Source organism: Diadema setosum, chromosome 19, assembly GCF_964275005.1.
Source record: "Diadema setosum chromosome 19, eeDiaSeto1, whole genome shotgun sequence".
NCBI classification, from domain to species: domain Eukaryota; kingdom Metazoa; phylum Echinodermata; class Echinoidea; order Diadematoida; family Diadematidae; genus Diadema; species Diadema setosum.
Genome location: NC_092703.1, coordinates 265,425 through 337,513, shown reverse-complemented (window position 1 = coordinate 337,513; position 72,089 = coordinate 265,425). Strand labels below are relative to the sequence as shown.

The window sequence follows — 72,089 nt, the reverse complement described above, 5'->3', positions numbered from 1 at the left end:
AATTTAGATGGTCAATTCGAATTGGAAAAAAAAATATAAAACGACGACAATGGAACAGTTTACCATCCGAATTCATTTATCTAAACTTTTTTTTCATTAATCCAGACATTTTTATCCTCTACATCCTGTCCTGCAATGCGATGAGTGAGATGATTCTAAGAGCTAGCATTGTTGACATTTAGATTATTCATATATGAGGCTAAGAATACTGCTTGTGTGGGAGTATTCGCTCCAGTGGTCAAGTTACAAATGCAAATTATACAGCTATTTATTCATCGACTTAGACGGAGTTTAGAGCTACACGATGAGGTGTCTTTTGGTGCTGTTCGTCATGCTTCTCAGATGAAGTCTGTATCTCGGACGCACGCCTCAATTTGATCAGTTTACAGATGCGGCAACCTCATGGAAGCACCCTGTCAGATGATTGTCAGTAGGGTCATGATTGTATGAAAACAAGAGACCTGAATCTTCACTTACAATAACTGCAGTGAATGTATAATGTCTGCATATATTCATAAACCATCATATTGAATATAAGAGAGCATGAATGCACCACTCAATGTAATCACACGTTGCCCCCCCCCCCCCCCCCGTCTTGTTGATATATTCTCGCTCGAAAAGTCGCAGCAAAAGAAGCATAAAAACCTGGAGCGCATAGAATCATTGAAAATGAATATGTTTAGAGAAGGCCAATTGATTCACCCTAGAAGCAAGAATTCCTTACCGCTGTTTGAAAACTAGACTCTTTCCAGTCACATGATCGATGTATTGCACAGGGGGCTAGGAGGCCTACAAGGGATGGTTATGGTAATTAAGCGTGCAGACGACAGCTGAGTAACGGACACATAAACGACTGACGGACGAGAAAACAACACAAAGGGGACCTATGAATATGAATGATATGGACGCAGGAGAATGAGACTGGCCTTTATTTCTTCTGTTTGTGAGAGAAACCCCTTTTTTAAGGGATTTTCCTACTTTCTGGCTGCATGGAGTGCATCAGTTTTTCTTGAATTGCCCATAATTATATTTAGTCTTAATTTTGTATCCGCAGCAATTTCCACTGAAATTTGTTGTCATAATCCTTACACTCTAGTGTGCACCTTTAATGTCACATTATCGATTACTTGCATTTATGTCGGTGTGTTAGACGCCACCATACCAAAAGCCTCTGGCGTCGACCCCCATGGGAAGGGCATGAACCAGTTCCTCAGTAAGTTAGAAGGTCATCAGGAGAGGTGGCCAAACAATGGGTCAAGCGTAACGCAGCACTGATCGATGGTGAGTCCCATAGTACCACCAGTCTTTCTTATTGTCACCAACTGCAGGACATGACCGGATTAGGGCATTCTCCCTTTATTCTTCAATTTCTTCAAAGCCATAATCTAGAAGACGATTTGACGAGTTTTGCTTCTTCATCGATGGCTGTAAAGGAATAAGCAAATCTCAATTTTAAGGGGGGAGGTGGTAGACAAGTTGTACCTTTCTGAGGCATAAATTTGTGCACAGTTTGCCTCACACAACGCGCAATATTGGATGGTAATGCTTTATGTCAGTACTGCCACTAGCATTCAGTTTAAGAATCCTTTCTTCTTTTTTTTTGTTTCTCGACCTTGAAGATCTTGAAACATGTACGAGAAAAACGTGAAAGGCAGAGAGATTTGGATTTGAGGAAAACAGAACAACCATAAAAACAACCACATTTAGACTTCATGAGTTGGCAGTAGAGGAGAGAGAGAGAGAGAGAGATGAAAGACAGAAGTGAGAGAGAAATGGGAGAGAAGGAGAGACAATCCACTCTGGGTTATCAGAGCAGTAAAGTAGGTCTAATCCTGGGAAAGGGTTTTTGCCGGAGGAAAATCACGAAGGATGCTAACATTAATGTCAAGAAAGATGGGAAATGATTTGCTTGGGATATCTGCTGGTAGTGCATTAAGTCATTACTGTGATTGTTCCGCTTACATCTTGCAATATCTAGCAGCACTCAGCTTGGAGTCAAAGAGAAGGGGAGAAAAAGGGCGAGATTGCTATATGTATGTTGTGTCAGTGATTATCGACTTTGGGTATAATAATAAAACCACACAGCCATTTGCAGATCAAAAAAAAAAAACTGAATCGAAATATCGGCGTGTTTTATTTTCTCTATTTTTAATGTTGATGGGGATAGATCCATGTCTGATATGTAATAAGTAAGAACAGATCATAAGAAGAGCTAATTATACTCAACCTTTTGTGAATGATTTGCACAAAACAAGGATGCAGTTTTCTATTTCAAATAAGTGACTTTTACCGATTTTCATTTACCTATTAATTTAGTGAATACCAAAACCTGAATGTCTTCTCTTTAGAAAAGTACGCTATAGCAGAATCGTCTTGGTAGATTTATTGGCGACGAAAATATTAGGTTTTCTCATACGTTGACGTCCAGAATGAAAAGTGTTTAAAAGACGAAAAGAATGGGATGCCATAGAGATGATCTGAGATAGGACTGCGATAAATGGCGACAATCGAATTACTGACGAAGCCAATCCGTTTTGGATGTTATTCATATCGAAAATGATTCGTCATCTAACGTAGATTTCCGACATTGTTGCTGTCTGTCACTGTGTATTTGTGATATTATGTGCCTGTGCACAAGTGTATGATAGTGTGTGTGTAAGTTTGTGTGTATGCGTGTGTGTGTGGTGTGTGTGTGTGTGTTCGTGTATGCGTGTATATGTGTGTGGTGTGTGTGTGCGCGTGTATGTGTGTGTCTGATTATCTCATTTACTGTGTAGATATTATCCTCTAGTGTATTCTGCTTTCCGCCCTGTAGACAGATAGAATTCCATATATTATGTTTTATTGGGACTTTCTGACAGTTATGACTTCTTCTACATCACTTGTCCTGTTCAATTCTCTCCTTATTGGTGTTATTGTCAAATGATAGAGACCAGCATTACATGACACTTCATTATACTAATGAGACATGACGCCACTTCTATCTCCACCACTTGGCATCACGGTACACGTTGACGTAAAGGACGAGTAGGAGTATGTATTCTTACCCTAGTGAAGACAATGTTTGTTTACGTCTTCCCTTGCTGCCTGAAAACATGTTGTTTTTTCTTCGATCACACCGACCGTCACTTTACCCGCTATCCAAGTCACGCATGACGTCATCACATTGATTTCTTTTTCATTATTTTGCACCTCGAGAATTCTTAGCAAATTTATGGTGTTTGTTAGCCAAAAAAATAAATAACTGCCGATTTGAATAAATTGTTACGCTGTTTTGCTGACCTTCATTGTTTTCATAAAGATTACAATGAGGTCCATAAACTAGAATCAACAGCTTTCTTTGCCTCAGTTTCTCTTGTCTCTTTTTTTACTTTACTTGTCTCAATTGTTTCTTTGACTGATACTTTCCCTCGCTAGTGTTTGTCTTTATCATTGTGTATTTTTTTCTCTTTCTGGCTTTACGTCTAGAAAGATCAGTTACAGCAAAATGTCAATGTACATTCGTCAAAGTGCTTCACCATCTATGATTTTCAATAACGAGTGTAATATGAACATGAAAGAGATAGCAGTTTTGAAATTTGCTCCCAGTGCAGAATGCCATACCTTCGATAAACCTTATTTTGCTCTCATGTAAAATAATCTCTATACATTTCAATTCGAAAGATCTTATCAAGCCAAAATAGATTAAAGCAAAGTCATTGGTCTATTAGGTCAATGTTGTTCCCTTCTCCTTCCATTCTGTGCAGCTTACCGCACATAACATCGTAAAACCGCAAAATATGATTGCAGTTCATTTAAATATTTCTTAGAATATTGAAATGAAAATGTAGAAATCTAGTAAATTTAACGGTTGGTAGAACTAATTGACAAGCTGAAAGCAAGGAAACACACACACACACACACACACACACACACACACACACACCGTTAAGTCCTTCTGTTATTCAGCGTCTTCCTATGTGGTACAATGGCAAGTGATTTTCATAATCTATGAGGAAATGTGAATATAAAATACAAATTGTTGAAGTTTGAATATTGAATGCCCCAAAATCCTTCTTAGTGTTATATATATGAGATTTTATATATGCATGTTGGATGAATATGAAGAAGGCAGAATACCGTTTAAAGTCATGTGAGCAAAACAGAAAATTATCCTAATATAAACTAGTTTCCACTAAAGATTTACCGGACGCCAAAAACAGCCTTGCTGGACGTCTGCATTGAAAAGTTCTTGGTATGAAATTATGTACAACGTACAAAATATGTACAACGTATGAAACGTAGATGCGAATGCCGGTTGGTCGACGTGAATGCGAGCTAAATGTTACTGACCTTGGGTCTTATCCTCGAAAAGTTCAACGCTTTGGCTTGGCTTGACGGATACCCTTATATTAGTCGTTGTGGAGTCCTAACCTCCGAATCCATTAGCAGCTCAGCGACATCATTCCATCAGTGTTTGCAGAATCCACCGAGCGGCCACGTACCTCTCAAGACTCTAGCCCAGATTACCAACCATTCGTCTTTACAGACATCACGCTCTGAATGTGATTAATCTTTAGAGTCACTTACTTACAAAATGAACGAGTGCACAAATTGCAGCGACCTTTCAGGCGGGAAAAAATCGTGGCCAAACTATCCGTTTTACATCTACAATCACACGATCTTACCTACTCAGATAAGCGTGTGAGCAGAATGCACTCTCTAAACGTGGGAACTTCTCTTCTAGTGGACCTTGCCAAATGGTTCAAAGAAATGCAAATTGTTTACTTTGTCTGAGCGCAAGACATTAGTAAAAAGATGCAAATAAATGAATAAATTGAATACCATTTTCGAGAACATTCAACGGAATTTTGAATGTACAAACCTTGGTAAAGAATATGTATGTGACTGTGCTTGAGAGTGAGTGTGAATTATTGCGAAAGAGAATTTACGAAAGATATGCAGATAAAACGAAAAATTTTGTCGTATAAACAAATATAGTGAAATATATTTTTGTTCATGAATAACAAACTTCTGCATTTTTTTTTCACTCTCACCTGATGAAAAATCGAATACTGCATATAATCGAGCGTTGCTACAAAATCTATTTTTTCCTTATAGATATTGTTTTTAAGCAAAATTTTGTCATGCTTGTCCTTTCAGCGTTGGCGATTTGGGAATACTTATCGAATTGTACATGGAAATTAACAAGTTTCCCAGTAACTTCAAGACGGAATTTTTACTTGTTCTAGATAATTTTTGATTTTGTCGGATACTCATCCTCCCCACTAAGTCATGCCACTAGGCTTTCGACAACTATGTGCATCTGACTCACTTTTATCTATCGTCATTCGACGGGGACGGAAAGAAATCGGCCATCGTGATTAAAGTATTGTAGGGGAATGTGTGTTGCAGCTCACGAACACTCACTTTAGAGAAGCTTTCCCTCTTGGACAGGTGAATAAATGGGACAACCAGCGTTGTTTCTTCATCCCTTTTTATCTCCATGGCGTAGTCCTAAGGAGATTTCTTGTCAGAATGATCAGATTCCCAATTTGGGTAAGTCATGTTGAAGGATTGAAATGAGTTGGGAGGGTGGGGCAGTCCGGTGGCCAGGGGGTGGCGTCTCAATATCAAGAAATAGGAACAGGGAGCAGGGAAGGGGCATGAACACGAGAAATGAATAACTCTAACGTCTTTATACCAAACTACGATATAGATTTATGGACGGAAGTTGATTTGGACGATTGTTGATAAGACACTAGGTGTCGTTATGCAACGTGTATGTATAAAGAGGTAGATTGACGGTAGAAGAACAAAAAGTGAAATTCTATTGAATAATGCAACGGAAAGAGAATATCTTTCAAGCCCTATTCCCTTTCAATGCATATCATGCAATGATAGGGATAGAACATCCCCACCGTGCTCAGTTTTAGCATGTGTTCATTTCTGCATTTTTTTTTCGATTGACTAGTTCTCTTGTCAGTTACTTATAAGATATCAACAAGTAAATGAGAAAATAAGATAATGCACAAACTTTCTCTCTCTCTCTCCATTCGAACAATGCAATAATTTATTATAATTGAGCAGATTAATTTAGATGGTATATTTGGCAAGAGACTGTCCCCTTTGATCTATTAATGAAAAGGCGTATTTTGCTGGATTTTTTTTTTTTTTTTGTAATCATGAAATAACGGAACACAGAGACCTATTATGTCAATACATGTACACTATCTCATTTTATATACGTACTTTATATTCACACATACACACACGCACACACACATTATATATCTTATACATACATTGTATTGATAGATTTTTAGATGGACAGAAAGATAGATAGATAGATAAACAGATAGATAGGTAGATAGATAGATAGATAGATAGAAAGATAGATAAATAGATAGATAGAAAGATAGATAGATAGAAAGATAGATAGATAGGTAGATAGATAAATAGAAAGATAGATAGATATAAAGATAGATAGATATATAGAAAGATATATAGATAGATAGATAGAAAGATAGATAGATAGATAGATAGATAGATAGACAGATAGATAGATAGATAGACAGATAGATAGAAAGATAGATAGACAGATAGATAGAAAGATAGATAGATAGATAGATAGAAAGATAGATAGATAGATAGATAGATAGATAGACAGATTGATAGATAGATAGATAGATAGATGACACAATGATCTATGAAGATAGGAACACAACTCTTATGATGTTTGTTATGTTTGTTCGGTAATACGTTTCCATATCAATCCTCTTTCTGCTCGCTTTCCTGACTATCAGTATTCACCCGTCGGCAATGTGCTAGGCTTCACCTGCTCTGCTTCTCCATCAATATAGGCAGATGTCAGCGCGGTGGTGGGCATTTGTGATTTCATGGCAGCAGCTATTGGTTACACCTCCGTGGGACTATCAGTGTATACAGCCCCTGTCGCCAGTGTGTCGGTACATGTGTGCGTGTGTGTGTGTGCGTCTGTGTGTGTGTGTCTGTCTGTCTGTCTGTTTGTGTTATGTTTTCATGATATGTCGGTACATGTGTGCGTGCGTATGTGTGTATGTGTGTATGTCTGTCTGTGATATGTTTTCATGATTTTTTTTTTATTTATCAGTAATAGAAGTTTTGAGTTCCAAAGAGCTTTACTGACGACGAAGTGTTTTTTTTTTTAAATTCATTATTTTCTAGACAAATGATAAAAGTTTCGATAAGGATGATATCCGTGGATTCTACCTTACCTCTCCTTTGAAGAGTTTTCTTTTCTGTCAGTACTTATCTTTCTTTAAAAATCAATTTTTCAGATTCTGTGAAATACATCACCCTGTAACCAACACATGGGATTACTGATGGTTTCAGACAAGTCAGTGTGTGAAAAAGAATTATTTACTTTATTTTTAATTGTGACATTTTCTTTCCTCTATTTTCCGTGAAACAGCAAAAGATGGTGAGAATGAGGAAGTAATACTATCATTATTCTCATCATCTTTAATGAAGTAGAAAATGAGAACATTCACCGGAATATTTGCTTGGCTGTCTAGCTGTTGAAGAGTTCTGTCTTGTATTTAGTACACTTACCTCATCTAAATTGTTGTGTCTATACGTAATTGCTTCAGGCTTTTCAGGGCTAAAATCTATTCATTCTCTATTCTATATCTATGCAGACAATCTATAGTAAATGTACCCTCTACTCTAGACTTTGATGAGTTTCAGACTTTTTGCAACCGCAAATATCATGGCATGTAATGATTTTATCTTCAGTTGACAAAGATGACGTGTTCAAACAAACCCACACTCGATGGCAGTCAACACAAAACACTTTCCTGTAGTTTACAGGAGCTTTTTGCAACATCAATGCATTTACTTAGAGTGTAGAAATTTTGAAAATGGAATGTTGAACAGAACTAGATAATATGATATGGTTATAGGAGTGTGTAGTTAAACTCATTCATCCAGATTGTCACGCTGGAAGGCGATTGCGAATGGGTGGTGTTGTGATTGTGCTTGTCCGCAGGCAGTGGCAATTTCTTATCCTTTCTATGGAAGATGACACAACAGAAGAAATTCTTGCGTGATCTCGTCTCAACAATTTCAGTAAACAATATTATTACATTCTTCTCAAGTAGTCAGTTTTATGGGGTATTCAAAACACGGTTGCTCCTTTCAAGAGGAAATAGAATCAATGATGCTTGAGACATTATGTTATTCAATAGTTACATTATACAACAGCATCCAATCAGAAAATATTCCTCTATATATGTCCCTTTCCCTCTCGGTTTCCTCTCTTTCTCTGTATAAATTCGCTTTTATTTCTCGAATCACGACAAGACTAATGACTTCTCCTCCCCTACACACATCCGATTCTCGTTTTCTCCCCGCTCCTAATCACTGTAATGGCCCATGATTTCTGACACCCCTCAAGCAACATTTCAAATACCACATTTTTTTTCTCTCTCTCGTGAGATTAGAAAGACGTATCGTGGAGACGTAAGCACCGGAAAGGGGTCACCATCAAATTTTCTCTTTTCTGTCTGCCAAGTTTAATCGAAACCATTTTCAATTTCTATCTGTGAAATAAAAGGAAATTATTTGTCATTCCACAAGTATCCAACTCACACATGGCCACTTTTATGAGAGACATGTTCGCAGATAGGCAGAACACTCAGCATACGTCTTTACCACGCATGTGCGGAGTTGAATCACAAGACTGATGCGGCTGCTCAGTAGTGAATCTTGGGTTTGTGAGAGAGCATTTCGGATAGACGGAGCATTAGTAAAGAAAAGAAACCAACTGAAAATTCATTGTCTTATCTTGGGATACTGGACCTGATAGTCGCTTCATGTTTTGAAATGATGCAAAATGATTTTGTATAATGTTTATCTTCCAGCTCTATGCTTGAGAAATGTAGCAGAATAGTAACGATGACAAAACTTACGTCTATGCTCACAACAGAAGATAGATTGTCTAAGGAAATTGGATGACAACTGCAAGTCCGAGAAGTTGGTGGCGTATACTCTCTCGTCATCATCCCCTCCCCCACCCCTTTTCCCCCTAAAGCTCTGAAAGCAGGTCATTTCCTAAACGTCATCATGCAGATGATTAAATGACTCGCGATTTCTCGTTTATATGCGTGCCTTGGCACCGGACTAAGATGGCGAAACATTCGTCTAAAGCCTTGACGCTGTCTGGGTGATAATCTCTTTCCCCTTTCTTTGATGACTCGAGGATAATAGGAAACTTGGTGACGTCTTCAGACGGCGTGAAATCATGCGTAGCGGTCGAACTGAGGATTTGTTTACCAAACAACTCGGACTCATCAAACGGGTCGTTGATTCCAATATGATGGGTTGGGCATAAAGACCAACAATTCAAGTTTAGCTTTCCCTATGATAACTCCTACATAGACCTCCTATTCTTTGTTGCTAAACCTATTCCACATAGGTTCCTACGCACTTGACTGGTGTAGGCTTACATTGGAATAAAGGCTCGTAACAAGAATGCATACAATTGGTCACATGCGCACCACAACTCATAGTTATTGTAGCAGGTCGATCACGACTTTGAATAATATTCATAGAAACAATGTGGAAAAAGTCAAATAGTACTAATTCATGATGTCCTGATAAACCTAGTTTGGTATCAGTGAAAGAAAGGTCTTAAACAGAAAATCAGTGGATAAGATGCTCCTACGTATTATGTAAACATCTTTTCTTTTGATGACAATCATTTTTCAAAAGACAAAAGTAATATCTTGGTGTTATTGCTTTAGTTGAGCCCGCCAAGTTAGCTTTCAAATGTGTTCTTTTTCAATTCACTCTGGCACCTGAGCACATTTTTGCACCCTTGTTGGTTCACGATGAAAGTCTGGTGGAGTCTTGGCGGTTTCTCTTGTCTTTCGCCAACGCTTCATCCGCTCTTTCTCGTAATTAGAGGTAAACAAGGTGACAGACTAGAAACTCAACCCAAACAGATTACACGTCAAGCTTGGAGATGCCTGAAGCGCCTAGCGGGCAGGAAAACATTTAATCTCGGCAATGTTTGCAGACAGGCATGCTTTGGCATTAGGGTATAGCCGAAATATTTCCCAGCTATGACGAAATGAAAGAAAGAAAATGTAAAAGGTTCGTCTTGGGAGAATGGCCCCCGGTCATTTCGAGTCTGAGGAATGCGATGTCATGATTTTCATTTTGATTTTATCGATCTTGCCCCTAGTGTTTCTTTCGATCGTTTTTCACAGAGTTCTTTTCAGTTAATCTTTTTTTCCCCTTTCATAACTTTTAAGAGCTCAAGGAATGCTGGTTATTTTTTAATCTTGACTTCGACCTGCTTTCCCCATCGATGATAGGAAAACAATATCAACAAAAGTTTCCTCCTGCCTAAAATGATAAGAATCTACAATATTTGATGTCCTCCCGTAGCAAATAAAAAAGTCAAGACCTAAAACTTCATTTAACTGCACTGCGTGTGCTGTTCAAGGCTTTTCTACCGGTTGACGTATGACCCAGATGTGGCTGTATATATAAACTACACTACGTTATAAATAGTAGTCATTCCTTATACATGTAACGATAAAGGGTGCATAGGCCCCTGGTATGTTAAAACTCACGTAGATACTTGTGGACCGACGGGTATCTATAGGACTGCGCAAAAAAAAAAAAAAAAACAACAACAACAACAGATAGAGAAAATCGTTACCGAGTGAAACAAACATCTTTTGAAGGAGTATGATGTAAGTAGAACTATCATCTCCTATACCGCCTCAATATTGATATGGTAACATTCAATCTACCTAAGGCATGGACGAAGCAAATCAGTTGAATAGCCAGTGTGCGTGAACAAGCCATACCAGTCAGCTAACTCTTGGATATACTGTCACAACTTTATGGGTCGATGTCGTTCAGAAACAGTTGATCTCGTTAGTAACTGAAGTCTAACGTCGTACACTCACTGGCAGCAGGAAGGCGAAAAAGTAAATATTCCACCAAATATACCAAAGTCACGTGACAGACATGTGACCCTATACCCAAGGTACACGGGATTTCTTATTTCATAATTAAATGTTACGAGACTGTCATATGTTGTTTTTCTTTTTATTGCCGCTGTGTTCTACGATCTGCCGATCTGATTACAATGCTTTTGAAGGAAGTAAAATTCCCGCAAGGGTTGATTCTTCTCATCACTTCTCTGAAGTAGACCGGCAAAGCTTACATAAAGAAAAATATGACTAGGTGAAGTCGATGTTTGTTTGTTGTTGTTGTTTTTTTTTTACAATATGATTGTCTTCTTTCACAAATTTTTACATTACGTTCAATGGAGCTGTGCTTTCTCTCGTTATTCATTCAGGATGGATCTTAGCCGTCTGCTCTGGTGTTTGTTTCATTGTAATCTTAAGCCGTGTAGTGCGGGAAGGACGTGTACACTGGTACTCTTTATGTTACATCCCATCCCATGCTTCGTTTCGCCATTCTGAAAGGAAAGATCTGCTGTAATCTTTGTGAGATATGTTTCTTACTGTGTTTGTTTTTATTTCTGTGATGCCTCACCATGGATAACATTGATATGATGTCATCGATCAAAATCAGACTACAACGACAAACAGCACCTGCTTTGCTAATCCTCATGGATTAGAACGTTTATTTCGCTGCTATTTAACCAAAGAGAAAAGTATAATATTGATTAATTTTCCTCTGCTGAGACCCATTTCATAAAAAAGTTCTTATGATAGCAAGTCTTGCTTGAATGGCACTTGTCATGGTTACGACAAGAATCGAGATTCCTGATTGGCTGTTGCCACGGGAAGTTGCTACTCCAGCAAGAGTTGCTTTCCCAACATCTTTTATGAAGCAGGGCCCAGCTATAATTAATCAATATATATTTCTTGAACAAAGCGGATAGCGATTTTTAAAAATTGGTCGTTAGAGTATGTCATCCTATTGGCGGTTACTTACTATAGAGAGTATCATATCAATTGCAAAGATAAAAAACACAAGATGTGCGATGTACTGTTTATCACACCATGGACTTCTTTGTGTCATTTCGATAAGGAAAGAAAATCAGTCATTGTTTATTGAATGTTCGTTCACGTCTTGTGACCTAACCATGCAAAAAATCAAGACAGATTGTCAATGTGCCATCCCAAACGAGTCATTTTAAATCATACTCACGAAGTCTCACCTTAATAATGTACTAATTTTGTATTTATTTTAGAATCATGTTATTCAACATGTTCTGTTTCGGTCTCGTCGCGTTTGTTTTTGTTTTTGTCTTTTGTTTGTTCTATTTTGAAGTATAATTTCACAACTTGTTAAGGAAATTCACATCATAAAAAAGCTAGAACTTTCATCCAGAAGGAAAATAATTACCTGCTATGACTAGAGTTTCACATGTTTTCACCAAATAATAATATTTGTCGCTGCTACATTATAAGATTGAAATGAAATGTAAATATCATAAACTCACCGCTTTCTGTTTTATTCCCTTTGTCGTAATTGATCAATTGTTGAGAGGATACTGCAACACAACAGAACTGGATCAGAACACTAAATTACATTTTCGATTTATTAGACACAATGAAATTTAGTGAAAATGTACTAATGACTTGAAGACACGTGAAGTCGTGACATCACCCGATCTAATTTGCATAATTACTAATATTACTGATACCACTGTTTCCAGACAAACAAGGAATTCCATAGGTTTTTTTCCAATCTCGGATCCCATTTTGCTGAAATCCCTACCATTTTTTTTTTCGTTTGATAGATTGAAAATTGCCTGGAATGGCATTTCAAGTAGGGTTCTATAAGCATTTTTCTGTGTATGTCGCAATGAACAAAAATGACTTCATTGATTAAGAATTATGCTATACTTGTGTAGTTCTTATTGTAAATTAGAACAACCTGATCCGTTGCCTTGCCAAATATTTTGTCAACGTTATGCTTTGGGCAATAAATTTAATCAGTACTTTACCTATCTCTCTTTCTGTCTGTAAATCTAATTATCGTGCATGTCTTTTCGGATCTCAGGACATGTTATTCTTTTAGAATAAATAAGTACAGAAATAACTGATTAAAGCGAATAATTAGCTGTATCTCATCCTCAGCATGAAGGTAGGTTAGTGATCTCCCACTTACCAAGGCGTGATATACTCTTCGTGTCAGGTTTGTCACCACTGAAGATGAGCACTTCATATGTCCAGCGTATTTCCACCTCAGTGACACTTAAGGCAATGACGTCAAGGAGCAAGCTTCCAAAAAGGAACAAAAAGTAATAAGAAAAGAAGTAATGCCCAGAAACATTGACGTATTCCTGTCAGGACTGGTGAGGCAGTAGAGCAAATTTTATCATAGAGACACAGACACTCGAACATCACTGTTCGTACATATACTTGGTATGGCATCATACTCTTTACTATCGGTAGACAGAGAGTGATAATATACAATGATATAACCAACAGCAATGACTCTCCGACATCTCCTGTTCATTTTATTCTTATTCCTTTTTTTTTTTTACTTGCACACCTCCCAAAGTCTGCTATGATCATCTTGTCTAGACCAAGATCTCGCATCCTCCACTCACATACAATTCTCGATGTCTTCTTTGTGTGTTTGTTATAGCAGCATTGCTAGGGATATTCTAGAACGACAGAGATGATGAGTGAGATATCTTCCATAGACTTCTCACGCTCATTAGATTGTTTGCGAAAAGTCAATATCACTCCAGTTCATTTCAGTAGGTAAAGTCAGTTTCTTCTATTCCTAATCTACCACACTCACTGATTTCAATTTTTCTTTTTTTATACAGATTCCCCCCCCCCCCCACCAAAAAAAAAGAAAAAAAGAGTAATCCCCTTTGGGATGTGGTTTGTGTTAAAAATCTTTCCTCCTTGAGTTGTTCTTTTCTTAGCTGTCTTTCCTTTTTAATCTTTACCGGAGTAGTCAAGTACCTCAGGATTAAGACCACAGATTATGTTCTCCGTCGCATCCGGAACGTAAGCCAAATAAACAGTGGATATTTCAACTCGCAGCAGAAACTGCGCCCACCGTTGGTAAGGTGAATAAAGCTCGAAACGAGTATCATATCAATCATTTTCGTTTCTCTAATCCTTTCGATGGAGTAAAAAGGTCTAGCTGATCCTTCCTCACATGTCTTAATTTTCTGTTAACCCTCTACCCGCTGCTCAGGTGTACGGTGTTTATTTGCTCAATTAAATGTAGAAATAACAAATAAATTTTGCATCACATATTATGACCTCAGTGGCCAGCCCTTAGATAAATGAGCTGAAGTCTCCAAGCTATGGGACTCTTTTGTAATCCAGTTTAACTTTCTTCATCATGTTGACTTATATTGATTCTTCATTTTAGGGGAAAACCGCAAATATTAATGTGTTAGATGTGTTTTAGTACAATACTTTCCTCACAATGACACATATCTGTTGCAGGCTTGGGTGTACATTTCGATTGAGGAATTGACACACATGCAATGTAATCAAATTCAATTAATTACATTAAAACAGGATGCTTTAGCATATAAGCTAACAAAAACAACAACAAAGCTTCCGTGAATTGTTGATCCTGACCGTAAATATACAATAATTTAGGGTATGCTTGCTTTGTTTCCTTCGGAAACCTCTGCTGGTCAGCTTACCCAGTTCGATATTGTTATCGGTCTCAAGCATTCATAGAATATGTATGAACGAGCCGCCCGTTTATTACTTACTGGATTTGAATCGGTTTTACCTCTTACAGCCATGGTATGTAGTACCAACAAGAAAGAAACGTATTGCTTCTTACTAGAAGGCTTTCATAATATCCCACAGATATGGCGACAGCTATTCTACTTGGACCATGGGCATTGATGGGCAAGGGAGTCTACATGTCTGACTAGCTTCCGTTGATATCTGAGCCAGCTTATAGTCATTCTTAAAGACAATATTAATGTGATTAACAGGGGTGTTGCAGTATTTTTTTTTTTCTTTCAACTTAGCAAACGGTGATTCAATGAAAATGAACAAGACTCAAACATATTTTATGTCTTCGGGTTCCGGTTGAGTTTGCCCATATGAGCGAACGTGTTGGAATTTAGATACTTAATAACAAGGATACATAATCAAAAGTAGATGTAAAAATATTAACATTAAGAAATCATAAAAGCATAACAAAACGCATAAAGCACGATTATCTTTTTTCACATGTTATGGTAAGAATTCGTGGCTGAAATTTAATTTTAAAATCCTTAAAGAAAGGAAACAAGTGCAAGGGATAGGCAATAAGATGTGAACCAATAAATCACTCCGCCAAAAAATAAGGTTGTGCTTTATAAGAAGTGTCGTTTACGAATCATTGCCCATGTATCGCGTAAAAGGAAGTTACTATCATCAGTATGACATGATAATCAACCATGGACAAGTTCAGCATTCTTACACGTAGGTAGTTAGATTGGCGTGTATCTAATGCATATACACTTGAGATATTCAAAATTGCCTGTAGGCCTACGTCTAGATATTCGTGATTACTGAGCGTACGTTGATAAGGTCCATCGTGTCAGCTAAACTAAGTGAAGTTCACACGTTTCCATCTACGCTGCATGACCACACATCATTTTATCGTCGCATGAATAACTGCCAACACCTTCAGTGTACGCCAATGTCATATGAAAACGAAACCAGCACTTGTAAGCTTCTTCACTTCTCTGTTGAGAGGCGATAAGTAGTTAGGCAGTAGGTGATGTTCGTCTCCTCCCTTGCCGAGGTCGACGGTGACGAGGCATCTGTTTTCTCCCGTCCTGCCCTCAGCTTGGCTTTGACATGTCGGCTGCTCGCCGCCACATCAAAGAGCTCTGAAGAAGACGGAGTACAGGCTTCAAAAGGCCCACTGTCCTGACCCTATTTATCCGAGGAAGCAGGAAAGACTCCATCCAGAGCTACAACAGGTGTTCAAGCGATTTTCTCCTATTTACACAGGACAGCATCGCATGAGTCGCCCTCAGGACTCTTCGCCCAACCACATCACGTGACTCTACTGGGAGAGCTCCGATAAAGACTTATTTACTACTCTAATCCTAGTCATATTTACTTAAAGGCATTATTTGATATTTGCAGATGAAACAAAACCCCAGCTTTAGTGCTTCAAAATTGTTGTATAATCATGTTAATGTGAGTTAGGGATAGAAACAACCAAATGCAAAAATGTTAATCCGTATAATCAATGCTAGGTACTGTTAAATATACAAAAATGTGAACGACACTTATAATAAAAGTAGAAGAAACCGTCTATAAATGGTTTATTTAGGAAAATAACAATGATATCTCATAATATTTTGGATTTTATTGCGAATTCTTCATATGGTAGGATGTTTGGTGATACAACTGACCTACACATATGCATTGAATATGATAACGTTGAACATTTTTGAAATCACTGCTTCCAATGGTAAACAGTGACTTCAACGTTATCTCTCAGCACTCTTCGATAGTAAGTCCTGATAATAAAATCATAGTTTTTTTTTTTACAGTCTCCACATCAGCTCAGGACAATCGCGGAAAGACATCAACCGATTTAAACAGATAATTGAAATTTAGTTATCAACTTCAGCTTGTTTTCACTGCATCGCTTCCTCTATACCATAGTTTCCATACCTTGTTGGCAAAAAAAAAAAAAAAAAAAGTGAAAAAATGTCAAGATCTTGGTATCACATTTAACAGCCGTGTCTGACAGTGATTTAGTTTTCAAATCTATGACGTCACAAAGCTAAGGTCATTACGCATTTAAACAATGTTTTTCCTGGGAGGTGAGAGACCTTCCTTGGCCTTGTTTTATATATATGACTATATGACTTGATACGAGTGTTAATGGGATGAATGCCACGATAGTCTCTCATTTGTTGGTCCTAGTTCAATCTGCATTGATAATCCGTTCATCAGATTTATGCCGATTTCAATTTATTCGGTAAGGATATTGAACCATGAAAATGATAAGTACGCCTCACAGAATCTTATGACTCATCCGAAGGTACATATAATTACCGTTTCTTTTCTTGTTTTATAACAGTGATAGAAGACGAGTTCAATACTGGTCGTAGAAAGCTAATGGGAGCACTTTTGTTTCTTATCCATCATTCATGGTTGCCAGGCAACATATACGGATAGACAGTAATGAAGATTGAGATACGTCTTTTTTTTTTTTTGGGGGGGGGGGGGTGAGGGGGTTAATAATCGTTGGTGTTTGCGGTGTGGGCGTCTGCCGTTAATCAGCAGAACCGGAAGTCATAGTCACCAGCACGAATCGTCTATCGACTACGTCTGGTGTTCAAGGCTCACTGAATATTACAAGAGGCAGCAGTAGATGATACCCGCCCTGAATAGATTCCTAAAACACTCCCTAGAGTAACTATACTCGACTCTGGATGATTTATATACGAATTATTCTCCTTGTGCCTCTATAAACATTATTTCTTTCTATCTTCCCCAGGCTATCGTATGGAGCTCTTTGTTTTGGCAAACAAACCATGTTTGTGGTATAATAACCCTTCTAGGTTGGTTAGATATTTTGACATTACATTACTCAGTGACATTGCAGACAAGAGTTTAGTCTTTCTAGCTTTGCTGTAATCAATTAGCAAAATATAATGCTCAAAGTGGGTACTATTCTCTAAACTATTCCACTGCGTTGTTACGAGAATACCAGTGTGTATATCGTGTTTGTCATTCCTTCTATAATCAGCGTGTCACATCGGTCAGTCGTCTAAATATAACGATGACTTTATTCGTTTCAAAGGAAGCATCCAGTCAACCATGCAGGTCAAAGGTCAATGTAAAGTGTTGATAGTTCAAAACTCTTTCCCGCCAGAATTATTGCAATATCCATTATCGTTATCGGCTGTCAGTGAGTGTGGCATTCTTCATTCCTTTCAAATGAACATCTCAATCGTCTGTCACTGTCTCATGATTTCTTTGTGTAATCACTACTGTTTCAAGTTATCTGCCTGTGTCAATCAGAAACATAAATATTTTTCTTAGATTATACAAATTACCTAAATGCCGCTCAAAGGTACCTGCTCAGTCACTGAATATTTTGTTTAATGTTTTAGGCTTAATGTATAAAGACAACAGAAAACAAGAAAGCCCCTGACACACTGATCGTGCCACATAATTCATTTCACCAGTTGTTGACAAATGTCTTTAGTATGGAACAGAAGAAGGATTGCTATTTTACTTTGTCTTCGTGGTTCAATTGCGGTTAATGTAGAAGACGCTAACATTTCCACTAAATCACAGTCTTTGATTCCCCAGTATGATATGAATGAACTTCCTCAGAAATCTCTTCCTTTAACACATCAAAACAACTGAGTCAGAACTCGTTGAGGACATTCATTTCTGTCTGGGGTTGTTTTGACTTTTTTTTATGTACTATGAATGCCTTTCTTTTCAAAATTATTTCGTTTCCAACATTTTGCTTTTTCAGTCTTTGTGGACATGCACTCTCCCACCATTTGAGTGCTTATCACATCAAAAGTCCTGATTTCCTTCAAAGTGATTTCAAGACTTCCTCTTCTGCTCGCTTCCCCTTTTACTTTTCTTTTCTCCTCTTCATATTCCTTTATTCAAATTGTTATTTTTTCTCTATCTGATAACACATCTTCCCTACACTCAGTGTCGCCTCCACAAGTCTTCACGGACAGCTCTCTAGATGTCTGCCCGAACCAGCCGCTACGCTCGCCAGCAGCAGGCCTTGATTGTATGATGACAGGGCGAACATTTTTCTAATCAAATAAAGCTTCTGTAGGGGTCCCACGAGGACCATGGCGGTGAAGCCGCTATTTGCCATTTCTACATTAGCGAGTGGAGTGGTCCCCTTGATGGACACTCATAGCGAGATAAAATAGAAGGCATCCCCGGGAGCTTTCTTGCCCCTTTCTTCCTTCTCATTTGATCTTCTTCAAGGATAATGATGGACAATATTTAAGTCATGCATAATTGCCGGATCAGAAGTTCATACGCAAATCATAATGTGTATTCGAGGTGTTGAAAAATTGATGTAAAGCGTCCGTAGCATAATTTAAGAGGCAAGTTATTTTCATTTGAGTTAGACCTTTGCGCCCTTTGATATTTGTTCATGACCTTCACTTCAGAAACACCAAAGCCTCTTAACGTATTACTTAAATCCTTTTGACAAAATTGTTTGTAGAATGAAAGTATAAATGCCACAAGGAATATCACCTTATTGCTATTTTTAACATAATGGAAAAAAGTTTAATCTTAAATAAATTCAATAGCTGACGCGACGTGTCTAAATTTACATCCTTAGCGAACTAATCAACCGGCATCGTTTATATATATATATATATATATATATATATATATATATATATAAGATATGTTCTTCATTCGACGAGAAAGGCAACACTCATAGGTCATGTTATGCATCTAACCTCCAGAAATGCATCGTAAAAAATACTGAAATAGATCTCTTTATGATCGCTTGCTTTACGAAGATTGTAAAACATGAACGTTGATTTTCCTTATCTTCATGAGATGTGAACTTATTTTAACTACACTGCAATGAGCTACAATTTCTTTCAGAGTGATTATACCTCATACACACTCCACTTAGTAGAATTAATCTTTACTCATCATAAAAGGAGTTTCCTCGGAAAATGTGGTGTGATACAGACGTTCATGATTTTAAAAACTGATTTAAAGTTCTTTAAAACAAATGATAGTGTACATGTGAGGTAGAAGACAAACTCAATATATGTCAATATACTTTACATGAATATAATGTTTATACAAAGGGATTAATATTTCGTCTACTTCCGAGTTTGGTAACGTGCCTGCAAAATATACTTTGACAAAGCTCGGTCTGTTAAACGTGCTGTCAATAACAACAGAACAAAAGAAAAACAAGAAAGAAGTTGGAGATTCTCATTAAGCCATTACACATCTGCCATAACTATATCGCTGTTATACTCGTCTTTTAACACACGAACTACGTTTCACTGGTAAAAGCACTATGAGTTTGATAAATGGATATTTGTCATAAGTCATTATAACGCCTACATACTAAATGACAAAAGTGACTTCGCGTTTGGTGTGTTCTTGGTTTGATGTGATCATGTTGATATGAGTTTGATTTTACAGCATTGCGTGGGTGAATATCGACCGGCATATGAGCCATTCCTAATGTACTCTTTACTCTTCGATGTACGAGGAGAAGAGAGATGATTCTTGTTATCAAACATACTTTCAATACTCTATATAAACATCTGTGGAGATACTCATAGTCAGGAAACTAGTGAAAGTTTACTTCTTAGTTTCTATCTCATGTTAATACCGCGGAAGAAAGCTACGTGGGATAAAAGATGCTATTCATTCGTTGATCACTCTGCCGTAACCCCGCGTGTGCCAAGACTACCCCTCACAATTGGTTCGGTCAAATAGAGTGACGCCTTTCTGCTAGCTTCGGTCGCCCCTCATCCCAAGGGTTGACAACTTTCTTGTTTGTCCTGTGTTTGCGGGCATTCATTGCCACGAGCTAGCATAGCGACCTTCAAATAGAGAATGGTTCGAGTTTACCTGGAAGGGATCATGGTTATTCTCTCGGGTAAAATTACGAGACTACAAGAAGCCTGGGCACACATGGCCACGGCGAGTCTCGCAGCATAAATTACTGGAGTAATAACATGGCGCTCTCCACCGCCTACAGATTGGAGATAAACCCACGTGTGAAGTGCACTGTCAACATGTAGCCATCTGGTCTGGGGCGTTCATATCAGAAACAAACTTCCCAATAAAACAGTATCGGTGCCTTGACTTTCTGGTAAATGTAAAACTGCTCTCACGAGATCTGAATCATCATACCACAACTACAGGCACAAACAAGTAGAATAAACAAACAAAAAGTGTTTTAATGAATGTTTTGCGTTTGGGCAACTTTGTTGACAAGAAATGTGTATCTGCTCAGAAATTGTGTCTGTAGTACTCTTTTGGCATGTATCAATAGCTACGCTAATGCAAACTTCGACTTCGATTTCATCACATTTAAGATAGTATGTGATATAGCTTGCTTGGGATATTTATGTGAAGAGAGATGAGTCAAAACACTATAGATTTAAGAAGCCGTAAAGTGTTCTTCGTTCTTCTTGCTTGGTCTCATGCAATGGGAATATACAAGCAATGGATTCGAGTTACTTAAATTACTCATTCGAATTATTTCAAAGGACGGTTGATATTCATGTAATGGACTTCATACGAATCCTGCCATAGTAACAAAAACAAAGTATATGTGTCAGTTCGACCACTATGAGCAGTGCAAAGCAATCTCTTATCTGTTTCGCTGAGTCTGGGATCCTTTACCAAAAGCCATTGTTATTAATTACTTTTAGTATAATCCATTTTCTATGCACTAAAACGCCTTCTGGTGTGGTGTATACTCAAGTCTGTCTTTTTGTTCTAATTCTCCCTGTCTGAACGTGGCAATGGACCCTTCACACGCCACTGTTCTCCATTTCATACCACACTTACTCGGTGGTGAAAAGGGGGAATCCAATACGTTCATGGAGTGTGGTTTAGTAAGCATGCTTCACTAAAATACAGCACAGTCTAGTTTACAACCCATTAAGAGTACCTCTACACGGTACAGGGGTTAAATATCACGCCGAACGCTTTTGAAAGTGGTTACTGGTACTCAAATCGTAGTCACGTTGTGCCCATACCGGTTACACGTGTATTTGAAAAGGATAAGCTTTAAGTGGTTATTCCCAGGTTTACTTGACTCAGTGTAAAGAATTGAAAAACAGTGTATAATTAGTACTATATAAGAAAAGAAATCCTGCTCGATGTAAATCTGACAAAAACCACACTAAATTCGCAACGACTTTTTACATTCATTTTTGAAGAGTCTCATATTAAGGTAATAAAAAAAATAGGAGTAGAGAGAATTCCATAAATTATGCTTACTTCCGATGAGTTGCTATGTTTTTCCTGTTTAAACAAACAAACAACCAACAGAATATTACCAGCGTTCAGGTAAACATCCATGCTAGCAGGGATTGCACAACAATGTATCCTTGCAGACTTCCGCATACATAAAAACTTCACACAAAACTTATTCTTTTTAGGCATTTTGATATCATAAAAATAACACCACACATTCCAACAAGCGCACGAGAAACTCTAATGATCAAAGATTGTCTTTGTTCTCTTCTTTTGCAGTAAAAATTCCCTGCTATGCAAAAGTAATTCTACAACTTTTAATGATAAAGCAACTCTGTGCAAGCTTTAATGGTGAACAAGTTAAGGTAGAAAGAAAAGAAGAGAGACATGCATCGCAGCAAAGAGTTTCAAGAAATGACAAATCGACAGACATCCATTAATATCTTATATGCATGATTGGAATAGAGCTAATGATGGGGACAGGCAGGGGTATGGAGGCCTGGCTAGAGATAGGAAAGAAAGAACAACAAACGGAGATAAAGTGATGGGTATGGGAATAAACAGACGTGTCAAGGCCTTTGAAAGATGGACGTAAAGGAGAGAGAGAGAGAGAGAGAGAAAGAGAGACAAAAAGTGTTTGTGCTCGTGTGTGTGAGTGCTGGTTTGTATGAGGGAGCGAGGGAACGAGAGAGGGGGAACTAGGCATTAATGATGATGGAAAGTTGTTCAACAAATTAATTGTCCATATGGTGTGGTACTCACCACAATCGAAAACCTCGCATCTCACCTGTACGAGTTCGTTTAAGCCATAATCATCAATTGGTCTGTGTCTTGGTTCTGGTAAAACTGAATCCTCCATTACTTGGCCACATCAGCCTTGTCAGGTGACTTTATCATCAACCTACTTTGTTCTAGAACGATCCACTTTGTTTCGGGGAATAACACGTGTAGAGATGATCATGAAATCGTACAGTCAGTGGTTGCAGTTAACTCTGTTATCAATCACGTGATTACGTTATTTTTCTTTTCGAATATACAAAATCAGGCAAGCATTGAGAGTATTAAGGACTACCAGCGATAAGCGAAACAAAACAAAGAAAATGAGGATGTACTTTAAGATGTTTTTCAAAATCTTTTCTGTTTGTAAGTTTATTTTCCAGTACAATTGTTTGGTGTTCATTCAGACTGTCACTCACCGTAAGCCACTTGTTCCCTCTGTTGATATATGTTTGAAGGGTAGGAAACTCAGGCTTTAGTTGATCCCTCGTGGTGTGACACAAACACTCAGTGACGCCACTGACTGTAGCATCCCGTCGGACAACCAGCCTTCAGCTTCGATAAGTGTCTCTTGGCATCTCATGGTGCTATCTCCTTTTCCTTCCCTCCTCGTGATCGTTTATTTCAGTGAATCAAAAGATATACTAAATTTAGGTGTTAGAATTGATTGACTAATGCCTCTTACCATTTTACATTATAAAGACCAAAATCAGCTTACCATGTTTACGTAACTAGACATTTTTATCTGAAAGGGCCTAAGCTGTTTTTAAAAGAACACATAATCACACCCCAAACAATTTGACAATGTTTTTATTTCTATGATATCGTATGAACTTTTTTTTTTTTAACATTACTGGCAGATCTTTGTTTAAAAATACTTGTTTACTTGAGAGGGGTAACCAGCATGTTTGGTATTTCAGAGTCGAATTTTGAATAACAATTTTAACATGGGTTCCCCATAGACAAGCGCGCAAACGGCACAAATATCCTCAAACCACACAAAATATTTTCCAGTTTCCACTGTATGGTCTACTTTCTTCCTTGATGATCTTTTTGTAATTATGTTCATAGGATGAGCTATTTTAGCTCTTCCTGCATGGTTCAGAAAATTGAGAAGATTTCAGTCGCTGGAGTGAATTACGAAGACGCATTTGACATATTTTGTTACTCATTTGACACTCTGTCTATCTGTACTGGAAATTTAAGAAGTGCGCTTTTTAAACTGATACCAACCGGAGAAGTTATGTCAAGCTGAGAGATGAATAGACCAATGGTTTAAAACTAAGTCATTGATATCCAAGCCTCATATATAAGGTAATTCACTTAAAATTATGATCACGTTAAAGAGAGGAAACAGTCCACTAATGATGATATCAGTTGAGGGTTTGGAAGGGTGGAGCAGTGACAAAAATAGAAAAATACTACAGCTGCTATGGTTTTGCGTGTACCAACACAGTATCGTACGAACTGCCCTAGCGACTGAAAGCGGAACAAGTTTATTCCAAAATCAAAATCTAAAAGTTTTCACTTGCGTTCAACTGTAATACTGTAAGTGACACTAAGTGACAACAGAGAGATCATCAGAAACCGACTTTAAGAGAAACATATTAATCTACACTACCCAGATTATACAGGGAAAGGGCAGACAACGAAAGCTGCTGCAGCGAAGGAGAAAATATGCATTATAAAAATGTGTGAAACAAAAAAAAAGTATAAATGTTAATAATACATTATCTCCTTAAAGAAAGTGCTCATCCATGTTAAACTTCCGTGTGATAAAGAGGAGGTCAAGGAAAAGAAAACCAGGAATATTGCAAAGTAGCTTTGAAATTCATTGCCATCCAACACTGCCCATTGATGGGAAGGAAGTTAAAAAAAGGAAGTAGTAAGAAATGATCGTGTATGATGAGTCTCCCTGTCCAAATATCATACATGAACTAGAATTTCAAGACAGTTGTTAAATTCCATTTGTGTTCTTGTTCAGCCACGTTGAGATGAATCATCACCAAACAAACTGTAATCCGGTAATAAAATACCAAAGATTTGATCATCTTTCCCTAACCTCTTCTGCATTTTCCCCTCAGAATAGCACAGGAAGAACCAGTGATATAAAAGATTCATGTTCATGCTTGACTATTCATTTTTGTTTTTCGACAGGTGGCATATTCAATATGGACGGGACGAGAAGCAAAGAAGAGGCGGCCTTCAGATTTGCTATTGAGAGGACAAACGCGGAAATTCGAGGCGATCCCTCGGTGAATAAGACTCTTCTTACTCCTGAGACACAAAACATCCGGGGGAATGACACTTTTGAGACCACCAAGAAAGGTGAGTAACCTAACGCCTATTCATCACTTTCTCTTCTTCCCCCTCCCTGGCAGCGAGCTTCTCTAACTTCAGGCCGCCATTGCTCCTCGCTTCAATAGCACACTACAAAAGTCTGTAAAACCCTATCTATTCCACTACTACTAGCTCTATAAATCATTCTAATTAGTTGACAAACACGCTAAAAGGACAGAGGATTAGTTGTGCTTAGTTACAATGCATCATGTTTGCACACTTATGGTGTGGATGTGAGAAACAGACAAGTAAAGACTAAAAGTTGACGAAAGGTCGTCTTTATCCATCCCATTTCATCCCAAATGCGCAAACAAAATAAAGCAGTGTACTTTATAATATAGCCTGTCGCCGTTTACCTTAAACACCTGGAGAAAATTAAATGAAATGTTTAAAGAACCTAACTGGTAACTCAATTACTGTTTCCAAGTCATCCAGTTTAGCTTTCTGGATCCCATTTCATAAAAAGTTGATATGATAGCAACTCTTGCTTGAATGGCAATTGTCATAGTAACGACAAGAATCCAGCTTTCTGCTTGGCTGTTGCGATTGAAAGTTGTAATTCCAGCAAGAGTTGCCATCCTAACATCTTTTATGAAATGGGGCCCTGATTTGTATCTTAATATATTTCATTCCGATTCCAGTTACCACGGTTACATGGAGGAGAAACCGTGTTGAAGTAAAAAATGAAGGGTTTCATCGCAAAATGGTCTAAGCGCCATTTGTAAACATTTTAAAGTAAGTCCATCACCAGACAGAGCAAAATAAAACTTTTTATTGTCACCTCATAACATACCAAGGAATATTCTTGAAGTTGTGTAAAAAAAATCCTATAATGTTCTTATTATTTTCTTTGTTTATTAAAAGCTGTAATCTCAAATATCTCACCTTCACGAAAATGGATTAAGCTCGTTTTGCGATAAACTCTTCAAAGACAGATCACCTATGAGTCTGTGTGTGTACAATCTTAAGTCCACTATATTTTTAACTTCCTATTATTAGCTGAGAAAACGATAATGATAAATTGCTAAGAGAAGGGAGACCTGGGTGAATCAATCAATTGTAACAGGAAACTTAGTATGAGTGGATTTCTTGGAAAATGCCATTGATCACCTATCACAGATAGGTGACCTGTTCCACTAGTGAAGCGAATGAGGACATCAAAAATAAATTGAATTTTAATATAATCACCTAATGTCTATTTTCTCTTATACACCAACGGGATACCTTTGTATTACAATTCAAATGTATACATTGTGATGTTGGTTTATTGTGGGCTGCACTCAAACTTGAATAAAAACTATAAAAAAAAGAAGTGGTTCATATTTTGTGTCACGTCACAAAAGCTTGGTGTGCATTATTGATAGGGAGGCAGCACAGAGAACCATGGATATTACCATAAGTGAAGATGGGCTAAGGAACGATCTCTGCGGTCTCAATATGACATTGCGACTTATCGCTCTTCGCTACAGGCAACGTCAACGTCCTCTCCATGAGAGAAAAAAAAACAATAAAAAAGGGAAAAATATTCCGCGTTGAAATTTTGATGAGGTACTTATTTCAACCGCGGTTATATGGATATCATGCTCACACTCCGACACTGTCAGACGTGAGGTGGGTGTGAAAAAAACCCCGAAACGGTTGAGAGGTACGGGAAGATGTACTAGTATGCAGTAGGATCTTTCTGACCCTTTCCTGTTTACATGGATATATGAACTAATAACGATATATCATGATATGATATAATGCACTCTGCAACGTGTAATCAAACCGACTTTGTATGAAATTAACACGAACGTAATCTTCGATTTAGTCGTAATTTTAGTTTTCTGAGAAAAAAAAAAGGAAGAAAAATGAATCAAACCTGCTGTTAGGTAGATACATCATAAATGAATTAAAGGCGATTTGATTTATTGTCTTCTCCCTCCTCTTCTACCCCCACCCCCCTCCCCATCCTGTGTCCCTCAACAACCAAAAATCGCCCAGTTTGCCTTTGTCCCGTGCCAATTTTAACACCTTAGAGATGTTGGAAGATACCTGGCAATTATATGCTTTTTATTATTTGCATTATTCTATTCTTTGTTAGTCTCATATGCTCTCTTACCCCTTTCTTTCAGAGGTAAGTGCACGTTTGATTGATGAGGTTCCGCTCGGGCATCTCTCTCCCTCTCTCTCACTGACGAAGGGACTCACACAAGAGGAAAACAAATAGAAACAGTGAGAGAGGGAGAGAGAGGGGAGGGGGAGGGGGAGGGGAGGACGAGAGAGGTGTAACGTACTGATGCATTCAGGCTGGATGCAGCGACTCACTTCATGGATCTGTATTTTTTTTTCTCTCTCTTTCATTTTGGTCTCCATGTCATCCATCACTTCTGCTTGGATGTTGACCACGGTCCAATTGACACTTTATGCCCTATTTGACTCTCTAATCTTTCTCTCTCTTCAACCTTGTCATGTTCTTCGTCTCTCTTTTCTTTCTGCTTTTTTTTTTTTTTTTGCTATTTTTTATCACGGTTGTGATACATGTCTCTAAAGTGGCCATATTTTACTGGTTCATTGTGTTCATCAATGCAAGAAAATTAAAAGATATATAAATACAAACGTATATATAACATACCAGACCTAGAAACACATTTTTAAGATGCACTTCCATTTAATCATCAATAAAGGCGACACAAAAACCGCACACACCTGATTTTTACCCTACCAAGTCTTCAACTAGAATAATTCGTGTTAACTATAAGTATTGTTGACTCGCTGGTTTTTCTATACATCATACCCCACCCTTCAAGGGTGTGACTATTCAGTCAATTTATTACTTCTCTTTAAAGTCTGCTTCTTTTGCTTGAAGGTGAAGAAGGTTTTTTGGTCTTTCTGTCGCGGCGTCTCTGGTTCACTTGACCACGCCATAGTCTGCGTTGCTAGGATGCATCCAAGTAACATTAGTTCATCCGGTAGTTTGACCAGGAACACTCAGTTCTCAAGATGCAATGTATCCTGAACGTCACAGTACGTCACAACAGATCGTCACGTATGGCGGTTCATACATGTCGTCTATTAACGACGCGATGGAGGGCAGCACACTATGTTTAAATACACGGTTCACACTTCTATGTAATTGGTGCGTCTAGCAAGCTGGGTTGAGGGTTACGAGAGAAAGAGGTCCAAGTCTTGGCAGTGGCTGGACCGTTTGGACTCACTCTCAGGGTTTGGTCTAATAGACAAGAGGTCTGGAATTCCCCTGTCCAGTCATACCCACAGACAGCCTGTTCGTAAAATTAATGGACCGCACTCTACCAGCCTCATGTTTGAGCGTTCCCACTGATCGAGGTAGACTGTAAAGAATCTGTCTCGAAAGGAGTCTTCCAAGCAGTGTGAGTTTTCAGACGGTTTCTTTAAGTTTTGTTTTTTCTGTTTTATATCTTAAAAAAAAAAAAACGCATTGCGGTTACCCAATATAGATTACAAAATATGTTGGTTTTTTTTTCATGCATGAAGAGACAAAATTACCAAATCTAACCGAAGTATATGGACAATGTCATTAACAGTCCTTACAAATATTGACGATGTAAGCGAAAGAATTGATAATATGATGATTTATAATTCATGCTTTCATAAACATACTACAATAATCAAGACGTAGTATAACATTCTACTTTCTTTTAATCCTTCTTGATTTAATCATGTTTTGTTCGAATGTTTACAATAATGTAATTCTTTAATTTTTGTTTTGACTTGAGAAACAGAATAAATGCAAACGAAACAAAACCAAGAGAACAAAAGAAAAAATAAGAAGGAAACCTAGGAAACGGTAAAGCTTGAAGGATTTGTAGATTTCCAGGGAGATAAAGCGCATTTCATCAATATGGAGGATTAGAATGAAGAGGATGAGAGGAATAATGGGAAGCTGAGATAGTGAGAACCATCTCATCTGGCTATTAGTGATTTATAGTCTTGATAAAATATCATAATGGAATAATGTGATGCAGTAATGGAGAGACACCATCAAGAGGTTAACAGAGGTGAAAGATTCTACTTATAGAGAGAGGGAGGGAAGGGGATTAGGAGAGACAAGAGAGAGAGGGAGAGATAAGGAGAGAGAGAGAGAGTGATGGAGAGAGGGGAATGGAGGGAGGGGATGTGGAGAAGGGGATCTTCGGGGGAGAGTGAGAGAGAGAGAGGGGAGGGAGAGAGAGAAAGGGAGAGAGGGGAGAGAGGAAGGAAGGAAGGGAATAGGGGGATGTGGGAGAAAGGCCTAAGAGAATTAATAGCTGAAGAGGAATAACGGAGGGTAGGTCCTCCAGAAGTTAGACTGATCGAGAGACACGCGGAAGACAAGAGGGTGGAGAACGGATGAAATAAGTGTAATCCTTATGAACGAGGTCTAACGTGAACGACAACCAAGGCTTGGTTTGAGGAGCCTCTGATGAGGGCTGGTTTCGGCTTTCGCTCTTCCAATTTAGACTCTGATTGAATCGAGCTGCCAGCGAGCGTGTGCTCAAAGCTTGACAGCAGATCGAGATCAAAATTAATTTGATTGAAAAATCAATGGGGGCACGAAATTGTAGATTTTTTCAGTTATTCAGGGAGAGTATCCATCATCATGCTACCTTAAATGTGAGACAAAAGGAAAGAACTGATGACGCAACTTTCTTTTTTTTTTCTGTGAATGGAAGATTCTTTGATCAAATGCGCGAGCTTGTCACCAAATACCATGAAATCATAGCTGGCACGACATTTCACTGTCTTTACGTCTTATCAAAATACATCCCTTATACGTGCAGACTGTCTGACACAATGTAATCAATGTTTCATGAAGCTTGAGCCACACTCCGATGAAACCAATTTCCATATGTAGTCATAACTAACACCCTACAAGAGACCCTATATTATTTATAGTGAACAGCCCATTGCGAGTCAATTCTTCAAACATAACCTTTCGACATAAGGGAAAAAAACCCTGAAAACATACGCCATTTTGAAATAATGATGTCCATGTAAATGCTTACTTTAAAAAAACAAAAACAAGCAAACAATGTTCTGTGGCTTTCTCTTTCAATCTGAGTCGCTTGTTTTGGGTGAGATATGTGCTGGCAAATTTTCTATCGCTGTGTTGCTTCTTATTTCTTAAGGGGTGAAATATGGTAGTTTGGATTGTGCATGAATGAGATGCGCTGAATGTATTTTCGGATTTGTGTGTTTTTGCTGACATTTAGGGTGGGAGGCGGAAGCGTTGGACTAAGCCGAGGTTCAATAAAAGATAAAAGTTGACGTCAACGTGACACATAGCGCACCCTATTTTTGATTTAGCTAGCGAAGGAAATTGATGCGTTCATTTCCTGGTCGGAAAAGCAATATTTGGTGCCAGCTAACCATTGGCACGGTGCCTTAATAGAGCAAATGTCAAGACGGACTCACTGCCCCTCGTATCAAATGATAACGTCTTATGAGTGCTGAATATTTTAGGACAATTAGGTTCCATGCTTTTAAGGATGCGGCCATGTATAATGATATGTATAAATGCAGTATCGTGGTGAAAAGCAGCCATTTGCACAAGTAGCACACACAAGCCTGAAGTTAGCGCAGGTTGCAGAGAAAACCGTCCATTTGATTATTGGAATAGTTTTCTTCTCTTTTGTTAATAATGATGACCTCTGCGCGAGGGAATTCGCCGACCATGTAAACTTAACGATGCACAAAATATACAAGATAAGCCTTCACTGACATGGCTGATGTCTGTATTCGATCTGTGCCTGCTTTGTGGAAATTACTGATCGTCTAGTGTAGATTTAAAGCTGTCTTAGGGATTGGCTTTGAATAATTTTATGACTTATCATAATATGAATGGCACCAGAGAAAATTTATCCCTGATATATGAAGCAATGGAAATAATTCTCTGAATAAGAGTCAGAAATAAAATGGTCCATTTTTCCCAAGAACTGATACATTTTAGATATGTGATTTTTCTACCGTTGAAGTGTACTGGATATAAGAGGTACTGTGCCCTCTCCCCCCCCCCCCCTATTTTTTAGACAAATAACATGAGAGAGATTTGCAAATGCGAATATGCGTGAGTGTGTGTATGTTTCCGTGTGTCTCTGTGTGTGTTTGTGCGTGGGTGTGTGGTTTGTATGTTTGTGTGTGGGTGTGTGGTTTGTGTGTCTGTGTGTGTTTATGTGTGGGGTTGTGCGTATGTAAAAGATAAAAGCAAGACTTTCAACGGTAAAGAGAGAGACGGAGAGCCGGTAGCCAGACGTATTATATTGACACTTGATAGTAGAATAGTAGGGCGATAGAGTGATTCTTCATAAATGATGCATCTATTCCAGCACATCTCGTAAACAGGTCGGAGATGAGACGCTAACGCAGGACTGCCTGTCAGTAGGATGAAATACGTCATAAGACTGGCGTATTCCTAGCTCTTGGTAAGGTGTCCTTTCAACCACTTTTCGAATTCAAAATGAGAGATAAGAGAGGCAGTGCTTACAAAAGTGAGAGCGGAGCCTGAGACCTCTATAGTCGGGCTGTGGGCTTTTAATGACACCATTCCTTTTGATCTCTTTTAACACGTTTAACACAAACCTCTCACGTTTTCCGACCAGACGCTCGTAGATTATTCCAGTTTTAAGTTCCAGGTGTCCACACCTTTGGTGTGCAAGGGAGTGAAATGATCGGGTCACACATAAAGGGCGACCAAAGCAAACATGCACTCATGTTGAAAACTATTTAGATATGTGTTTGCACTGATGTAATAAAACAGACATGGATGGGAGTAACATTGCTTTTATGTGTGTGGAAATTTATGCAATCATTTTAACTCGCGAGCAACATAGTATATCAACAAGATCCAAATATGCCTACTTATGTTGTCGGCGATGCTATACTCCAGACTTTCCTTGTGATCCTGGGTGTGTGTAAATGGATACCAAGAAATGGTGGAGTGAGGTTGTAACGCCTCTGGAAAAACAGTGATAAAGTTAAAGAATTAATTCCCCCCCCCCCCATTTTCAATGTCTAAATCTCCATCTATATTAGGGTAGCTACAGGTAACTACGTTTGATGAAACAAAGTCACCGTGTGTACACCTGTTGCCTATAGTTGTCACGAATTTAAAACAAGAAACGCCTAAAAGTTAGTCTAGTCAGGTGAAACAAGCTCAGCAATACCGATGAAAGAGCCTCAAATCTAAACTTGAAAGTGGAAGTTTCTCCTTCATCTGATACCGCAACTGGCCCTTCGGAATCTTGTCCTTCTTCAGAGTGACAAGGCGACGTTTCCGTAGAACCGAGTACGAATACTTGGCCGTCCTTTACGTGTCGTTTGTTCAGATAAGTGTCGCACTGTTTATAGGTAGTGGAGCTAAAGTGTATTCAGGTCTATGCTGTTTTCAAGCACACATTCAAACGTGAGATGGGAGAGAAAGAGGTACGGACATGCCACTGAGGAAGTCGTGCATGTTAATCATTACGTACTTGGCCTCCCTTGAAGAGCGGCACAAGCACCATAGCCGATCGAACTTTCACTCCTGACAAATTCTGGGAATAATAGAGCAAGCAGAATCACTCCCGTACTTGAAAGTGTTGTACCTCACTCCATACCTCTCCCTCTCCTTTCCAGGGACGAGTGACAAGGTATCGATCCCTGTCGCTTGGTTGAAATACAAAAGTATGTTCAAGAAGTAAACTTTTCTTGCGTGTCTGTGATTGTGTTTGTGTATTAAACATCTGTCTTCTGATCAACTCTCGACAACTTTACATATCAAACATAGACCGGTATGTTCCTAATTATCAGTCAAGTTCTAATTTCCCATCACATATACCGGCTTCAGAGTCCAAACCGTAATATTAATCCTTTCTAATTGTTTACCCTGCCTCTGTAATCTCTCTTCCACACATCTTTCCTTCTTCCATATCATTCGTGTTTCAGTTGCTTCGATTCTTTCATGTATTCTAATATTTGCTGTAGATCCTTTCTGATGTATGCTCACCATTTATTGTCCATCTGTTTTTCTATTGAAAACGTGTTTTGTTTTATTTTATCTTTCTTTGGGGGGGGGGGGACAGTTTTGTCTTTGGGGATTAAAATGTTAAAAGGATTGCAATCTACCCTTTTCCTATGTAAAAGAGTGAATGATATGGGTTTCTTTTGGTTTTTGCATTTCTAAAAGACTTTGTGATTACTCACCATGCTCACTGTGCACCTGAAGAGCTTTAGATGTCGGTCGACCCTCTATGGATAGGGAACCACCAGAAGACACGATACAATGATCATGACGCCCACTGATGTTACCTATTGCAGTCCCCGTACCCTTTCCATTCCCAACACTTCATTACAATATTTCTTATTTTGGATTTCCGTTTATCTAGCTATACTGTTTGCTGGAAGGCTGCAGTAACTGTTCTCTACTATAAATGTCGTTGCATTTGTTTTTAGTATGAAGCAATTGTTTCACTAAATGAGCGAACTTTCCCACAATAAAACAACAACATCAACAACAACAACAACAACAACAACAACCGCGAAACGGAATTTAGTAACTCCACTGTATGTAGAATCCTGATCCCTCATACCTCTGTCAAACTTGCGCACAGACAGAACGGAACACAAGAAATTATCAAACACTCTGTGTCTCTTGAATATCTATCATATTGTATATTGTTATCATATTCAACAATTATTTATGACCAAGTGTCATGTTATAAAAGTCAATCCAGATATGGCACTAAAGAGGATCCATTAACATTTTAGAGGTCATGCTTTCAAGAGAGGAGTAAGCATACCATAGCGGTCTGTGTGAGTTATAATTGAAAGCCTATTGCAATATTAAAAAGAGATCGTCGTTGTATAAAATGGTGACTACCACTTGAATATGATATGATAAATGTTCCTTTTTACAACTTTGTCATAAAATCTTGTGAGATATGATTTTTCCAAATGTCACGAACAAATATTTCATTCTAATGTTTCTCCTCTTGCACACAAATTTTCAAGGATATTGCAATGCTGAAAACCGTTTTTCCCCCTCGAAGATCATTTACGGGGACCTCAAGCTGATATAAGTTCGAATTCACTTTATTACGACAAATTGTAGATATGGTTGCTTCTTTCGATTTTTACGCTACGTCGTGTCAGCATGAAAATGTGATATACTGTACCCCACGTAGATAGCACGCGTAGTCTGATTCACCTGCTTTGGCACTTGGGTAAAACTTTTATTTTATTTTTTTTCACCAGAGTCCTACTCTTGTTAATTTCTTTCATTTTTCTGTCAGTGAGAAGATGGCTGGATAGCCCATATTCATTCTCACTTGTTGGTCTTTCGTGGATTCTATTTGGATTTGAGGCGGAACAACTTAACCCGGTTATGTACCCTTTAACAATTAACCATTACTCTTATAGCTTAAATCATCAAAACAATCTAAAATCGACTTGAAGCATTATCTTTTGTCGCAGTAAGCCGTAATCTTGATATCTAATTCTTTATGTAATTCTTGCTACTTTTTCTTCCTTTTTACTCTCTCCCCCTCATCAATCATGTCTTCTTTAAAAGACCATTATCACAATATTATCATGCCCTCGTATCATGCTCTGATATGATATGATATGATATGATATGATATGATATGATATGATATGATATGATATGATATCATATGATATGATATATTTATTTATTCATACTCTGTCAATCTGTTGATTTTGTACGTATAGTGGCCTTTTTAAACAAGCCTTCTAGCTTCTTTTTGGTCGGCAACTGTACACACTGTAAACTTAACTATATCTTTGACAGATGTATCTTTAATGTCGAAAAAAAAAATAAAATGAGATGAAATGAAATGAAATTGATTGAAACGTACATCTGTGACATCAAAGTCATGCTGCATAAATGTTGAGACGATATCAAACATAAGTCAGAAAATCGAAAAGATAACCCTTTGAATTCTCAATTCTGATTGGCTAATATTTAACTTACAGTTCATATTCGGACTTGTGTTTGATTGTATCTTTAATTCTACGCTACAGAGCCCTGAGAGGTAATATGACTCTTATATGACTCTGAGGCCGATAAACCAAGGAGACGATAGTAGTAAACTTTAGTTTGAGTGATGTCTTGTTATCTGCTCAAACGTGCAGGTAACACCATCAAGGATGCTCTTACATATCAGCCAAATGATCAATACTCGAAGCTCCGTTAACTATAAACGAATTTTCTTTTCAATAATAAATCGCCTGTGTATATCCCTCCATCACTTCTTTAGACGAAATTGACTCAACGAATTTGTTTTCTTGTTATAGGTAATGGGATTACATCTGATTTCCAGTATTATTCACGTTTTCGAATGCAGGATTTAAAGGCAAAGAGTACCGTTGTTTGATTGTTTTATATTCTTGTCAGTGAAAAATGTGCTTTCCATAAAAATGCTGCAGAAATGGAAATGAAAATGACATCATGTCTGCACCCATCATTGCTTGTGACGAAGAATCAGTTCTTCGATATTTTATTTCACAAACGAAGTAACATGAAGCTGACAACAGTCACTTTATTATTTATGTCAACCCCTTGGAGGTGACCTTTAAACAACATTCACTATCTAAATCTATTTCCCTCATTTTATATGACATACAGAATAAAATATTGTAGCCCCTTTACTGTTTGTGCCTTCCCTCACTTAGCCTCCTAGATCTAGCATTTCCAATCTAAATCACCGTATAAATTACAAGGCATTCAATGCATTAGCAATGCACATTGTATACGTAAACCCATGATATGACAAGAGATTTCCGTTTCATTTCATATGGTCGAACCTTGATGATAGTTCGGGAAGACAATATACCTCTTATGATATTCATGAAACGAGGATGTTCAGTAGTTGATGGAGCTTAATGATAGTATTTCCTGCGAGCATTATCTGAGTTTCATAGCTCCATTTATTTGGAATCAGCAGAAGAGAAATCTTGCCCAATAACGGTCGATGCACATAGAGAAACTCAAGCATGACTTGAGTGTATGGGCTACACAGTGCAGAAATCTTTCCGTTTCACTCCATGTCGTCTTACATGTAGGCCTGAACGCACACCTTGCGCTAGTACACAATCTATGTTACCCACGTTCTATCATAACAAGAAACGGTTTAAAATAACTTGAAGACTTACAATTATTTTTTAATGTATTTCTTATGACTTTTGCTTGATAATGTTCTAATGACATTTATTCTGAGATTCTAGAAATGCTTGAATATATTTCTGCATTCGACCAAATTGTCTTATGGGTCGATTAGGGGGTAAAATGATAAAATGCAATTGTAGCGAAAGCCAGTGCGATAATAGTCATTATGATAATCATTTTAATATCAATAACTTTAATGACAATGTTAGCAGTATATTCACAAATTAAATTGATTTCAAGAATGCTATTTCTGCACGTCTTGAGGAAACTGGCTTGCAGCATTAGATGATCGTCAAGTAGCCTTGAGAGACATTGGCCAAGGATGAGTTCACAGGCTGGGCAAGCCTCGAACCCAGAATCTACAGACTCTGGTCCCTAAATAGTTTTCTCTGAATCACAGTGCTGCTGTCTATATTGAGACTGCAACACTAAGGTCACTGGCCCTTTGAATACAGTCCTGCAAGATATTCAGACGGAGTAATCAAGTTGATTTGTTATTCTTCATACAGACCAAACCAAGCCATGGGAAACCAACACATTGACATGGGTATTGGGAATATTTCGGTTTAAATGTCAGCAGAAGAAAATGGTCGTATTCTCTACACTCGTTCTGCTGTATAATCCTGAGTGATACAAACCTGGTGTATAGGATCTCAGGCGGATTGTTGATATTTCTGAGGGTATACCAAGCGAGGAATTAAGTTAAGAAATCGGCTTACTTCACTAGGAGACCGTATGGAATTATGATGTCTTTTACAATCATGCAGTCAAGTTTTAACCTTTTGACTCTCTGTCAAATGTGACCCAGCGAAGCAGCACGCAAATGTCGCACGAGAGGATTTTGTGATATTGATAAATGGTCATGCATACTCTTCGCAAACACAACTGCCGGTGTGTTTCAAGACAAAACATGTGACTGCAGTATTCGAAGCTGCGTCGTCGAGCTGTGTGGGAAATCGTGCACGGTGTTTCACAATTGCCTAACGCACCATCCGCAGCGATTCAACTCGCTGTGCACTAATTGCAGCCCGGAGGAACGAAATGTCCTGATTCGTGCAGTCTGCGATTAATGTGGAAAGTTTCAGTCTCCTCTTTTCTCATTCAAACAATTATCGTGTTAAACGTGCCACTTAAAATTAAACATGATTAAAGGTCAAACGCGTACATCCACGTGCTTTTCTCAACTGGACACAACGCCAACGGGTTAACGCACATGGTCTGAGGAATGAACGTTGTCAAGATGGCGCGAAGAGACGATAATAAGAGGAACGGCTTCTCTTCCTGTGCTTGCATTAACTCGTAAAACACGAGATAAAGAAGGCGAGAGGGAGAGCGGGGGGGGGGGGGTGGGGAGATGGAGAGATGGGGTAAGGGTGGGAGAGGGAGATATGGACGAGTTACTCGAACCGAAGCTGATTTGCAGCAGTCTTCTGCAGAGGTTTGTGAACAGGAAATAATCTGATCCCCTCATAGTTTAGCAAATGAGGAGGAAAGAGAAATTGAGAGGGAGGGTGAGAGATTAAAAAGTAAGAAATAGGGAAACACTTGGGGAGGGACAATTGATTAATGTGTGGTGACAACGACATAAGCCTACACTATCATACAGAAAATACATCAGGATCGGAATTTAGATTGAAAAGAACAAGATAGAGGGAAAAGAAAGAGACAGAGACAAAAAAAAGAACGAAAACATACAGAATAAACTAAGAGGAGGGGCAGAGAGTTCCGTGTCGAAGGAATAGGAGATATGAAGATCTCTTTTGATCTGACCAAATCTAACATTCATTATATTTCAGCAATGATGTATAATATCTATCTATCTATATATATATCTATATATATATATATATATATATATATATATATATATATATATATATATATATATGATTGATTTCGAGGATGAAGATCCAGGTCAGAACAATGATGACAACTGACAATAGTGAGTTCGTCATTGCACATAAAGAGCGTTTATCATTTCACTATCACGCCGATTGACTAATTATTTCGAGTCAACCATTTCATGGTATACAACGTGGCGCAGATAAATGTTTCTTCTTGTTTGTCTTTAATCAACAAATAAGTTCGATACCTAACGGTGTCTGTTCATCGATTTAGCAATGATCCAATTAAAAAGCCGCGGAAAAAGAAAATTGCCAAATTAATTAAGCGAAAGAGATGCCTGGTAAATTCATGAAATATGCGAGCACCAATCTCTCTATTACGAAACAGCATTACGTCAAATGAAATGTAATCAAAAAGCAGAATCGCATTAGGATGCCTGCATTATTTCAGGATTGTAATTACCGATCAACTAACCAAAAACAACACCTTATATTTCTGTACATCATATATATACGTACTTACTGTTACACTTTGTTTAGTTTTTGCGGAAATAGCTATGTAAATGCCATGTAAAACTAGCAATTGCTGCCTACGAAGAAAATTAGATTGAACCAATATGCAGGGTAAGATGGTCTTCAGTGACCTAGTGCATGAATATAGTTCTCAATATTCACAATGCTTTTCACCCTATCCACTGGATTCTTTTGAATCTCATAAGAATTAAAGTCTGCAGAGCGGTACTCCTCATATTTCTAAATATGATATCGTTGGGCAGGTAGTGCATGCTAAACTGTGCCCCTAAAAGCCTACACAGATGGATCCAAACAGCCTGATAGTCTAGTGCGTTCTCCTCTCGACGGGCTCTTGGGGAAAGGGGGTATTTACACAGTAGGCCTACATATCTCCTTTACTGCCATAAGAAATGTCTATGGAACACTGGTAGGGTTTTCTTGGGCTTTGACCCTGTTGACACCTTTACGCAGCCTTTTTGCTTAAGGTCCACTCTTCCCCATGTAGTGAATTGTGTACGGCATGCAATCGCATATCTAATCGGCTGTCTTCTCTCCGTACAGGTGTAGTTCTAGTGTTTCCAGCATCGTTTCTGCATTTACCTATACATTATAACACTTTTGTCCCTTCGCAAGATTCATATTTTGCAGCGTGCTGCCCACTTTTGAACTGCTTTAAGTTTTTGATTTTTTTCCCTATCATACCCTATGGATCCCAGACACAGCTTGCACATACTAACGCTGGTCTTAAAAGCATGAGCAAAGTTTGATATCCGATGATGGTTAACCCACGTCATTTTACTGTCTACTTCTATTCCCAAATGAGGATGAGAGAAGGCTTGGCCACAGAAGCTATATAGTCCCCTGTTGGATTTTTTTTTTCTCTTTTTCGAGAAAATTATTACTGGACACTTGGAAGCGTTGAACTTCATGTACAACATATCTTCCCTTTAGTGAGTCTTCTTCCATGTGGTTCCTTATTTTATTTTTATACCAAACAATCATCTGTGAGTATTCTGTTTTGGTTTTTAAGCAGGTTTGGAAATACCAAAGACCAGAGCAGTGTGCCCTGGGCTACCAAGAACTGGACTTCGTTTGATGATAACATATTACCTGCTTAAACCACTCTCTCTGTATGGGAAGAAGTCTCCAAAGGTCTAAACCACCGATGGATAATATGATGGCTTATTCTGTAGGAAGTTTTTCTTGTGGAACCTTGTCGAAGTCTTCAGTAAAATCCAAGACAGCCATGTTTGCCCCGTTACCGCGATGTAATACTCGAGCAACATCATTAATCGTCTTCCATTTAGGGACAGGTCAGTAGTTTTCTGGAGCGGCTTTGTCTCCGTTCTTGAAGATTGCACAAACAACCGTCTTCTACTGATGAGAAGATTATGAAGACTCAGTTGTCAATAGATTTCTGTAATAGATCCGTAAGCAATATGGCCAGTTTTGGATCAAACATCTTCAAGAGATATTTGGTCAGGTTCTGGTGCTTTGTTTGGAGATTGATCCTGCTACTGCTTGAGCACTCCTCCTTCCTGGATCACTAATTCTGGAATATCGTGAATGTTATGCTAGTTCCCAGGGAATGAATACTAGTTTGATCTTTTCCTGTGAAGACACTGACAAACTGTGTTAGAGTTTCGCGTTTCCCTAGTCCATCACTAATGATTATATATTATTGTTCGCCTTGAGATCCGTAAAACCACCTTCAACTGTACCCATTCGTTTTATTTTTGACCAGAATTGCTGTTTTATATTCTTTTATTGCAGTGGTAAGATTATTTGAAACAAAACCTTGCTCTGCTTTAGGTCAGGATTTCCTAAGTTCTTTTTTTCAGCACAGGCTAGCGTCCAAGTCTAAACTCTGATCAGATTCCTTTGCTTTGCCATAATTTGCCCTGCTCAATTCTCAAGAGCCTCAATATGCGTTTTATTAAACTAAGGTAAACTGTTTGGTTTGGCTGCAGTTTTCTACGGTTTATGATTCTTCGTAACCCGTTTGCTTCTCATTGCCGATCAAATCCCACTTTTCCGCCATTGAAGATCACAATAATGCCGTTAGTCTGTCTGTTCTTCTCCAAGGTCTTGGATACAATCAGTCACGAAATACTGTGACTTAAAAGATATGTCACTAGTGAGTACGGGGAAGACCTTTGAGTGGTTTAGGGACTAGCTCACGGTTAGACACAAGTATACCACCTTGATGGCCTTTGATTCTTCCCTGAAGCCTATCAAGTGTAGCGTTCCACAAGGTTCTCTGCTTAGGAGTCTCCCTCTTTCTTTGTTGTATCAACGGCATTACATGTTCATCGCAAGCTTTTCTACTCATATCATTCAATGATAAATCCAGCGTCTCTCTCTCACATATAGACCCACATGTTCTTGAAGTTGATAAACTAAGGCGCAGGACCGCAATGGAGCAACGCCACAATTGATTTGTCTGCCAATGCCCCCCCCCCCCACTCTCCATCTCTTCTCTCCATCTTTGTCTATCTATCTCTCTCCTTCTCACTTTCTTCCTCCCTCTCTGACCCCTAACTTCCTCTACCCCATCTCCCCTTTCTCTCTCTTTCTCTCTCTCTCTCTCTCTCTCGCAGCAAAGTACCTGTGTTTTCTCTCTTCCACGTATCGCCAAATCTGTCTACGTACTAGCGATCTCAAACGACCGCCTTACGCGCATCGATTAAAGGCGCGAGATAATATCGATAGTGGAGCATGCCTGAGAATTAATTTAACGCCTGTCGATTCGAATATGAAAGAGGTAGGGGCATCAGGGGTCATGTTATGACTGCTTTGCTGTTACCGACTTAATCGAGGTGACAGATATTGTCTTTATTTCATGCTTCATCCCATTCCTCTTTCCCCATTCCGTCCAACTATCTCTTTCCCATCTTCTGATTTCTCTTTCCAGGATCACCTGGAATAGAAACTGTGCTAGTGTTTGCATCGTATGTCATGAAGTCACACTTTTGAAGGCGATTAATGGTTCATCACGTGGTATTTCGCTGGTATTGATTCATGAGCGCCTTGGGGCTACTCGACGTCGTCTGTGTCATGAAAGCTGCGTGATGCGTTCAGACCTACTGCACATAATGCTTTCTGCTCACTGGAGCATGTTTCCATTACTCCAGTGGTATGATTCGAGAATGTGACCGCCATTTGGAGATAATGCTCTTATATACACCTCGTCGTCAGCTATAAATCCGAATGTCATACGTTCTCCTCAAGGCAGTGCCATTCAATGAGAGGATTTGTTCTTGTTAATCCTTTTTGTATAGATCTGTTTCAGGATTTCATTTTCAGTTATGAAAGCTTATGCAAGAGGGTATACATCAAAAGCAATTATGATGGATAATTTCGGACCTCATTTTCTCTACTACGAAGAGCAAGAACAAGAATTCTGCGAACATTAAACGTCGAAATAATAAATAATGCAACTTAGACAAAATCAACAATCAAGACGATAATCTATAATAAATCTACACAGTTTCCAGAAACGGACAAAATTATCCTCTCTTCTTTTCTTCTGGTGGTTGATCAAACCCTGAGTCGGGCTTTGAAGATCATTGTCTGAAGTGTAGCCGGCAAAGTAACTGACAGAAATCATAAGTCCGCCTGTTGCCAATATGAATTTCTTTCCACTTATTGCCATCGTAATGGCGTATTCTATTATAGGCATAGAAATGACGTTTGATTCCCTCAGATATAGGTTTGAAAATAAAGTTTGAAATAAAGACAAGGGGACAAAGACTTGTGAACCCCTCGTCCGCTGAGAGTGATCAGCAGGAAACAAAAGTGTCAGAAAGTGGTGAATGGGTGAATTACAGCACGTTTCGTCCCGGTTACTACACACCTCAAGCGTTACACCTTTCCTCCACATCCGCCATCTTGTTCGGTTCGTGCTATCTTTGAATGGGCTCAGCTGAAGGGGGAAACAGAACAAGTGGCTCACGTCTGGCCTATATTTCTTGTCTTCTTTCAGCTGAAATAATGGCGTAAATGAGGTGCTTGCTGTTGTCTGCTTGACACATATCGATGGCAGAGTCTTCCTCAGAGATCCCCGAGGAGCATCCGGGGACCCATTGGTGATGAATGGCATTCTAGCCGTCTGTCTAGGTTGCTCTAGTGCTCAGCTGGATTCAAAACAAGTCAAAGAAGAAAAAAAAGTCACATCAACCTTATATACGTTTGTTGATAATCAGCAGCACTGAACGATCATATGGAAGGAAACATCTTGCTTTACTATATCTTAAAACTCAGAGCGAAGAGAAGAAACTGGATAGTAATATGTTTAATCTAAAATACAAATGTAACGCGTTTTGTGTAACGTTATCCCGTGTGCATATTATAATCATAATCATTCAAAGTGTAGAATGCAATGTAGTAAATGTTGAACTTTTATACGTGAAGGTGTTTCTGCCCGAATGCTTTGTGGCAAAACAATACTCCAGTTGCGTTCAAGACAGGGTTTTACATTTTTCAAGACGCGGTGGGGAAGTATGTACTATTATATTGGTAGACAATCCGGAATCTCACGCATCGCTGGAGCTTTCGTAATTACTGGATGCCATGAGCTCATATCAGTAGAAACCAGTTCTTGGATTTGAAATGCACATGCACGGGCGCACCAACAGAGCCTTGAGGATTAGGGGGTATTCCTTTAGGCACGACAAGCCAATGTCCAAATCTCTCCCGTACGCCATCTCCCCACGGGGTCAGTTAAATTATAATATATCAATATGTATGTTTCCACATCTCCTTCCCTTCACCTGCCCACATTTACGATGGAATGATTTATACAAAATATCTTATGGTGTCTAACTGTCGGATGTGTTTAGGGGCGACACGGTGATCAACGTTTCCTGGCAGTATAGCACAGATATTGAGAAATACCTGGTTAGAAAATGAGATAAAAAAGTGTCGTATATTTCTTTTGTTTTAGTCTGTTGACTCAGGGTTGTCCATAGGGCATTTTTATGGCATTGCGAGAAGGACATTACCTACTTGACAAGGAGTAACACCTACAACTAAAGGGAAGAAGGAGAGAAGAAGAAGAGGAGGGAAGGGGAGGGGCAGGGCAGTCAGGTGTTCGTGTAACGAGTTTACCGCATGCATGGGAGATTGCAGGTGTAGGAAGTCTGCATCATTTGTCCCGTCTCTCACGAATGACTGATTGTCGTGACGAATATTTCTGTGTTTGTGCTGTCTTTTTGTGTCTTTACCTTCAGTGGTGTAATGGAGATGTAGTCTTCCCGTTTCCACAAACCCGTTTTTATATTTCCCATACAACACACACACACACACACACACACACACACACACACACACACACACACAAAATGACCCAAGACATGCTTTTGTAACATTGGAACTGGGCGTCCAAACAAGTGTCCAATTTATACTTCCTAACACAATTTGACACGAATCATTCATTTTCTGCAGTGTAAACCACTGCTATATAGGGACAGGTATGTCAAACTATTTTAGATATTTTGATTTATATTACTTTTGAACATCATGTTTATCAGGAAATTTGCTTCTGGGTGACCTCTGCTCTAAAACTTTATGTATTATCCGTGTTTATATAGATGAAAAAAATCTAGCTTCAATTCAGAAGAAAGGATGCTCTTCATATATTATATCTGGTACGCATTATACATGTGGGCTGATATACTTAAGCACGAAATTCCTTCTGCCAAGGTCTTCTTTGTTTGCAGTCATAATGGCACATGTAACTCCCGTAAACCTGCCAAGAAACATGAAAAATAAGATTATCAGCCGATATTTCTTTGAACTAGTGCTCATATATAGTTGATTTACTTAATGTAGAACATATTATCAGAGACTTCTTAACCAAGGAAAATACATTGGCGAATAAACGGTAATCTTCGACGTACGGGCTGGAGCTTTGGAGATAAATACATCGTCTACGCTCTCCCACCTGCCTTTCTTTCTTTCTCTTCTCCTTTGTGTTTCCATAATATACTCCTCAAATCCTTGTTCCAGGCAGCTAAATATATCTGCGTCATTTCAATATTTGAAATGGCAATGTGCTCTTGTATTACTAAAAGGACATGCATACATGTCAGTTACAAGAAGAAAAAAAAAAGCGGTGAAAAATTCAGAACATTTCCTTTCTTTTGTATGAATGTCTGCATCTTCGAAATCCAGCGATTACAGGGATTTTTCGACTAATCAAAATGCATTGCCTGGACCGCAAAAAATCTCAGTAGATTTCTGATCAATCCACCCCTGTGGATTTAACAGGAGGTTGCCTCTGTCGATGTTTGTTTGTTTGTATGTGTGTTGTTTCTCTTATTCATATCTTATCTCTTTTTCCAACGATGACGCACAAGCCAACCGATATCAAGTCATATTATTCTCTACGGGTTTCCTTTAAGTCACTGCCTGTCCAGTCTCAGTGTCTTGATACTGCAAAACGTGTTCTGGGTTCTATGTTTGACATCTTTGGTTGTCCGACAACGATGTGACTCTTCCCTCTCCAGTTTACGTAAGGCCAGAGTTAATAAAATCACACTTTTATCGTAAATTGCCAAAAACATTGCAAAGGGTAAAGGACAACCCCCCTCGAAATGTTACACTAATAGAGGCAATGTTATAATAGTTTGGCAGACAAACAGTAAATTGAAAATTTTAATGTCTTATAGGGCCTACAACAGACTCTGCTATAACAAATATCTCTTCATTAATTGTCGTAACAACATAATCTTATTTGTTGTCGATAGTTAGAACAATAACGGAAAACAGAGAGTACCCTGATTTTTCAAGGATCGGCCTGAAAAGAAATCGAGCGGGAGAGAGTTTTCTTTTCAAAGAGTTTTGGTGTACATGAAAAAACAAAACAAAACAGGAAGCAGTGAGGACATGGTCCTTGTCTTTTTGACTGTGGATGTAATCCTCTTCAAGGATCAAATACTATTAATAACGATTTTCTGGTCAGCAGGTTTCCCAAATGAATTTTCTCTTTATAGTTTATACAACATTTCAAGTACGAAATTAAGCTCTTTGAGGAAAACATGGTCAAGACTTGTGATTACCAAAGTGTAGAATTTACCTTCTCTGATTTATAAATTAGTACATATTCCTTCATCTGGACTGCCCCAAATTGTTCATACAAATCACAACGTTCAAGAATTCTGCAAATTTCACCTTGTGAAAAAGATTCTATTTCTCCTCTTTGTCTTTGTTTGGTCAGGGTGTATCTTGACCCTCAAAGTATTTCTGCATTTCTATAAGTACCTATCTCCCACATGTACATTCTGAACGGTCTGTAAGCCTCATGGATGAGATTTCAGACTGGCGTCCAGCTCCGAATCACCCAAAGGGAATAAGACACGCTGTAATTCATTGAACAATACTGGTGACGCCTTGTAAAATCCGGAACGTGATATACAGAAGTCACTATACACGGTGACTGACAATACAGCGACAGCCCGTGGCGAAGTAGCCCAAGCGATCAAGCTTTGGAGATAGCTACTTAATCAGTAGCGCATTCTGAAGGCGATATTCAATCAAGTCGTAAGGAGTATTGAGTAACATGAAATCCGCCATCACGGCTTTTCGAGCCAACTTGATTTCTCCAGAGACGCGTTGGAAGGGAGCTGCTACTAAAGGTCTCCTTCTGGTCTTCTAACTTTCGGATGAAGTCTGGGAAACCATCGAGAGTGGACGATGAGAGATACCAGACCTGATTTTTTTCACAAACCATGACATCACGCCCTAATGAATCGAGAATTAATTACTGAAAGCCGATTAGTGACTAAGTGTGTCTTTGAAGTTGATGCACCCAGCATCAAGAAATATTGCAGATAACGAGAAGAGCAGAATGGGTGGAAAAGACGTAACCATGAATGTCGTACATATTTCATAATAATAATAGGTGTATTATTAGTGTGCTTCTGTGAGTAGGATGCGTGTGTGTGTTTGTGTATATACATTATGCACACAAAAGCACATGATTGTGAATACACGTCCTGTCAAGATGCGAAATAACATCGCATACTATGGACAAGGGGTTTATTCATGGAATTTCCGCTGTGAATTCATCGATGTGCAATTCCTTACGACACAACCCATGTCCTATAAGCATCAGTTGAACAACACCAAAATTTAATTTTCCCACCCCCCCAAAAGGTTAATGTTTTACGGAAACATTTATGCATATAACAATGTATAAGGTGCGATTTGTGTGTGTGTGCGTGTGTGTGTGTGTGTGTGTGTGTGTGTGTGTGGGTGCGTGTGTATGTGTGTGCTTGAACTCCCAAATAAGCTGCTCAGTTCCATGAATAATATTAATTTCCTTTCAATTTATGTTATTGCATGAGAAAAAGGAACGCCAAATCTGAAAGTAACCGTGTGCAGCACGGTGGAAAACAGGATCCGAGTGAAATGTGGATATAGGCAGAAGAAATAAGACAAACATCTGATGGTGTATTTATCGTGACCCTTACTGTCCTGCCATTCCTCGTCTTTTAAGGATCACATCACTCACGATGATTTGATTCAGTCAAAAGTCAAACTCTGTCAACTGAGCTGGAAAAAATAACACTCGCAGGAACGCAAACAAAACTACGTACGACTGAAAAAAAAAGCATTCAGACTTTAGCGGCCGGAAACCTGTCCTTATCTGAGAAGCTAGGAATGAAAGGTGCATAACGTGCAAGAAGCCCATGAGACCTGGCTAGTTTACTTTACTCACCCAGCCGTTCTCAAATCACCGCACCCCTAGATCCGCCTACTGCTGTGTTTAATTTGTCTTGTGTCTCAAACGTGAATAATATCTGCAATAGTCTCAGTTCAAGGATTTGAATAGTGTAAACAACAGCCTATAGATTGTTTTTAAATAAATATTTGAATAAACGGGTGGAAATGAATCATATGGATGCTTATAATCTGCATTAAAGGACAAAATACAAGCTTTTGATGACTTTTGTCGTTTCAGCAATGCTGGGTTCCATACAAAACAGTCAACGGTAAAATGTAAAACATAAAATAACACATGATTCTCAACTCTCTCTTTATATAGATCAAGTTTTTTTTTTTTAATTCCTGCGAGAATAAGCCAATGCAAACAAGAGGAAAGAACCCTTAACCCTCGTTTTCGTAGAAATGGGTGAATTTCTGTGATATCATGTTCCTATTCTCCAGCCACATCTCCTCTTGAAAATGTGATACCATGTAATATTGTTGCAATTCCTGTCCATGCTATACGTGGAAATCTTTATCTTTCTTTCTATCATTCAATCATAAGTATATCCAAATAAAGGCGTATGGCAGTATAGTATTCCACTATACAAAAAAAGACATAGATTGACATAATGTGCCATTGTCAGTGATATTGGCACATTGACACACAATGGCACATTATGTCATTCTGTGTCTTTGTTTGCATAGATCCTGATGAAGGCCTATGATATGGCCGAAAGCTTACGAACAAAGTAACTAAGCTACGTCTAGACCAGTGGAATACTATACTATCTTACGTCTATATACTGTCTCCACCACCTGGGGGCATTTTATGAAGCGTTTTGGTCGGATATTTTTCTGACAAACTCTTACAAGCTTCTGAAATCCTTGCATCTGATTGGCTGAGAGCAAATTTGTCCGACAACTTGGTCAGACAAAATGCTTCATGAAATACCCCCAAAGGTAAACATTTCTTGCATCTCTCTCTCTCTCTCTCTCTCTCTCTCTCTCTCTCTCTATATATATATATATATATATATATATATATGTTTATATATATATATATATATATATATATATTACATATCAATTCATTTATTTATTTATTTATTTATTTATTTATTCATTTGTGTACGTGTGTGTTTTTACATATCTGTTAATCATACATATGGCTGATTTTGTGTGTTTTTTCACAGTGTGTAACATGCTGCGACTGGGCGTGGCGACAGTGTTCGGGCCAATCACCTCCCAGGACTCCATAGCGGTGAGATCGGTTTGTGATTCGATGGACGTACCCCACATACAGACCCACTGGGATTATCGCAAGCTTGAACCTGGTCGAAACACAATCAACATGTACCCATCCAACGAAATCATCAGCAAGGCCCTCTCGGATCTCGTCCTACAGTTCAAATGGAAGGATATTTCAATTATTTATGACGACGAGGAAGGTAATGATTTAGTCAGTACCTCTAATTAGTGGTCCTGTAAAATATTCCACACTCACGATTATAATCAAAGATACAAGCTTCTTTTATCTTTCAATAAATAGATGTACCATAATTAAGTACGTTTCTGACTTGTGAATTATCAAATTCTCGCACACACAAAAAGTCGAATAAACCTTTCTAGTAGAATATTTCAGAAATACACAAACCTGACTAAAGATTAAGATCAAAATTCAATTTATTGCATTCCTAAAATCAAAGGTACTAATGTCACCATATTTCACGGTATGCCCACCCTATCAAAAAGGACCCTTTTCGTAAGTAATGGGATACAATCCTAACTTACAAAGCATAACATTTAATGAAAGTCACACATGAGAAATACCATTACGTAAGATTGTCTATATAGCCTAATCATGTTTGAATTCTTCCCTTCAGTAATGAACGAAATATCTGTCGATTACCGATGATTACAAGAAAAGTTTAAAATGAAACTATAGAGTAGACGAAAAAGCGTCCTGATTGTAATGTCGATTAGATGCTGATATCATAAGCACCACTTACCACCTTCTCAGGTCTGTCCAGACTACAAGGGGTCTTCCAGCTGTCACTCAAGAAAGACATCCGAATTACCATCTACGACTCGAGAGCCATGACATCGCGGGCTATGATGAAGAAAATTAAAAGTTCTGGCGCCAGTCATATCATCATAGACTGCTCACGAAAATACCTCCGTCCCTTACTCGAAAAGGTGTGTATAATGTGCAAAGTTGTGTGTGTGTGTGTGTGTGTGTGTGTGGGTGTATGTGTGTGTATGTATGTGTGTGTGTATGTCCTTTTGTGTGTCTGTAAGTTGTTGTTTATCATTGTTTGTGTGTAGGAATGTTTTCTTCTATTCTGTGAACGAATCAATTATTTCCTTCCTCGAATAAACAATCAGTTGTAAATGTTGATCTACTACCGTGGTACAAATAGGGTGTTTAAGGCGGCTAGACGTTTTGAAAGTATAAGGATGGTCAGACATGTTCCTGAATGTGTCTTTTGATAACACGATTTAACTTTAAGTCCCATTTAGATATAACCCGGTGATGTCACGATTATTTGAGACGTACTTTATGTTACATTTCAAGAAGATTCTTCTTCTTCATCTTCTTCTCCTTCTCCTTCTGGCTAAGTCTGCCTCCTTCAATAAGCTGAAGATTCTTGCAAACTGAGCTGAAGATTCTTTCAGCTTCTATCCCAACGAAGTCACTGCAGGGGTGAACATAGGATTTTGATAAGACCATCTAATATCGAGCTATAAAACATTAATGTTTACCGTGCTATTCCTAACCCAGCTGAATCAGCAGTCTGAGATAAGTAAACTGAGAGAGCTAATATTCCTGGCCCTCTTGTCATGGGCATACTGTTATATTAGTGTTGGTGGTGAAAGACATTAAAATCGAGCAAGCGAAGCTGCGCTTGAAAAAAAAACACTCAGTGAAATTACAATAACTACGTTCACAACATCAACAGAGGTGTAGTTAAGTAGCTCTTTTGTTGAGGTAGGTTCGTAAATTTGTGACACGGAATGTCATCGATAGTAGAGGGAAATAAATATGAAACGTCAAATAGCAAGAATATTATGTATTGCAAGGTCTCATTTTTATACGAATTAGAAAAACGATAGCCGTAGATTACGACTTTAATATAGTTGTGTTGCTGTGATTATTTTGTTATACCATGCACTCTATGAACAATAGGTTCAACTTTGCACCTTGACCGTGCAGCGTCACGCTAGGAGCACTTTTACGGGTGCAACTTTACACCTTTCAGATCAGATGCTCCCAGTGTGACACTGGTAATGGTGCAAAGTTGAACCTATATTTTTCAGAGAGTATCGAAATAAATCATTGACTAGAAACAAAACATAGAAACAAGAGATTAGTAAAGGAATAAATTGTCGCACATTATGTTGACGTGTCTCACCACAACAGTTCATGCTCATTATTTTTCATGTGTCTTTTTCCCTGGTGAGTTCAAAATTAATAAAGCTCACCGGCAACAAACACAAGGAAAGAAAAATGCCAACCTGCGATAACATTGCCGCTAGTCTTATTAAAGTGTTACTGTACTTTCTTGTAAAGTACCTCAGCTTGATTTTAGAAATGCACGTCAATTCTCAGTATTCGTACATCAATTATGGCTGGCACCTCTCTTCCCGCCATAATAACACAATTGATGGCGTCTTAAAGAGTGTTCCACAGAACATGTGGAATGCGACAATTGGTTGTGTGAATTCGCGGGCCTCATCCTAGAAGTGTCGTTGGTAATTTAATTCGTGGAATAGATTGTCACTCACCATGAAGCTGGGAGTTTCCTAAAGGATACAAGCACAGAGTAATCATGGACAATTTACATCTTATAAAGTACGAGGCATGCAAGGAGGCGGAAAGTGAAGCGCAGGCTGTATGTCAACCATTAACCATTCATTCTACGTAAGAAAGAGCCAGTCACCATTCTCCTTCGCATTCTTTTTAGCTTGGTGCTCAGCTTTTCAGACATTTGAGTGTCTTTTCAACAGTAACATCTGGAGATATTCTGAAATCGCCGGTACATATTGGTTGGAAAGCCTTGTACGTTAACCAACGCTGGCGTCGGCTGGTGTCCAGTATAATGAAATAAGGGACATATTTTTCTCTTTTTTTCACTGGCTTAAACTCTTTCTAGGCGTGAAGAGTACGCATCAATTTTAGGTTATCTTGAAATACAATTCTGATTTTTTTTTTAAAAGGAGAAAAATCTTCAGAATTTCCGATCTCAAGATCAAAATGATTATGTGAATAATTGAAATTCCGTTCTTAGTATAAAGTATATTGGACGATCGCACAACGAAAATAACAATGAGCACAATTTACCAAAATATGTTGTAATATGAAAATTGGAATTTGCATGATTATGAAAGATGCTGATTTATATCCAAGTTTCACGTTTTCAAGTTCATATTTTGAATTATTGAATTGTTAAAGGGATGATTCAGTTTCGGTTAAGATGGGGCTACAGTTTTCCAACGTTTTGTGACGATGATTTTACGAGATGATAAGAAACCTCTTAGTTAATATGAAAGAGCATGCACTTCTAAGTGGAATTCAAAGGTTATTTGACAAAAGCTGGATTAGAAGTGGCTGAGATATCCAAAACAAAGCAATCGTAATAAAAGGTGAGACCCACCTTTTATTATTAAGATCGCTTTGTTTTGCTTTGGTTTTTTTTTTGATATCTCAACCATTTCGAAACTGATTTTCATCAATGAAGTTGGAATTCCTTTTCGAATTGTATGCTCTTTAGCATTTCATAAAGTGGTTTATAAGTATCTTGCAAAAAGTAAAATGATTTAATTCTATTGTTTCCTTTCATTATGTTATTTTTCCCTCAGATGATGGAGTTTCAGATGCTTATGAGTTACTTCCATTACATCATTACTCCACTGGTAAGATCAATACTTTTGATTACATTGAAACCCCATAAGGGTACATGTACATGGTTGTATCAACGGTAATGAGCATCAGAGAGATATGGGTGGGGGAGAGGTGAGTTTGTCACACAGTTAAGACTAACGTGAAGTAGCAGTGGTTATAATGATAGTTATCGTTTTATGTTTATGAGTGTTGAGAGACATGTTTTATTTCTGTGATGTTATCACTAAATCAGTAGTAATTACGTGAAGTCTCTTTTTTTTTCTTTTTTTGCTGCCGATAAAGTCAAACATTTAATGGAAGAGTGTTTGGTATCTGGGTTCGATCCCACCCCCAAGAAAAAGGAAAAGAAACAGAAATCCGCATTTGTAAGACGCGTAGATTGAGACGTAACAGAATTAAGACTATAGAATGGCAGAGCCCAAGGTGCTATCGTAGGTTTATCTTCCAATCTTGATATGGTGATATCATTCTTTCCCACCCTCTAGGATACCTTCTCTATCGATCTCACTCGATACACCGGCGACTTCGTCAACATCACCGCGCTCCAGCTCGTTGATATGGAGAACACTGACAGTGCAAGGCTCGTCCAGGAGTTCAGTGACTACGTGGTTGAGAACATCGGACCGGTCGAAGACCCCGGGATGACGGTAACTTTCTCTCAGAGATCACAGTATTTCTTTGTTATTAATTTCATGTTGTTGAAGGCTTATATAAATTTGAATTCTTCCAATACTGTGTCAGTTGTGAAGACTTCTTCGACTATACAAGCTATTTACTGTCACTTGTGAGAAAATCATAAATTGAGACAGTGCTTTCATATTCGTACGCAATCTTTTGTGTTAAAAACGTTTCAACTTTCAATTCCAGCTCAGTAACTTTTAAATGAATTGAGTTGGGTCTTATCCTATTTCACATTAATTTGACTGACGCCAAGTGTTTCTTTTTAAAACAGACAAGTCAACATCTACGGTAGACATTTCCTGTACACTGAACGATAGTATTCTCTAACATTAAAAGCACCTTTATATATTGCAACTGATTGACAAATTGCCCTACGTCGACGTAAATAAGCACTGAATTGAGCAGTGATTTAATAGTAGCCATGATAAAAAAAAAATCATGGGCGTACATAGTTTTTTTTTTATCATGGCTACTACTAAAACACTGATCAATTTAGTGCTTATTTACGTCGATGTAGGGCAATTTGTCAATCAGTTGCAACGAAAAACACCTCGACCGAAGAATTTCACCTGGATATAGTTTTTACTTACCAACAATTTCTCACGCTATCTTTTCCCTATCTTGTACACCGACAGTTAGAGGCAGCCCTGGTCTATGACGCAGTTAGTCTTACATCCAGAGCGTTGCACCGTGCGTCAGGGCAAAGTGGCAGTCTGCCTGTCAGATCGCTTTCCTGTGAACGGTCACAGTCTTGGGACAATGGACTAACTCTCTACAATGACTTGGAGTCTGTGAGTCTTTTATATACTATTTTACTCACTCTCTTTTATTTGCTGGTCATGTCGTTATCCCTCACTTGAAACAGCTGTCAGAACTCTCTCTATCAAATCCACTAAGAAATAATCAATTAGTCATTAATGCAAACTTTTTGGCACAACAGAATGACGATAATAATTCCCTCATCAATTGCATACTGTTTAAGTTTTCGTATGTCAAAGCTATCAAACGAGAAGTGGTCCATTGAATCACTCACATTTAGTGAACATAGTTGCGTGTACACATCCGATTTTTTTAAACAGTATATTAGATGGTACTTGGTATTATTGTATAAAACATATATTTTACTCCAACAACAGTATTTCCTAAAAGTGATTTTGGATCGTTCGTTAAAACATAGCAATAATTTGCATTAAAAGGTACAACTTTTTCTCCACAATTCAATGTACAAGAAAATGAATTCAAAGAACATTTAAGAATGGAATAAAGAGAGTTTTGTAAGGTAATAGAATCATCTCATACTATCTCATATATATATATGATTATATGAATTTGTTGCGACTCTTCCCGTAACTGTTTTGTTACAAGATTTTACACTTATAATACCATACACTTATCATTTTCATATCCGTCATCAGTAAAACCTAATGTTATGTCTGTTTGACTTCATTCTATATATCAAAGTTATTTTTCTTGCAGTGCAGTGAAATCGCACTTTAAGCTGAGAGATTTTCCTGACAGTCGCTGCACGCGCTTAAACTAAGTTCCCGCAGAGAACAAAACACTTTCAAGCACTGGGAGCAGCCCGCAGCTGTCTCAATTCCGGTACAAGACGCTTACGTAGAATGATACCGCTGTTATCATGTCCGCCGCAAGATGCCAATTAAGTGGCGGCACCAGCGTACCATTACCTCCCGTTAAGATGAAATATAAAACAAAGAACACATTATCATTGGTTGCGTGTCGACATCTGCATGACATCACATTAACTAAGGTATGTAACCCTTGCCTCTAACGCAAGCGGGAAAGCTTAGATTCCCGAGATACGTGAGATCCTAATGTTAGCACTCTTGATATCTGTCAAAATTTGAAAGGTGCCAAATGTCGGGAACTCTAATGGGTTTTAGAAAGCTTGGTAGGTTACTCCTTCTGTAAACAAACATTCTTTTCCTTTTACCTCCGTCAGGGCTTTCATTAACGATATCTTTCAGCCGCAAATTGTGCAATAACTGTCGAGTAACGAGTTAATGAATACACCCTTCAAGATATCATTCTGTTATGAAATGTTGAGTCTGTGAGAAAAAAAAAACCGACATGAAAATCGTGTTAATGAAAGACGTGGATAATTCAGCGTTCATCACTGACGATTTAATGCTTAAACTCGCATCGTCGTGAGAATCAATAATGTGTCTGATGAACCCGAGAAAAATATATACACTGATTGCAAGAGAACTAGTGGATTTTGTTTCAGTTGAGAAAATTCTTTTGTTTGAATAGTTACCTTTTGAAGAAAGATAAACATAATAATGTTTACTATTTCTAGCAACGTTTGTATTATAACATTAATTAGTACTGAAATGAAAATGGTGCTAAACGTTTGATCTCAATACAATATATTAATCTCCCAAATTTTCAGTTGTTAACGCTACAGCCTAAATCAGATGTAGATATCTGATACATATAGAGGTAGACAACACCATTTACAGTTGAATTTACAATACAGATGAGCCTCTACTCTAATAAATGAGTGTTCATAATGTATCATCTAAAATAAGCCATGTCTGATACATGTAATTCAGAGCCGATGTGTGATGGGGAAGAGTGCCTTATCAGTCTGCATAGGTTGAAAATGACTTCCCAGCAAAATAATTCTCAAATATTCTTATTGTTTTAATTTAAAAGTTTAAAAGAGTTTTAATGAACATGTTCATTTGGTATTGTTTATTGCCGCAATAAGATGGCCCCGTAAAGTTGAAAACTTTACTCGAAATATCCTTCACATCGAGCATTCGTATTATTCCGAAGACGTCGTTGATACAGCGCTAAAGCTTTGCACGCCCTGTAAACCAAACATGAAAACACAGGAATTCTCTCATGCAGAATCCTAAATGCCTTTACCGTCTGTATGAGCATGACCCCTGCCTGGCTGAATCAAGGTACTTGGTTCTATGCAATAACTGATTTCCTTGCCCACTCTGCTCTACACATGATGCACGCACTGTTTGTTTCACCAAATTTATTCGCATTGGAATCAGGGAGAATGTAATTCAATTGTAGATTGCTAACCTCTCATGAAGTCGTGTATCGCTTCGTGAATTCGGATTCCCCTTGAATACAGGCAATGTTGATATTATATTATCCGTTTCCCTGTTTCCATTAGGCTTACAGTGGAATATCATTTGAATAATGCAGGCGTCGCAAGGCCCTTGAGCCAACACGCATTCTATTTTGGATGTTACGTTACCGTCTGTCAAAAATCATTCTTCACCCCCTCAGATATGTATACCCCAAATACAACAACAAACCCTCTTATGGTAAGGCGGGAATAGTCAATAAATGATGAATTGTACATCACCTATCATCTGCTGAATTCAATCATCTCAGTTTTTTTACATTTCCCTACCAGCAACCACATAAAATGAATTTCAGACGTAATGCAAACAGATCTTACACACTACTACTTCTAATCTTATTATGTTGTCATTACCGATGCAAGTTTTGCTAGAATCTGCTGAATTTATTATTGTAAATCCGCTGTCCAGATTTTTGTCGTACAAATCAAATTTGCTGTTCATAGAATCAGAAATTCAGGAACACCTTGAAACCTCTGTATATAATTTCACGTAACCTGATGAAATTAAGAGGAAACCTCGTTTAGAAATGCCTGGTCAAAACATATTTTTCTACGTTTTGTGTAGAAAACAATTCCCATCCTGAAATGCGCACAATCTCAAACCAATGAGTTACGGTATAGACATACCTATTGTACAGGGGAGAAACAGACAGGAAAGTACCCTCCCTTGAGAAGAAGAAATTGACATGTGGGGGGGGGGGGAGTGGCTACATTTTGAGTTGGCCTATTTCTGTGAAACAAGTCCCATCTAATCAGAGCTGCTTATTTCTCCTTACTTGCAATTAACATATTGTTGTAATTTTATCACATAGACTAATTTTGTCTTTCTTAAATCTCCCTCCATGTCAATCCTACAGACTACAATCGCCTTACTTGCAATTAACATATTGTTGTAATTTTATCACATAGACCAATTTTGTCTTTCTGAAATCTCCCTCCATGTCAATCCTACAGACTACAATCGCCGGCCTGACAGGCAACATCCAGTTTGCGGAAGGAGAGCGATCTGATGTACTTTTCCACATCACATCCTTAACGGAGAATGGAATGAAACAAGTGAGATATATTTACACTGGTCATTCTACTACCACTAGCCAGCTTCGATATCATTTAACGTTCTTCTGTAACAGTACATGTACTTCTTTTTTTGTGATTGTTATATTACGTTCATTTCTCAATTGTGGTTTGATAATTCTTACTGCCGTTATGATCCTCTTTGGATTTGGAGATATTAAATACGAATGAAATTATTTAAAAGGATCATCTTTTAAAACGAGCACTAGCTTAGTTTTCACCAATGTCTATCGTAGACGAAATTGTGGTGAAGATGCTGAGGAAGAAAAGAACACATTGTACGATGACCTGAGTGAACTTTAGATTCGTTCATTTTTCTTTTTTTTTTCCATCTTTTGGTTGAAAGGTATAAGAAAGTCCACACCAATGGAAACCTTCAAAATGAATCTGAAGCAATATTTCTATAGCAGTATAATGAACTCTGTACACCGAAGGTGAAAACCGAAAGTTCAGTCAAATTGAATTAAATTCGTCATTTTCCTGATGTTTCTTTAACTACACAGATTTTCATGCTGGCCTCGTACTGTAATTTACTCAGCTCAGTGTGTGCGTGTGTGCACGTGAGTGGGTGTGTATGTGTGAGGGCACAATTCAAAGCATTTTATAAATGATTTTTTTTTTCGTTTCAAAACAAAGAGTTCACCTTTCAAAATTTGCCGAAAGAAATTGACATGAATGTTTTCTTGCGTTCTCGTTGACAGATTGGTCATTGGCAAAAAGACAGCGGGGTAGAGATGTACCCGGTACACAGCGATCAGTCGGCTGCCGTGCGGGCAGGCATTAACAGGACACTTATCGTCACCACTGTGTTGGTACGAACACAAGATATTATTGTCACCCTCAATTAGTAACAATGTTTTAAGTAGATCGAGGAAAACCCAGTAGGGACACATATTATCTGAACTATCTCACTCCCTACAAGCTGAATATCAGCGTAAGAAAAGTTATATGATGTATATTTCTCATAAAGCACCAAAGGAGAACTCTTTGACATTATGTCTAGTGCACTAAATACGGAGAAATAATTTTTTTTTTTGGTAATAAAACCAATAAAAATTCGCTGTTTATTATCCGCTTTTGCAATCATGAATAAACTCATTGTTTGACTTTATATAAGTACTTTGCCATGTATGCAAAACCTGACATGTATGGCAAGAGATTAATTTCAGCCTCATTTCTAATTTGATAAAATCGGGATATAATGAAAATGGCTCATTAACCCAGATTATTACTCGACATACGCATTCCATTTTTATCCAAACCTAATTGAATGACGGTGTAAAAAAGATAAAAAGCATTATATCAAGAAGAAAGCAAAACGATCTTTTTAAGATATAAACGTATGTCTTCAAAAACGATTTGTCAAAGTCATAAATCTGCTTATTAATGACATGATTTACCATGCTTCGGTTTCCGTCTGGTTTGCACCTTGTAAGAAGGAAAGTAATCTAATCGTAATTTCATGTTTTCATCTATTCGCTGACTAAAGGCACAGTCGCCGCAAGCAGACGAAAGCTACTCCTACAGATCTTAAAGAGGATGTGATGTATTATGAATTCAGATCAAATGCTGCGATATTTGTGTATGGTAATTCGCGTACAAATTGACAGTAACAGGCCACAGGTTTTCTCAAGAAGAAAATAGGCATAGCAGACTCGTTGAACACGAAATGGCGTCACAATACATTTCCTATTGGAGCTCCAACGAAGTTGTAATTTCTGTATATCTTGATACTGGTTACCCCACATGGCAGGAGAAACCATTTGTGATGTTCCGGGAGACAGAGGACGGACGAACTCTGGAGGGAAACGAAAAATTCCAGGGTTTCTGTATCGACCTGCTACGTCATCTAGCAGAAAAGGTCGGCTTCGAGTACAAGATCAAACTCGTGGACGATGGTAACTATGGTGATGAGCAGGATGATGGCACATGGGATGGAATGGTTGGCGAGCTGATGGAAAGGGTAACATTTGACAAGTCATTATCACAAAATTTATTGTTTGTTTTCTCTATTTTGGTATTCTCTCTTGGTTTGTCAGAACGAAAGATTGAAATCAATTCCAAAAGATCAATATCAAATAATTAATGTAAAATGGTAATAAACACAAATTAGTTATGATATAATATTGGAAGAAAATCTTCAAATCTATAGCCCATTCTGGTATTCTTCCTTTGTAATTGGAATATCGAAAACGCAAAATATTTAATCAAGACATTCTAAATCAGTCTTTATGAAAACATGGACATTGATTTAAGAAACGTCGGGAGACTCTCGATATATAACTTGAAACCGTTTCTCCTTCTTCCCCTTCACTTCCAATATGCAGGATGCTGATTTGGCTGTTGCCCCGCTGACAATTACGTACGTCAGAGAGCAGGTGATCGATTTCTCGAAGCCGTTCATGTACCTCGGGGTCACCATTCTCTACCGGGTGCCAGAGCCGCAAAATCCGGGTGTTTTCTCTTTTCTCAACCCGCTGTCCTTTGATATTTGGATGTACATCGTAATGGCTTACCTCACCGTGAGTCTTTCGTTCTTCCTACTAGCTCGTTTCAGCCCCTATGAGTGGTACAACTCGCATCCTATCAACCCGGACTATGACGCTGTAGAGAATCAGTTCACACTGCTCAGCTGTCTTTGGTTTTCCTTCGGCGGGCTGATGCAGCAGGGGTCGGAGCTCAACCCGCGGGCATTCTCCACGCGTGTGCTCAGCGGCTTCTGGTGGTTCTTCTCTCTCATTCTCGTTTCATCGTATACTGCCAACCTAGCTGCTTTCCTGACAGTAGAAAGGATGGTGTCACCTATCCAAAATGCGGACGATTTAGCAAAGCAGACATCGATAGAATATGGCACCAGGACGAGTGGATCGACGACAAGATTCTTTAAGGTTGGCAGAACATCAACACGAAATAAATTTTCTGTCATTAACTTTGACTCAAACTCGTTTGAGAGTGAAGCCATCACATAAGAATTATTTTTCCTGTAAAAGAAAGTGAGGAGATTTGTCAGAGGCTATCTTCATTACATAACTTCTCAACCATATCATTATTATTAATTGTGCTATTCTTCTTTTGTAGTGGGTCTGACAAAACAAGATAAGACGTGTTAGAGTAAAACATCGGAATTGCAAAAGTGGAAATCTTTTAAGTATTCTCACATATCAATTCACCATTTTCATATTTTGTACGTTCTTTATCAACGTATACATTGTCAATAGTATGTACAATGTTAGATGGTACATGTAATATACCAAAATTTAAGTTTTTTCTTCAGTCTTTTTGAGAAAAACAGTCGTTGTGTCTGGCACAGCTGCGTAGTGACAAGGTGTTTCTTTGAACTGCTTCTTTTAAAGTTTAAGAGGGAAAATTCTTGTATTTCCAATTGCTGTAGCTACCTGTTGGCAAAGAGAAGGATCTGACAAAATTCCGTTGCGTTCAAGTTGTTAAAATAATGTTCAAGGAAGCAGCATAGTCTGACAGTGTAGCCAAAGTTCGACTTTGAAATGGACCAAGGAAATAAGGATTAATGAAGAGGATCTGATCATTAAGAATTAATTATGTGTTCCCATCTATTTTCAGCGCTCTACGATACACACATACGAGAAGATGTGGGACTTTATGTTTGCTAGACCACACGTGTTCGTCCAGACGTACCAGGAGGGAATCGACCGCGTGCTCAACTCGAAAAACTACGCCTTCCTCATGGAGTCTACCATGGCTGAGTACCAAGTGTCAAAACATTGCCAGAATCTTACCATGATTGGTGGACTTCTCAACTCCAGAGGCTACGGCGTTGGCACGCCGCTAGGTGAGGGCCAAAAGTTATTGAGTGACTGAAACCAGAATGCTACAAACAAAACGAAACAAAACAAAACAAAACAAAACAAAACAAAACAAAACAAAACAAATGGCACTAGAAATATCCACTCCGATACCCAAGGCGTGAAAATAAAATAAAATAAGAAGCTCCGTGCAATGTCATTTGACATGGTTGAGGAATCCTTTAATGTGGAAAATGGATTTCAATTGTAATGGTATTAAAGCATCATAAATAATGGCAATGACTTTGATAGTGACATTAATATGACTTCATATTTCATCTACTTTGTGAAATATACAACTGCCGTTGCCTGTACATATTTCACATATCACCTTACATGTATTATTATGTCATTTGTCTTTCTTTGCGTTTACACAGGCTCCCGGTATCGTGACGAAATCACCAAAGCTATCCTACAGTTACAAGAAGACGACATCCTCTTGCAGCTAAAGGGAAAATGGTGGAAGTCGGGCCAATGTCAGAGAGATGACAACAGTAAGGACGACGCCAGTGAACTCGGCCTCAAAAATATAGGAGGCATCTTTCTTGTGCTCGTCGCGGGTCTCGTTCTCGGCGTCATGGTAGCCATTGCTGAGTTTGTGTGGAAATCAAAGCAGAACGCAGAGATAGATAAGGTAAAATTACAGTTCCTGTCATGTATGACCAATCAAATTTTACAGAGACTTAGACATGTAGTGTCACATGATACAGCAGTCTTTTTTAAACATAAGATAGACCACGTAACCAATCAAATAGAATACGATGTTGATATTGGTTTAAAAAACCAACTTATTAACTGATTGGAATTTCACCGACCGGTTTGCATTCGAGGTAGGATGATTTGTCATGTATGACCAATCAAATTTTACAGAGACTTAGACATGTAGTGTCACATGATACAGCAGTCTTTTTTAAACATAAGATAGACCACGTAACCAATCAAATAGAATACGATGTTGATATTGGTTAAAAAAACCCAACTTATTAACTGATTGGAATTTCACCGACCGGTTTGCATTCGAGGTAGGATGATTTGATAGGACTGTGAAGTTTCGTTGTTGTGTTTTCATTCATCTTTAGACGAAACAGACTGCAGTACCGTTAAAACTACTCGTTGATATACAATGTAAATTGTTAAGAATTACATTATTGCTCTTAAAAAGACCAAAATTGCCAAATCTATAATATCGTGAATCAACTTTTTACTTGAAATAATAATAAGATTTCTTTTGGTTATATTTCTCCTCACGTGTTTTTCTGTCATGACATTTGCTTATGTTCGACAGAAGTCATTGTGTGCTGAAATGATGGCGGGTCTACGTTTCGCATTCCGCTGCAATGGCAAGAAGAAAGCGCCCTCATCGATGGAACACAAGTTCATACCTTCCCCCTACCCAGTAGGGATTAACGGACAAATGATTCCAATGACAGAGACAGTAGCGTAGTTTTTCCCTTCAGCCAAGCGAATGAGAACGAAAGAAACGTGAAGCCCGATGTACTGTCCAGCTTCTGCCGCAGCTACTATTGAATGAGTTGAAAGGAATGATGTTGACTAGCTGGTCAGGAAAACTGTCCTCTGGTTACTTCAACTAACAGTCACATGTTGGCTCGGAGTCGGATCAAAGGAATCTAGTACCTTGCATGAGGAAAGTGCATCCAAATCGCTCGCTTAAAGGAGTTTCTGGTGAAACCTCGAATGAGAAGCCAGATTTCCTTGACTACTTTGAGGCGAGACTGATCGAGAAGTCGACATAGATCTCTACAAGTCTCATTGCCAGTACGAATGAAATGTCTGATCGCATATTGCGAGATGTATAGCAAGTTAGCAAATGACCCCAAACTTTATCGTCAGACTTAGTTTATTTTTTCCTTGATATTTGTACCTACCATTGAGCAGTCATACTTCGTAATTTTGATCGGTGAGTCTACAAATGGAAAGTCCAATAAAACTCCACGGAAGGCAATCGTGTTTTACCCTTGAAAACATGTAGGTTTCTTGATGGCAGAAAAATCATTTGGTAGCATATGTAAGTGCACTCTCCGAGACACAACACGACGAATTGTCCAACCAGCAATGTTGACATAGCAACTTTAGTTAACAATTGCTTTAAGGACAATAATAGTTATATTTCAATTTTGACCCTCCTACATCCTTTGACTACCAAAGAAATAAAGAGCTTGCTAAATAAAGATTTGGTTGGTTTGGGTGAGGGAAGAGTAGTATGTCAAGCTCTGGATGAAAAATCCATTGTTCCACACAAAACATTGTTGGATCCTTTCGTCCAATTGCGAGCCTTTATTTGTGCATCAGCTTTGCAGTGTGGTTCACCTGTGATCGAAATGAGTTCACAGTAATCGATAGTTTGATCGATGATTTCGTCAGCGTCTTCTGCAGTGACATAAATCTTATTTCCCGATTTCAAGGAAATCAGCATGATGTAGAGTGGAATGGCGTTGTGAATGTTTCTGTCATTGCGTTGATTTATTGAACTTTTGATATGGACACAATACAGTCCAGTGCCATATAGGTCTTCCATCTATTGTAAGAAACCCATAGTTAGCGCAGTGCTATGCAAATTATACAGTTTACGCAGACAATATTTGAGCTGTGTTATTAACGTATTGTATCTTATCAAACTGTTTTATTGTATCAACTCTACAAATCGACAACCAAAAACATATCCTATCTGACTATGAGTAGCATTGCTCTGTAACTGACAACTAAAGAAGATCCTAATTGGCTTTTGCAGAGCATTTTGTAGTGTGTACACTTGCATTTTTTTTCCATAGCGTTGCATGCTGTTTACTAGCCTTGGAGGAAAGTCATGAATTCACGTTAGGGTTGTGTTACGCCACCAGTAATCGCAGATTGTACGTCAGGGGTCATCGTTGGTATTAGATGTTTAAAGCGCCGTCTGTGAAAAATGTGAGAGAAACAGTAGCAGACGACACAATTACAAATCTTGTCTTGAGGAAAGAAACTTTCTGGGGCCCTGTTTCATAAAGCTGTTCGAACAGTTACGAACAGCTTACGAGCGACTGGTGATCAGTTCTGATGTGCTATATATGCTAACTTTACTAACAGCTTTATGAAACACCCCGGTTTTTTTTTTTTTTTCATAAAAGATATACCCTACTTAACTCTGGCTAACTTTCTAGCTATCGTGGCGTGAACTTCTTAAAAGTCTGGGCGCAAAGAACCTAGGAAAATAATATGGGCCTGGACTCAATGTATATGCCAACGAAACATCCTCAGAAAACTTCAAACACATTGGTCAGAATCTTATTCAATCTATTGAATAAAGCATCAAAAACCGTATTGAAATAAAGTTGTTCAAACACATTAGTGAACTACCGGGTAGTTTATCGTCTTTATATATTTTCTTTTGTGAGTGTAGGTATGTGTTCATCTATCTAAAGTCTCTATTTACTGTAGGAATAGCAGGTAAAATATATTATTTATGAATATCTGTGTATATATTTCCATAATCATATTCAAACTTATCGTTGTAAATATGGGATATTATACCGAAAGAGAAACATATCGTGTATGGCCAAGTGCTGTATCTCCAAACCCCATCTTCCTGTCTAGTAGAGACAGCTTGACTATTAAAATTCGATGGAGAGATTAACCTTCAACCAGCTTTGTAGACTACTCTGAGAAAGGATTTATACATTTTTAATAGCTTTAGCTATTCGTTCGTGTTTACATTTAAACTGTACCAAAGACAGCATCATTTACACGGGGATTTCTTTTTCTCTTCCCGTATTTATCAAACAAACAAAAAATATCGAAGGATTAGAGTCAATAGGAGAGAAAATTGCATTAATGAAGGTCTAGGGGAAATTAGAATGAACTATATCCTTCATTATCAAGTGTATTTATCATTGACGGCTACAAATCTTCATCATGCTATAGCATTGTAGATGGTTGCATGCTGTATTAACAAGTCCCAAGTCTCATACTTCCATAAGTAATAGGCTGGGATTCTATTTGTCAAAGCCTTCTGCATGCTGAATCTTAGGTATTTGGCTACAATCCATTTATTTCGTTCATTGTTTAACATTCAAACGAAGTGCAACCAGTTTTGTCAAAGAAGTAATCAACTAAAGCTTGTGTTGGGTGGTGTTTATACACTGTATGAAGTCTGTCCCTTTTTAAAGGGTGATTGAAGGTTCGCAGTGTCAGCTATAGATGTTAAAGATTCCTCGTGTAATCTCTGAGTAATTTTATCGTTATTCATAACTTGAAACCTGCATTTGCAAACGATAAAAAAACAATGATTCTTATCAATGAAAAAAAAAAATAAAGAAGAAAACAAAAAGCAATCTGGATTTCTGTCGCGCTCAGGTTTGACTGGTCAACTCGTGCAATCTTATATTGCTGTAATAAATATCAAGCCACTATCCAGTAAGTTACAAGATCAAACAACATTTAACGGCGAACTTGAGTTTGAATGAACACGGAGATGGGGAAAAACAGCAATAAAGTTCGATAAGCAATACAAAGAATGATTGTTAACTGCCCGCGGCCAAGTCCGTTTCTATGGATGTAAAAATTCCTAATTACACAGAACTCTGTGTTGCGTATTGATAACATGTGATTATCCCTATATTGTGACGGTACATGGTTGAAAAACAATTATTCATGTTCCAGATACTCTGGTGCTCATTAGAGCTTTGTAAATATGATTTATGACAGTTATGGAATTTAGAGGCTCCTTTTATTTGTTCACTTCCATATTTCCTTGTTCAGTTAATTTCATATGCGTTTTATCAATATGATAATCTTTCATATATTTTTTTTTTTGCACTCTCCTGATGTTACAATACAGACCTAATGTACGGATATAACTCATTAGGAGTACATTATTGTAGAATGATAATAGAAAATAATAATGTAGGCTCTGCATTATATCCACTTCTGTTCTATTGAAATTCGCGATTAGTTTTGGTGTGTTTTTTAAGTCACAAAGCAAGACATGGTATTTCTAATCTGTATGTAAATATGGTGTGTATTGTCCACGACACACTGCCAGGTGCAGTTTGTATTCCTTTGGTCGTTGTCTTGTAACATAAAGTGATAAACGATGTGGTAAAAACGAACAGAGATATTGTCCTGAAATGTTTGTATTGAATATTTATGTTTCAAGATATGCTTGAATTGATTAGTAAGAATCACAATCGTATAAAGCAAACCAATATAACGCGACTGCTTAACCTCCCGAGAACTAAATTATTTCACTTTCTATTGGATACGGATCACCACATGTTCGTAATTGGAGTAAAAACCAATCCGGAGAAAACATTCGCTGGTACTCATGTAGTGTAGGACAGAAAAGAAAGTAGTTTCAGTGCAAGAAAGGCTCAAATTCTACCTGATTCACCGTAAGAAAGCAAAATTCTGTCCGTTAGTGTAAAAGCTTAGGTGGAGTATCAACTCTTTGAACGTTGCAGAAAACTCACTAAGAACTACGATTAGGAAATCCTCACAAATGGTTTCTCACCACGTAATTTCTGTGGATAACTATGATGTGATTCAAATCAGAACATCAATTTTTATTTCTTATCTTGCCTTGCATACCTATTTGCTAGTCATTTATCAGTATGTTTTTTGAATACATACCTCGTGCGCTGTCAACCACTTATTTCTCATCGCAAATATACAATAAACACTGCTGATTTATATTGACACCAAGTTTAGAAGTATATTTCGTATTATTACTTTGTTCTTTAGGTGAAATTCATTGTCCATGTTGATGTTGATTTTAATAAAAACAGCACAGAGAAACAAAACCGCATGACCTTCATCAAAAAGGGACTTGAAATATGAAAAACAAAAACCCGCATCTTGATAAAGTTAAACATTCATTTTTTTTTTCTTCTGAAGAGTGATTTTATTGGTCCTAATCAAACACATGCAAACGAAGTTTGCGAGGCGACATTATCAAATCAAAGTACCTAATTGGCGTTTATACAGACATAATCATTGTAAAAAAAAAAAAACACCGTCTTTTGGTAATACAACATAAATACAGTTTCATGAGAAGAATAAACGTTTTTTCTTGTCTTATTTGACGTCAAAAGAAACATTTAGAGAACCATTCTGTGTTGGTCACCGGGACCGGCACACGAGATTAGCTTTTTTAATTTGCATAAAATTTTGTGTCTGCTTCTTATAGTATCATGAAAATAGGGAAATCTCATGGGGAAAATCCATAACTCTCTTATTTCATATTTGACTTCGATAAAACAAAAATACATTCTGACAATTAATGGTATGTTAATCTAAAAAAAAATGTATATCTGTTTTGTTTTTCACCAATCCTTGTTGCCACAAAATCAAACATCCAAAGTGTGGATGTTGTCAAGTAGTTCAGGGGCATGGTCCATCATGTTTAACCAATAAATGTACACTATTACTCGTGTCCTACATTCCTACATTGTATCCGACATTCTAGTGATCTAACTACTCATGAGAGTCCAACGCTAATGCGCTAGAGTATCTTGAAAACTCATCTTGTAGAAACCCATTACAACACATTAAAAGACTGATATCAATAATAAAAGTGTAAAAACCGGCGGTACATTTGCATTGCATTGTACCTATCATGCCTATAATTATGTTAACGGTTGCCGCAGAGACCTATTAATAGGCTTACCTACCAGTGGCTCTTTGCTGACATGTACAGAAAAAAAAAAACAAAAAAAAAAAAAAAACAGAGCAACAACTGAAGCAGGGCATTGTCTTTTAATCAGATACAAAGTCAAGCTATACCATAACAATCACCGATGTTGATTGGGTTGACACCTACCTGCTGCGTCGGACGCGGCAATCCTTTCTATTACGTCTGTTGTACAGGGCTGGGACTAAAAGAGTGAGCCACATTTTCAGTTTTCATCCTCCTCTCCCAGCACGCTGTCATCATGAAATGAACCACTCGACATGTCCAATAGATTAATAGCTACGTCAACGCCTCACTGCGGATATGGAGAGAGAGAGAGACAGACAGACAGTCAGACAGACATACAAACAGACAGATAGACAGTAAGAAAGAGGGAGAGGAAAAAGAGAAAGGGAGAGATGGAGAGCTGGGAGAAATGAGGGGCAGAGATAAAATGTGATGGGTATTTCCACTTCATCACGATTAAGCTCTGAGGCTGGCATTTCCCCTGTCCTTTCTCTTCTTCCAGCGAGTGACCGCGATTACCGCGCCCTGGGGAGACCCGTCTTGTCGTGACTAGATTGCCGATAAAGTCACGTCAGTCGGAGCATCATCAGGACATCATATATATCACGAGGGCAAAGGGTCGGGTCATTTGGATTTCAATTTCGTTCACCAGCCATGCCAGTGGTCTGTGAAAGCAAGCTAATGAAAACACAGGCCTAAATAAATATTCATACAAAAATACAAACGGTGCACGATGTATAATTAGACGATTTCTATGACATTATTGAAATTGATCATGGCAAAAACAGAACACGATCTTCAATGATCTTCATGGGGTTGGATTATGTCCTTAGCAAAGACTTGTATTGCGTCGAATGGGGAAGATGAAGTGATCACATGCGATATCACAACTTTCTCAGGCAGAAACATCTAATCCGGGATGGACATGTGAGTTCAGGTGGCATCTGAAAATACGACTTTATGACACAATTAAACTGTATTGAGGTGACAGCTAATGAACAAATTCTATTAATGAATACAATTAAACTCATGGACACTCATACTTTTAGAAGTTTCACTATATGCGGGTGACTGGATGCATGGGACTTTAATGAATCCCCAAATATCTTGTTGAATTTTATCACACAGTGTCCCACTGCAAAATATCAAGTCCAACGGAATTTAGTAAATTCTGGACATTGCAAAAAATACCTAATTGCTTTGACCCTGGCGCTTCCCAATGTTACTTTGAACTCACTTTTATCACTACAAATATTTTCTGTTAATGCACTGTATCCCTGTTTATTTAATGGAAATGAAAATAAAGTTGAATTGAATTGAATGTCCGTTACGGAATTCCCTGGACGGAATTTAGCAGGAACAGTTTGCAATACAGCTCTGGAAGATCAAACACACCACTAATTCCGAAACCATGGAATGTTTCAACGTTCACGTATTGTTATTTAAAAAGCCTATCCTAGGGCACTGAAAGCAAAGTAAAAAAGTATAAAGCAAATACATGTAATAACATGCATTTATTTTGTTGATTTAACACTGCGTTTAATCTTGTCAATTCAATTCAATTAAAATCGATTTTTATTTTCAACTGAGGAGGTGAGACACCCTCATCAGCCAAAGGCTGGTTTTTAGAGGGGTCCACACAGGTTAGAAATACAAGCATTATACATACAGTATTACAAACATATAACATATACAAAGAACAGAAAAAATAGAAACATCGTGGCAAGCTTGTTTTAGACACGAAATAAGAAAAAGAAAAGAAAAAAAAAACAAGGCCTTGAAATACAACATAAACAAAAACAAAGGTATGTGAGAATGAATTTCAAATTGGTAAAAGTCGAGCATAAAGCTTGAAATCGTAAACACTCTACAGGCTCACGTATAACAGTGTACATATCGTGCCATTCGTCAGCGACTGTAGAAAGAAAAGAGCGCCACCATCGTCAGGCTCAGTCAGGACAAGCAGTTAAAAACTGATTTTTTTTTTCATTATTATCATTTGCGACAGCGTTATGACAAAGTTACGCAAGATTTGGTGCAAGAATTATTCTCAGTCGTCATTGTGATCGGGTGCTCTAAATCTGATCCACGCATTAGTTATAAAATGATTATGACACACCTAAAATAAGCCAGAAATAATTCCATTGAATATGTAAATGGGGAAAAATACAAATCACCAGAATACTCCAGAGATCCCAGAAAGGTTCTTCAATAGTCAGGATTCACGGATGTATGCAGTATATATCCGTCGTGCACAATTATACGAATTTACCAGGGTGCTATCAAATTCACTTTTTTTTTTTTTTTTGTGCAAGCCTAACTTTATACCTTCCGCCATCTCAGCAAACGACTGTCAACGTGTCTGTTTCCAAGCAGGATTTCAGGCAACGAGGCTGATATCTTCGCCTTTTTTACGTTTGAAATCAGCACACATATCATAGGGGCTTGATCGGCTTCTTGCTATTGACATTGAGATGTTGTGTGTCCATCTACGGGCGTAGCCGTGAAGCGTATGCAAACATGCTTGGGATCGTGTTTGGCGCTGTTCAAAGAAGCAGTGATAGAAAACCTAGATCTTCCGGCGCCATATTTACACAGAGCCTCGACTGTATTGTTTGCTTGCTACAGAAAATGGACAGTAAGGGGAGAACATGGAAATGATGCTGGTCATACAGGGTAGAATGGAGAGAGAGAATGAGAGATTGAGGGAGGGGGGGGGGGGTAGAAGGGACATGGAATCTGGGAGACAGAGAACCCGGGAGGTAGAGACAGAGAATACATAATTTATGAAGTATTTAGAATTTCCAAGGACTCTCAAACTCGAATAGCAACTCATAATTGAATTGTTCTTGAATTGAGGAATTTCAATGTTTTCATTGTAATGCAAATCTTTTGCTGCAGTATAGCTTTGTCCTGATAAGCATGACATAAGATAACATTTTAAAGCGTATCCAGAAGAAAGAGGTCATCTCTGTTGATGGTCGTTGTCACTACAATGATAATGTCAACATTGAAATAAAAATTATGATTGTATGATAGGTAGGTAGGTAGGTGGGTATATTTCCGTTAAAAACAATGGAATGTCCATATTTAGCGGTGCCGCCATGGCACCTCTGGTCTCCCATGGGGTCCAGTTACACATAATTAAACAAACATTTACAATATGCAAGAAATATAATTATAAATTATACATATTTACTTATCAATAGTAGTGAAAAAGACAATGAAAATCACGATGAGATTTCAATTTCAATTTTGAATTTGCATTAATAGACAGGGGAATTGTGTATCAAGATACTTTTAGTTAACTGCGCCTTTTTATCATTAAAAATTCAATCGTCATCTATACATGGTAGGTCCGAGATACTATATACAAATTTGTCTCTTATAGTCTGGCGTTTGACACTGTTATAATGTTTATCCCAAATCACAGTGTGTGTCTGTGTTTTTGTACATTATTAAAATAAAAGCTGAAGGCGTTTGTTCCTCATTCTCCCTTTCTCCATTTGGAAGTAATGTCCATCACCAGATAAAACAAACCAAGCCTTTCCAGTAATGCCTGATTTGTTATATAACAAGGAACGTTCTTTAGATTATGGTTAAAAATGATCCATATTTCTATTATTTTCTCTGTTTTTGGCAGCTTTAATCGCAAAAAGCTCAAATCAACACGGAGTTAACTCTTTTTGCTATCAATTACCGCTTCGTGCTCAAAATCAGAAGAGAATGAAAAAAAAAAGTTTGATGCAAAATGACAAACAAGCAAATTTTCTCTCTAACGTCCACCAAAGGGTCAGAAACGAAGGCAAACGCCATTTTTCACATTTGTTGTAGAAAAGGAAAAAAAAAAAAATCTGCACTAGTACTCAAGAGTGAAACGTAATGTGTCCTTGATTGTAAGACGTTGGATGCTTCTAGACATAAACAAATAATATTAAGCAATTATGAAAATTCCTAATGTACGAAAACCCAACGGCATACCACTGCTTCCTGATTTTCCCGGCTGATCAAAGCGTAGCAGATAATAACTATAACATTTTCTATTCGTCATTAATCATTCTGGTTCATTCATCCAAATGACAGACAAACTACAAGTAGTGCATGTTATGCATCTGCAAACGTTGCCTTTTAATAGCTCCCCATACAGACATTTTACTTGTCTTTTATGTCTCCCTCTACGACAAGAAGTGTGAAGTTGCATCTGAGTGAAGTGAGTGAGGTGAATGAGCGAATAGGGTGATGTAGACAGGCCTAGACAGGGGTAGAGGGGGAGTAAAGGTCGAGGTGGTGAGATACGGGAGGGTGGGAATGTATGGGGTGGGGTGTAGAAAGGAGAATGACGTTGGTTTATGGCGAAGACTCATAAAACAGACTCTAGGTCTATGATGCATCGTGTATTATTCATGACAAGGTTGCCTGTAGGATGTAGAGAAACTCACACTTGAATCTTGAGTCTCCTCTGCCATTGAGTCTGCTTCTACCTCAGTGCAATGAATGATACATCTAACACACTAAC

General features: G+C 38.1%; 1 protein-coding gene across 1 annotated transcript; it reads left to right on the top strand.

Moving 5' to 3' along the window:
* The first annotated feature begins 20,671 nt into the window (after positions 1-20,671).
* Positions 20,672-62,326, top strand: LOC140242866 (glutamate receptor ionotropic, kainate 2-like). Its single transcript, XM_072322612.1, has 14 exons — positions 20,672-20,711; positions 24,858-25,028; positions 48,467-48,721; positions 49,294-49,469; positions 52,134-52,187; positions 52,662-52,823; positions 53,493-53,648; positions 56,942-57,043; positions 57,763-57,873; positions 58,815-59,024; positions 59,389-59,949; positions 60,641-60,869; positions 61,260-61,516; positions 62,168-62,326. The coding sequence occupies exons 1-14, from the start codon at positions 20,672-20,674 to the stop codon at positions 62,324-62,326; spliced, it is 2,643 nt and encodes an 880-aa protein (XP_072178713.1).
* The last annotated feature ends 9,763 nt before the right edge of the window (positions 62,327-72,089 follow it).

Bases quoted from the DNA above. Each gene is read 5' to 3' on its own strand.
- LOC140242866 (XM_072322612.1), top strand. From the start codon at position 20,672: ATGGCGCTCTCCACCGCCTACAGATTGGAGATAAACCCAC. The intron at 52,824-53,492 runs GTAACTTTCTCT...GTACACCGACAG, and splicing joins TCGAAGACCCCGGGATGACG to TTAGAGGCAGCCCTGGTCTA. The intron at 57,044-57,762 runs GTGAGATATATT...TCTCGTTGACAG, and splicing joins CGGAGAATGGAATGAAACAA to ATTGGTCATTGGCAAAAAGA.